Here is a 60616-nt window from a genome sequence, read left to right as displayed (position 1 = left end):
AAACACATAAGCCAGAAAGTAACAGAGAGGAATGCAAATTAAGTCACATAAATGCAAGTCATTCGTGGGTGGGTCTTGAAAGAGGGAGATTCAGGGTTAGGGTGCTAAAGATTCAATGTTTCAAGTTACAGTTACAATCCTAGGGCCTAATTGATTTCTCCCCAGTTTTTTCAGTTTTTCAAAAAGCTTTAAGAGAAGGTCTTCATTTTGTGTTCTGAGAGATGCATCTTACGTAAGCTGTCATTGTATTTTTTTTAAATCTATGATCAAAAGGCATTCTGGGCCTTTTCACTTTCATATCGTTAACATGCAGTGGTCCAGCCACTCCTTATCAAATAAGCATATATGCTTTAAATTAAATTAAAACTGGTCTTGTCATCAAACTTTCATTCTTATATTTTTATAGGGTACCAATTTTCAGAGAATCAGTTATGCAAAATGATGCCAATGAAAAGAGAAAGCACCTCACATTTGCCTCTATTGCATTCACTCAATTTACGCTTTTAGTCAAACACAGCTTCATCAGAGCGACACGGAGAACAAATGTCCTCACAGGGATAGTCATCAATTAACAATTAACACATCTGAGGTGATTAGAAAACAATTAACCTTTTTTGAATAATGGAAAACATTTATTAACATTATCAAGAATTACATGAAGATATGTTACATTTTCAGACTTTAGATCTTTCTTAGTTTTTGATTTTTGTAGATAAGCTGGCAAATTCCTTTTTTGGTGTCACACATTATTATGTTCACTCCCCACTCCCAAAGTAAGTCCATGATAAAGGTTTTATTACCTTCTACAAGGTGATAAAATGTTGTTATCTTGTGTTTTGGGTGTTTTAGGTGTTATTTACATCTAAAAGTGCTCGTGGGGTAATATGTATGTTGACAAAATCTCTAGAAACATTTTACAACAACACATTAGTGGAAACAACAATAACACCAGACAAAAAGATGAGAATTATGCGGTGACGAGTAACTTTTATGAATGTTCTGCCACATGGTTTTGTGGTATTTAAAATTAAAGATAAAATATGGATTAAAAAACTCTGCCAAATGGATTATTTCTGGATTCATACATTGAACTCTTAACAGCCTCCATTACTGTATCTCTCTGATGTAGATAATCATGTTATTTATGACAGTTTTGTACCCAAAGTTTTTTTTTAAGGTCTGGTCGCTGTGTCTCATGTCCTTAATGTATTTTTATTTGTTTTGCCTTATATTTTCCATTGTATCTGGACATTGATAATATTATACTGCAGTGTTTTGATGCGTGTCTCTGTGTGTATTCCAATATTTTGCTGGTTAGGGTTTTTTTTGGAGGGTCAAAAATTAAGGAAGACATGTAAGATGTTTTACATCATACTAAGACACGTAAGATGTTTTACATCATACTAAACAGGTGTTTTGTTTTCTAAGTGCTTTAGGTGTGTTCATTGAAAATTGACAACTCCTCCTCTTCATATGGGAGGTTATTTCTTCTGTGTGTTTGGCTTGGTTCTGTTTGACTGAAAGCTCAGACAAATTGGGTGTACGCAGTGGAGGGAAGTGTGGAAATGCTTTTCATCCAGAGTATCAGGGAGAAATGTCTTTACATGACTGGCTTTGACATCTTGTCATTTGTTTTGGGGAGTTTACCCTCAAAATAAGTAAAAATTACAAGATAAAAGATAAAAAGGTGACCAATAAATAATGAGAGATAAGACAACAAATGGTGGAAAACGCACAACACCAAGCTGGCAACCCTCATGCTGAGCAGGTCTTCAGATCTTGTAGAGGCTCACATGGAGGAGGCTCAATCACCCTTGGCCTAGACTGTGTATTTGACCAAAACAGGACAGCGTGAGGATCTCAGGCTGCACTTGGACTCAGTGGAGGTTAAACACTCCGAGACTTGGGTGTCCAAAATGTGCCTGAAATTCAATAGATAAAAATAACAGCAATCCAAACTGTTGTTGTAGCCAACAAGGTGAAGCTAAAATGGATACTTTTGCTTTCTTGTCTTATGAGTCTGCAGCATCATTTGGGCTGTCTGCAATCTGGAAATACTCAACTGCCTCAGACAGTTGTACACGGATTTACAGAATTTATAGATGAAAAAAAAAAAAGCATGGATCATAGTTTCCATGGATTAAAAGACTAATATACTGCCTGAGATTCTGCTGATTTGCTGCAAACATACCTTTTTTGCAAGGTTTTGTATGTTTCTCCCGGCTTAAAACTGAGTATAAATCCTTTGAATAGAAGTAGCTATGTTCAGTGTCAGTCCAAACTTCACTTTTTATCAAAAGTTACAGCCTTATAGCTTTCATGAATTATAATTAAATCGTTAGGAGTTTTAGTATAACTGCACACACTCAGTAACTCAGTGTCAGCAAAAAAGACTTCAGAAATGTTTTAGAAGATATGAATGTGAGTGATGTTTTGCACCTTAAAGAAAATCAGATAAGATAATGAGTAGAAAATAATTACAGGAAAGACAAACCAAAATCAAAATAGTGAATGTATTTCTGGGTAAACTGCCCTCACTTTGAAGATACATCTGGCCAGATCAGATTTGAGCTCTAACAGGATTAGACTCAATAGAATGATAATTTCAGACCTGTCTGCTTTTAGATTAAAATCAACATCTACAGTTTACAGACCTGAGCGGTCCACCACTTTGGTCGAGACCGAAATATCTCAACAGCTATTGGATGGATTGCCATGAAATTTAGTACAGACCTTCATGCCCCTTCATGATAACCTATAATGACTTTGGTGATCCTCTGACTTTTCATGTAACTAACCCCCATCATCAGGTCAAAAGTTTAACTTGTTACTTGTTGTGTAACGTCAGCATGTTAGCATTCAGCTCAAAGTACCATTCTGCCTGAGCACATCCTCATAGAGACGCTAACATGACGGTAGACTCTTAGTCTTAGTCTAGATTTAAAAGTACACTTGCCTGATGTCCGGTTTATCTTATCGATTAAACCACAGATGAAGACCTGGTTTTACAAATGTACACTTATAATGTTTTTTTTCGATGTTGTTCCAGTTTAATATGTTTAATTTGTAAGTGCTGTGGTGCCTCCTCTTTCTTCTTCATCTTCTTTTTGCTGTTGTCCATAACTGCAGTCACAGTGTGCATATCAATGAGGTAAGTTTATATGTCAAGTTATACATTCACAGTTGTTTCACGTTTGTGAATTTACTCACACATTTAGTGTGCCTAGAGCTAAAATTAGTCAAAACTTGAAACTTCATATTCTTTGTCGGAGTAATGTGACCCAGGTTCTAATAAAATAGTTTAGCAGTGCAGGAAGTGGGATTAATATGTTTCTCTTGGAGGAACACTTCATTAAATGCTTTTAAACTTTTAAATAACTCTAATGGTCATAGAAATTGACTTTAGGATAACATGATCGTTAGTGGTTTTAACTCAGCAGTTATCATAGTTATTGTAACGTGACCTGTTCATATTAATACAGATTCATTCTTAATAACAGGTGATACAACAATCTTGTTGCCTGAATGTTTGGCATGTATGGCGCTCTCCAGTGAAAGTTGAATATTTGCAATACACACACAGTCGTGTTTTCATCACTTTAGAGGACATTACATTGACTTGCATTCATTTCCTGGAGACTTACCCTAACCCTAAACATAAACACTACATTGCCTAACTCTTACCCTAAGTCTCTCTCCAAACCTAACCTTAAACCAAGTCTTCACCCTAAAATTTAAACATTTACGTTATGAACTTGCCCTCCTTTTTGTCCCCAAAAGGAGGACGAGTCCCCACAATGTGACTGTGTAAATGTAATTATGTCCCCACAACATGGGTAATATATGTCCACAAACACACACACACACAAACAAACTATACTGCTTTGATTAATCAGTAGTTCAGCAGTTAAAGAAGTTGTGTAAGATGTGTGTGCAATCGGTGACAGTCTCTTAAACAGAGCTTCATGGGCTGTGTGTTCAGACCTTATTTGGGGCTGCCCCGCTGCTCAAGAGTTCACACAATCCTTGTGTCACTGCCTGAGACTTGGGCAAAGATGAGGAGGGAGTCTAGGGTGCCAGGATAGTTCAAAGGAAAGACCAGAAAGAGAGAGAGATATAGAAAAGATTGCGATGGGAAAAAATCCAGGTAGTGAAGACAAGGCAGAAAAAATGAAAGCAGAGAAAGAATGATGGAAGGAGGAGAGGGTTTGGGGAGGGGGGTGGTGATCGTCTATAGCCAATGAAGAACAAGAAAGGAGGATTTCAGGGAGGGTGATGTGCTCAGTCCTGAAGTCACGGCTCACCGTTTCAGCATTCAGACAGACGGACAGGAGAAGACCAACCTGACAGACTCCACACTGTCTAGACTCTTCATTCAGAGGGATGACAAAGAAGAGGACACAAGAAGGCCCGAGAAAATCTTCTATCTGAGTTTCCAGGGGAAGCATATATTGACAGCACAAGGTGGATATTTTCCCTGGACTAAGCTTAGAGTTAGACCTCCAGCCAGCTCACCTGCGTCTGAATTGGGGGGAGGTGAGAGAGGGACGAGGAGGGAAGAGCTCTGAGGCTCCTGTCCCAGCGCACATTCCCAGGTCCAGACAGAACCCCCCCCCTCCTTCCAGGATCAATTATTCATATGCATGAGGTTTCCTGTGTGTCAGGCTGGAACAAGGCGGGCCGCGGTGGCTCAGCTCCAAACTGTGGCACAGTGAGACTGTGAGACAAGAGCTGAAGGAGCAGAAAACAGGCGTACAAGACGGATAGAGGACACACAGAGAGAGAGGGAAAGATTGTGTAAGAGTTGGAGATCAAAGGTCACAACCAGCGGAGGAGAATCATTTTGAGGAGAGTTTTCATTTTGGGGGAGAATGAAGGCTCTGCAGAAGAATCAGGGACGCACTGACCAGATGTTGGGAGCCATGGCTGATGTGCTTACTTCCGTGGCTATGCCCAATCAACAGTGGGTGAGTTGTAGATCTGTTTGTGTATCTACTGGCTGTTTATGTGAAAGCATAATGCCAGAAATTCCAACAGAAAGCAGTAGACACATATGGAGGTATTTCTTCAGGGCTTGTGGAGCGAGCACAACGTCCAGCTTATCTGTGGTAGTTATCATCATTTCAAACCAAGTTTATTTTGTGTCATCTCTATTACTTTGTTCTAAACCTAAAATGGTCAAGACGAACAAGCAAGAGAGAGGAGAGAGAGAGAGAGGGATGGAAGGATTGCTGGTCTCTGTTCAGTGCTTGGGAGGAATCTTGGATGTTTTAGAGGAACAGGAAGCAGAGTAGTGGTGATTAAACCATCTGACCATAAACAAACTCATGCAGGTCTAACGCCTCACTGCAACCAGGCAACTTTCTTTCTTTCTTCCCTTCATCTTCCTCTACCTCTCTTCATTATCTTTTTCACTTTACGTGCATTAAAACAGAACAGGGTCTGGATTACAGGTGATCTGGTTTCCTGAAGTCATGTGTTTTCCTGGTTGGTTGGAGGGAACTATGGCAGCCACATAAAATTTTCATTCTTAAATGTAAATGCTATTCTGTCATCCACCCTAAATGCATATCTACAAAATCAGTACAGTGTCTGCTGTGAATCCATGCACAAATTGCATTTAATGAACTTGATTCAACTACAGTGTGTAGGTTTTGACACAACATCTGGAAAATCATACAGATGTCACAGAGCGTACCAAAAAGTCCAAGTGTGAAAAATGTGTATCTTGATAAATCGTTTCCTCCCTGGAGGAGGGGGACGGGCAAAAAACATAACAGCGATTATAATCTCCCTCCATCCCTGCAGAGGACTGATAACTCCGGTTGCCTCTATTAGCCTCCACTCTGGTGCTGCTGGGCTTTAAATAAAGATTGAGACTTCTGTCTGAGAACCAGTTCTTATCCAAGCTCTGTGGCAAAAAGTTGGACCTCAACGATTTCTGTTGCATTCTTGTTCAGTGTGTAATGGAGAAAAAGGATGAAAAAGACGCAGGGAATAGAGGAAAAAAACAGCCACTGGTATAATGTGTTGTGGTTATGTGACCATAAGCACTCTGTACAATCTTACCATCACTTCCTCTTTGAGAGCAGGGCTCCACCGCTGACAAAGGCATCTCTGTGTGTAGCTCTCAGAAGGGGGTGAGGCGGACCTCCCATCAAGCGAGGAGGAAAAGGGGCCTGCGCAGGGCCAGTGGGAGCCAGAGGGGCTGGAGTGGGAGCAGCCGGCCACTACAACAGAAAACCCAGAGCGCCGAGAAAGAACAGGTAAGACCTGAAAGGGCTGCGCCGAGCGTGACAGACCATTTTGTGACCCCAAGCCCACATTGCTAGTCCAAACATTGGCCCTCACCAAACCAGTAAGAGCTTAGAGACTCACCGAAACACAAACTTCCAGACTCAGCTTTGATTCTTTGTGTGTAACGTCTCAGATTTCTGCACAGTGACATCTAAAACAGCCTGCTCAGCCACTCAATCACTTTCATGAAAAACTCCTGGATACAATACGATTTCTTGATTCAACATTCATGATAAATATACCATGTTGAATCTGTAAGTGTGTACGTGCCACGTGAGCTTTAGTTTCCAGGCCTTTAGTTTCAGCTCAGTCTGTTGCATGTTAGCCATATGCGAATTCAGGATAAAAACAGGCCTGAGTCCCATCTGCCATATCTGATGGTGGTCATTAGGCAGTAATAACTTCATGGAAAGTATCAGATTGGAGTCACCTGAGTGTTGGAAGTTTACTCCTATTAAACTCCACCCTTTGTATCCTCTATTAGCACTGATAGCAGTAAATTGCTTTGCTGTAATGTACCATACATAAGTACGTGACAGAGAGAGAGAGAGTTCTTGTGTGTATGCGTTTACAACACTTTCCAGATGGGGCAAGAAAACATGTTCAGCTGCCTCCCTTCCCCTTCTGCCCCAACACTGTTGGTTGCACTTATTCAGATTTTGCTGTGAAAGGGTTGCGTGCATTGCCATTTTCCTTGAGTGGAAAGGAACAAAAGGAGCTTTGTAGCTGGATCTGGGATTGGGTTAGAGGGAGCGTGTGTGTGTATATATATGGGGGGTTTGGTGGTGTGTACCATGTGGCTGGACCACTAACTGTTGTGCAGAACAGTACATGGTGTACATGAGGGGTGTGAGTGAGGCCAGAGGAAGCTGTCAGAGATGCTTATCTGTAATGGTCCTACTCGGATGGAGTGTGCTGTTGAGGTTAATGCCGCCAAATATTATTTTAACGTACAAAAAAAAAGAGTAAAGAAATGCGTTATTCAGGGCCATGTGGAAGGATGTGAGGACCAAAAGGGAGATTGTTTATTCCAGTTCCAGACAAGCTCCTTTGCTCAGTTGTTTTTGCATAGCCCAATTTCCTCCGGATGGGAGATTGGATGGAAAATCAATGAAACAAAAAGCAGAAAAACATCTGAGCTGCGACAACAAGATACAGACGTTGTCGTAGCCCAGAGTAGGAGAGAAGTATTTACATTTATCTGCTCTCCATATTATTGAACCATGACAAAATTCCCATAATGAAATGTCATGGTTCATGGTTTTATTGTCTAAACGAACAAATTTAATTTTAGCAGAATCTGACACACGATTATCTTAGATACTGGATATTCAGATTTTGAAAATAATACAAATGCAAATATTTTAGTAAATGTCATAATGTGTCAATATTGACCATTGATTCTCTGCTGGTATCCCAGAGATTGCAGTGCAGAGGACATAAAACGTCACAAAACCTTGAATTTTTATGGTTTGTGATGATACAATTTTACATTTTTTCGCTATTTATTTATTTATTTATTTATTTATATACCTGATACACTATTTACAAACATCTTAATGCACCAATTAACAGGCTTGGCAACCTAGAGCTCGAACACCAAACATCAAAAGGTTGATGAGGTGGACATTTGTGTGCAATCACTTACAGTTTTAAATGAGCTTTTTGCCTGCAATGAATTTCCTTTTAGCATAACACTTGCCATATAAATAGATTATTTTTTGTTATTATTACAATAATTAACACAATAATAGTTATTAAAACATACAAACATGTAGAACAGGAGAGATGTGATTACATGTTGCCATGGTTTGACTGGCAGAGGTCGTGGTGTTGTTTCCATCTCTTGCTGTCTCAGTGGAAAGGAAAAGAGGAGAGGCCCCTGCTTTCTTTAAAGGCGAGGTTCATAGGGCCATAAGGGGCCATCTGGTACATGTTAGAAACAAGATGCCTGCTCGTGGCTTCCCAGGAATCACAGGACTTTGCCAACCTCCACGAATTTAGATCCTTTTTTTCAAGTCTTCCCATTTTTCAATTCTTACTTTGCTCTTCTTCGTCTTCTTGGTAGTGAATATTACTACAGTTTGACTTTCTCTTTTCCTTTGATCATCTCTTGGTTTTCTCTCTCTTCTCCCTCATTGTCTTCTCCAATACCTATGGATCTCTTCTTTTACTTTTTCATAGCGCAATGTCTTCAGCAGTGGTATTTTAAGCCTGGCTTCTCAGTGCACAGAGCTGCTGATCATATTTCTCTCAAATCTCATAATTTTTCCCCCTGTCTCTTGGCTTCTTGGACTCCCAGCCATATAGTTCATGTCCCCAGACAATATGTGTCTACAGTGTCTGTTTCGTAACACTGATCTGTGATGGATGGCCACGTGTGTCCGCACACTCTGTGTTTTATGATGTTGTCTTTTTCAAGGTAAAATGCATGAAGCCACATCAACAGGAAACTGCACTGAACCAGTAAAAATAACAGTGTTGCATGCGCACACTGCTCATGTGTACAGACACACACACTATGGATGTCTCTATTTAACTTTGAATGTGCTCGTTTGCAACTTAAAACACATGCTTATTATTAGTGTAGAAAAAGTTATGCCAATGAACTGTGTTATTTATAGGAAATATGATATTCTGTTAGACAAGCAGAAGTAATGATGAACATTTATGGGAACATAATATGAAGAACAGTTACATAATATGCTCTCTACCATACATTTTTCACAGTCAACACACACAGAGTTAAACATGAATGTCTTTTTCTTTCATGAAATCCTGAAATAAGTCAGTTATGTTTTTGGGAGGCGTATGTACCCAGCACAAATGACGTGACATCGTTCAGCATGTTCATAAGACAATGTGAGGTAAAGATGTAGAAAAAGCATGCTCTTGTCCATATCGGGTTTTGTAGGAGGCTGGGAGAGTGTGCCATCCGAGGACAAGTGCGGGTCCCAGAGGACCCTGGGCCTGAACTATGTGTGGGTGTGTGTGTGTGTGACCTTAAATGGGCAGAGATCAACCTGATCATCATATTGTGCTGTAAGGGCCAGAAATTACACAGCATGACCTCACACGAGTGGATGGTGATTCTGGAAGTGTGTGTTTATTTACATGATTATAATATATCACGTGTTGTGTATTGTACTGCACAACAGGTGTAAAAACCTAACTATTACCTACCTGCTGCCTCCTACTACATAAATAGCAAATAAATTACCGTAAATATTTGAAAATCTCTTCCAGGTACTGTCTGTGTTCCTGTGTGATGGCAAAATCGTTTGATATTCTATATCTGTAGCCCTGATGTTGTTGTAAAGAATAGACAAAGAACAGTCCTGATTCTGATATCTGCACCTTTGACCTATAGATCTGACCTTTTCCGAAAAGTCTTCTTGTGAAATAATGGCTCTTAACCTCAATATATGTGGACTTCTTCCCACAGTTGCTGTTGAGTCTGCACTAAGTGATTGTTTGGCCACTTGGGGTCAGTGGGAAAAGTTATGAACACAACATTGACATACCATCACCTTTTAAGTTGACATGAACAACAGTTGCTTATTTACACATCCAGCAGCTACAAAGCAACATTATCATTTCATTGTAGTCGTGTTTCTGACTACCTGGTAAATGTAAGTCCAATATTCACTGTCTTTTAGCTCTGGTTTTGGTCTCTACCAACTCTTGAGGGAAATATCTGGCTCTTTAGCTTCTTTTGGTATGATGGGGAGCAGCAGATTCGGATGATAATAGGTACATCACTACAAGCGACCCCTTCATATTGACACAGTGCTCTTATAAAAATAATGATTATAGCTGCTTTAAAGAATTGAGGATCACAGGTCTATCATAAGCTTATGTGAGCTGCCCTGGTAGTATGACTGTGTGGTGAAAGAGTGCCACCTGTATCTAACCCCCCAAAACCTGAAACATGTGAATCATGCCCTCTTACATGAATAACTACATTAAAAAAAGTATTAACGTGTGTATTTTTGTAGAATTAACTTGTAGAAGTTCATGTTGTGTTTCAGCAAAGTGGGTCAGGCTAGGCTGGCTGGAAGGCGCAGGTCAGACAGGTCACTCAGACACCTCACAGGCCACTGCTCCACAGCACAGCTGGCATTTAGACCACAGACTGACCTGGAAGGAAGGAGGCAGATGGAGACACATAAACACAGTCTTACAGGCACACATGCATCCACACACATTAATGTACTTATGTGCTCCCAAATGTGCAACGTACACTCACAACAAAGCTCAGGAATACTCACTTGCAATTTTATTAGCTTATATGAGGATTCATGGCATGATTCAGACTGTATTTCAATGTAGCAGAAACACCATCTCTAAATCTCATTTAATGACAGAAAATCTCTTCCCCTTGACAGTAAAACCGCTGGTCTCAGTCATTATTAATCAAAGATAAAGCGGGAGGTGTCTCTCCATGTGTGGTCCCTTGGTTTACTTTTGTTTAATTAACATTTTCTCCTTTGGGTGGCGTTTTAGCTCAGGCTTAAGCCTTGAACACAGTCAGCAGCAGTCCCAGTGTCTCAGTGCTAGCATGCTGCTTCTAGAGCAAGGTTCACAGACCAGCTCCAGAGAGGTAAAAGAGAGAAGGGCTGTTGGTCAGGTAGAGGAGGAAGTTTTCCAGTTTAAATAGTATCAGTGGTTTGTTGGAAAAAAGAGGGGCTGGATGGGGAAAAGTTGGTAGTGTGTTTGTACAAAGAGTGTCTGTGTGTGTGCTTGTAATTGTGGGTGGTGCGTGAGTATTGTGGATGTTTTTGAGAAACAAATCTCCACCGGTGCTGCACCTCCCCTCTGTGTAGTGCAGAGCTCCTGCTGCCTGAGAGCTGCACTGCATGGTGAGGAATAACAGTGGGAGGTACTGAGTGGTACACACACACACACACACACACACACACATGCAGGCACACGCACAGCGCAACACACCTGTCTGTCTCCCTGGTGTATGCCAGCAGTGTAGTAGTCTAATTGGACAGGAACAGCAGCTCTCTGCAGACCAGCAGGACAGAAGAGAAGAGAACAAGACAGTTACTCTGTGACTTCTGCTCCATGATGGGACCTCAGCCAGGAACCAAAAAACCTCCCCCTCTCACCGGCTTGTCCAGAATGCCAGTTTGCCTTAATTGGCGCTCAGCTGAGAGATGAAGGGAGGAAGAAAGAGAGCGAGAGAGAGCGAGAGAGAGAGAGAGAGAGAGAGAGAGAGAGAGAGAGAGAGAGAGGAACTACGGGAGAAAAAGCGAGGGAGTGGGAGGAAGGAAAATGAAATCTAAGTGAGCATATTTTGGCAGGATTTCAGCTGGCTGATGGGGTGAGGAGAGGGTAATGTCAGTGGGGGGTTGGGGAACACACTGCGAATAAGCAACTGCATATCTGCTGAACTGAGACGTGCTGTAGCTATTAGTATGCATGCTTATGTCATGCGAATTCTGTGTATTTGCCTGTTCCCTCTGTAGTTTCAGTGTGTGTACATTATACTGTACATTATGAATGACATCACCCCAGCAGGGTGTGTTTGCAATATGTGTTTTCCAAGAATGTCACTACAAAAAAGAACATTAGCAAATTATGTGCATCTACATGAACTGATTTACATTCATAAATCATACTTGAGATTACTCTGTGACATACTGTATCCTACACAGAGTGGAAAGACGATACACTCTCGAAAACACACACATCCATCTACTCGCGGGCTAATCTTCAGACAAGCCTCTACGTCCATGGCGGTGTGAACGCACATGTATAGATTTTATTCATCCTTGATCGCTGTAGCCGTCCAGCTCTCTCTCTCCACATCTGCACCAGAGTACGTGTGCGGATGAATCATCTCTTAGTGTGCGTGCGTGTGTCTCGTGTGGGAGATGGAGAGAGGGGGAAGGAGTGAGGGAGCCAAGGGGAGAGATAAAAGGAGAGAGATGAATGGGTGTTAATGCACGCCTCACCTCACCCCCCACTCCACCCTACAAGCCAGTGGAGGAACATTTTTTCCACGTTTCTGTTAACATTCAGGGCTTTGTACTCGTCTCCTGGGCCAATTTCAGTGTTCATTTATTCAAAGGTGATACTGTAGGTGCTGATACACAGGAATACGATTATCAGTCACAAAGATTTGCATTAAATATACCAACTACATGTCAGGTTTGGCCATTCTGTGTGTTCCTCAGGGAAATATTCCATATTCCAAACATTTGTGATATTGTTATTGCAGAAAATATTGATCAATGAAAGTAGAATAAAGACAAAATGTTCATGTTTGCTTTTATTTGGCAGCATGCCAAGTGAGTGAACCAACCAATCAACCTTATGCAACAAGTTCAAATGCCCCCTACTGGGTGCCTTGCAGAAACACACTCTGGCATCCTCTAACTTCTGAGCACTCCTGCATTCACTTCATGAATTTTGAATGCATCTCAAGAGCAATGTATTCTTCATTATCTCCCTCCACTGTGTAGTGTGTGTTTGTGTAGAGTGATAGTGCGGCAGGCAGCGTCTGCTCAATGTGTAATGCTTTGCCCTCGGATTCCTGTCTCGGTGTCTTCGTTTTATCGTGTTTCTTTTAAACCCTCTGTTCTGTTCTGCTGTCAGCTCTATTGTTTCTCAGCCCGCTTTGAATTGTGCTCCTATGCTCAGACAGTGTTTGGCAGCCATATCAGCATCAGACAAGTGGAGACATTCAGCAGCGCTGTTCAATATTCCTCTGGTGAATTGCCCCTTCAATCACAGTCGCTTAAAGCATCCATTATAAGGAAAGCAAGGGAGAGATGGAGGGAGGGCCGGGAGGGGGGAGGATTGTGATCTGTAAGTGTTGCATGTGGCAAACCAGTGTGCTGCCTGAACCTGAGAATATATGACGTATCTGTCACTGGGGTTTCTCTCTCGTGTGAAGAACTTTCTTCTCTTACACGTTATAGCTGCTTTAGTTTGCCCTGTATGTTAGTGAGTGAGGGACAAGAAACGGACAGATGGTGAGACAGTAAAGTCTAATGCAACTGTATGTGTGTGTGTACTCTACTTGTGTGGCTAATGGGTGAGGCAGCCAGGCTTCTCTGTTTGCTCTGACTGTCTCCTGTAGACAACAGAAACATCTTGACAGCAGCCTGCCACCACCCTGTCACTGTGGAGAGGTGGATGCTGGAGAGACAGCCCCGCCAACAATTGAAGAACCTGACAATGCACCACAGCGATGTGCGAATGCGCGCGTGTTGGTTCGGTGCCAGCCGATACTCAGGCTTCTCTTGTTTCCGTAGATGCCCCCAAAGAGGAACCTGAGTGGGTGCTGTCACGCTGGCTCATTTTCGTTGCAGCAGTCGGGCGGTGATCTCCACACAGCCAGATCGTAGCATGTGTGAAAGCAGCATGTCGTGATGAGTGCTGCAAAAGTCAGATGAGATCACATACTGAGTCATAAGCTCAGCAGCTTCAGGCCCAAGAAATGCTGTTTGTTGGTCAGAAAATAATTGGTTGGGTCTCAGAACATGCAGTATTTCATAGTGGTGTTATGACCAACCTCTTTCCTTTTCCTGCCACTGTCGGTTACGTTTGAGTTGTTTTCTTTGGATAAGCCTGCTATACTTACTGACATTTCAACAGACTCTGATTTCATCTGTAAGGAAAGCTGATGAGTTGTAATTTAGCGTTGATTGAGTTCAATCTGCTCTGCTGTAAAGCACACATCTAAATATGGTACACTTAGTGTGTATATGTTGGCTGCAATTACTCAGCCTCTGCAGCTTCTAGGTTTATCAAACTGATTTAGAGGACACCAAAAACCAAAAAACATAATTATGACCATGATGATGAAAAGCTTCATGAAGACTGGTAGATTGTGTGTGTGTGTGTGTGTGTGTGTGTGTGTGTGTGAGTGGGTGTGTGCGTGTGTGTGTTTGTGTGTGTGGGAACAGATACAGTTCTGTGTTTCACCCTTGAGACACACAACCCCCCCAATAAGATATGCTCTAATACCAAAAACAAATTCCCATGTATACACTGTCTAATAATATGAACACTCATTCAGTCTCTCTCTCTCTCTCTCTCTCTCTCTCTCTCTCTCTCTCTCACACACACACACACACACACACGTGCACACACAACCACACACACACACACACACACACACACATACACACACCAAGAATGCCAACACGGCAACATTGTGAAATTCGAGACTGCCTTCTCGCTCCATGGAAACACAAAGAGGAAAAAAAAAAGAACATGCCGGCCCCATGATCATAAATGAACACAGAAGTCGATATTGGAGCTGCCCCAGCCAGGAAAGCCCACTGTGATCCATGAAGTGAACACACACACACACACACACACACACACACACACACACTTTAACTGCCAGAAAGTGTGACACACTTACATCACACGCTGCTGATGACAGTGTCGTCGCCTTACTGGAAAAAAAACGTGACACCTTCAACCCTACATGGCCTCTCCTCTTCTCTGTAAATAGCATTATGTATCATTACAGACCTGGGGGGGTGGGGGGGTTGTAATATTTCCAGGGTGAGCTCTTGAGCAGACACTAGAGAGGTCTCGGAGTTGGACAGTTGGGGACAGCAGACGAGAAGCAGAAGGGAGCAGAGGAAAAACAGCTGAGAGCAGAGAAACAGAGGACAGGAAGAGAGAAAATTGGGCGAGTGGGAACCTTATCCTGGAATAGCCAGCAACTAGAGCTGCAGACTCCACCCATCTCACCCCTCCCCTTACTCTCTCTCTTTCTCTCTCTCTCCCTCCCTCACTCACTATCTCTCCCTCTCTCTCTCTCTGAAGCAGTCTCCCAGTCTGTCATTTGACCAGGCAGTTCACAGAGGCGAGAGCTCAGCACCAAAAAGAAAACAGAGGGGGAAAAAAAAGAGAGACAGAGGGAAGGCAGCACATTCAATAATAACGACAAGCTGGCTAGAATGTTTCCTTGGCTGTTTATCACCAGCTGAAAAACACTGTGAGTGTGTGGATTTCTTCTTGGCTGCTGCTTTTGTGGACTCCTCTTTTTCCTCTTCTTCTCGGCCTGGATGTGTGGGCTTTTTAAGTCTGTCTACAGTCAACTGAGGAGGAGGAGGATCAACTGACACCTTCTTGGGGATTTACACTTTGAGGAGTAAACCTCTGCTTGTGTGAGGGTGAGAGAGGGAGACTGAGAGAGAGAGAGAGAGAGAGAGGGTGGGGGGGGGAAAGTGAGAGAGTGCCGGGCCATGCCCACCTCTGCTCATGGTTCAGCAGCATGAAAGGGGGCCACCATCACCATCGCCATCACCGAGGCTGTGGCTGCCAACACTTGTTCCGTAAAGTCCTGGCCAAGTGTGGCTGCTGCTATGCCCGAGTCAGAGGTCAGTGTCACACACTTACACACACTTACACACATAAACACAACCACAACACATAGAAAAATGTTGATTTTCATCAAGCTTGTCATTGTCAGTCTAAGTTTCTTTCTGCTGAGCTTGGTACTGTACTTTAAAAAGCCTTTTGAGAGTCTGTTTGTTCTTTTTGTGCGTGACTAGAAGCAATAACTCCAATAACTCTCCTCCTTCCATTTAATATCTCCGCATTCACTCGCTCATCTTCTCCTCCTCCTCCTCCTACACATTTTCTTAGACATCCACCCATCTCTCCCATATCTCTCCTTCCATTCCTGTGAGCGTATGCTAATGGTTTAAGTGTAAGCCTCAGTCCTCACGCCTGCTCCCTCCACCGCCAGCTAAAGCAACAGATGTGTGTCACATTCACATCAGAGCAGGAGAGAAGTCCTTCCTACAGATACACAGCGAGGAACAGGGAAGAGGACACACATCACACATTCTTCCAGTAAAAATAGAGAAGTAAAGAGAGACAGACAGTGTGTGTGTGTGTGTGGGGGGGGATTTGTAAAGTGTCCTCATCATGATGAGTGTGTGTCAGTTGGGTATGTGCAGCACGTGGATGGATGAAACACACGGGGGGACTGAGCCACTCTGAAACATTCCTCTACCCCAAACAGTGAGAGCTGAACAAAACAGCAGTAATCTCCCCTCTCTCTCTCTGTCTCCCTCCAACTCTCCTGTTTGTTGTGATGAACTACAGCAGGAATAGCAGCAGCCCATTAGAATAGTGTGGTTGAGTAAAAGCAGCAGGTGGCATGATATGTAATAACAACAAGGCTGGTGAGCGCACACAGACCGCCACGCCGCTTCTTTTAGAGTTTATATTAAAAGAAAACTCAGTGCTCACTGTAACCTCCAGCTGACAGCAGGAAAAATGAGGAATCAAATCTCTCTGTCTATGTTTTCTATCTGTCAGTTGCATTTCCCTGTCCCTGTCGCTGTCTTGAGCACACACATGAATTCAATTCAATTCAATTTTGTTTATATAGCGCCAAATCACAACATAAGTCATCTCATGACACTCTGCAAATAGAGCAGGTCTAGACCGTATTCTTTATAATGTTATTACAGAGACCCAACAGTTCCCACCATGACGACCTCTGTCACTGTGGCTCGGAGGCAAAGTTAAAACAACAACTGTGTCTAATAGCACTATATGAGTTTACGCTGCGGTGCCATGCTGTGTGTTTGTTCTCTTTTTACAAGCCTACATCAAAGGGATAAACAGTTGACCTGCCTGCTGAGGCTCTGTGCATATGGGGGGGGGGGGGGCTCATGAAGTAGGCTTTCATATTATTGGCAAGCATTGTTGGATACATACCTCAGATTCCTTCAGTTTAATCTCTTATGTAATGGATATTCTCCTTTTCAATAGCCTGCAGCTCCCCACTGCACCTCCACCGTGTTATCATAGCAAATACACGCACACTTAGATCATAATGTATAAACATGTGGGGGATTGAACGGATGAAACACTTCAGGCTATTAAAAGAAATCTCAGTAAACGTGCTTTGTGAATACATTATTCCAACACGCCAATAGTGTTGGATTCTTTTAAACAGCCTTTAACGTATCAGGAGGCTGTTTTTGTGTCCAGCATGACGAGATGAAATGTTTTATACCTAACAGTTAAAAGCAGAAAACCCTCTTGATCTCACTTTACAATCTGAGCAGGAGAAATATGAGCGCTCTGCCCCCTCTGGGGAAGCCACATTATAAAGCTACAGTAGTCTCTTAGAGTAACTTAACTATTAATGTGAAGCCATGTGCTCTACAAAGCCTCCTCATAGAGAATGTAAAGTACATTTCTGTGTTGCTACCACTGGTTTGGTCCTGCTGGTATGTTGAGGAGCTCACATACAGTCCTCTACTGTTTCTATAATTAACACGATGTCAGGGGGAAAAGCCTCAGCTGTGATGGATTTTTTTAATAGCACTTCCTCTTTCTCTCCTTTTTAAAAAATCTCATCTCTTTACAACTCTGTCCCTTTTCTGCCATTTTATCTGATACATTTGACTTTTCCAACTCATTTATTGTGTCTTTTTCTGCATCGGGAACTTGTCCAACGGGAGCTAAACTCACACTCAGGACCCTGTTGTTTCTGTTGTGGTGTTTATAAGGAAAACACTGAACAATGCAGGTCTGACTTCACCAGCCAAGGTCCTCAGCACTTCTGGCGGTCCCAAGACAATGTTCCTGCGGGTCAAGCATGTCGCAGTATCAAATCGTGTCTATGTTTGACTATAGAAGAGTTCTTTTTCATGAACATGAGCTGAAGCTGTGACTGCTTTCTCTAAGCTGAGATCAAAATACAAAAGGCTTAGTGTGAGCTGCCAGATTTCTTATGTGACACTGATATCAACCTCAAGCAAAGACTATCCTCTTCATAGCCATTTCTATCTCAGTGACATGCTGTCTCGCTCTATTGTATCGAACAAAACTGTTTACGATGCATCTACACCGCTCATTGATTCTAAAAAAGTCACTCCATTGACATAAGAGGAAATTATAGTGTACTGCATGATTCATTCCCTACTTAGGCATAATAACACTTACTTGTACGCTGGATGATGACACACAGTGCAGTATGCCATTATGTCACACCATGTGTACCCCGGCGTATGCCTTCATTCACACGCACACATTCAGATCAGCACGCTCACATGAAGCAATCAGGGAATGAATGACTAAACTTGAAGTAATTTCAGCTGCTGTCACTCAGACTAAATGACTTGCCCAACATGGTCATTAGACCCGCTTCTAACCAATTCACTTTCATGCAAAAAAGGGACTGCAGTGCGTCAGGAAAAGAAGGGGCGAATCAATGGCTTTCTGTGGCCTTATATGGACTGTCCTGCTACACATTTTTTCCCCCACTTCTTAATCAATGTGTGATGAAACAGGAGCCCAAGCAGTAGAGTCCTTAGCGAAGCAGGATAATGCATGAATGTGCGTAGGGGTGGTGTTTGTTGTTGCAATGTGCGTGTTGCAGGTTTATTAAAGGACTGACAAGCGCCAAAAGGCATTAAGAATTGAGTTGGAGGAAATATAATACAATAAATAAACACGAGGGGGCAGGGAGGGGTGGGATTATTGATCTGAGCAGCGCTCAGTATGACCCAGAAAGATGGACAGGTGGAGAGATGGGTATAATGAAAAAGAAAAAGCATGATGCTCTGATGTCAGCGCTGCTCTGCACAGCACATTAGCAGATTGGCTGCCAGAGGGCCATTAGTGAGGGTCTCCTTCCCAGCAAATACGGTTGACAAACCATTTAAAGATACATGGTGTGCCAAAGATATTGTCTTCAATTTCCTCCATAGGCAAGAGTGAGGAAATACAACCTGTGGATTCAGCAAATCAAATCTGGTAGAAGGGTTGTATTTTGGTTTGTAATATGCAAGGGAAAGGTGGGATGAAGGAAGTGTTGCTCCTAATATCAGAGCTCACAGCACTGAATAAACATGTGTTTGCTCCTTTTTGAGAATCAAATAGCAACTCTGAAACAAAGGTAGGAATTCTCATGAAAAACCTCTGCAAACTCCCAATGATCACACTTGCAATGTTTTCCTTATACATAAATGGTAATGTTAAACATGATATATGCCGCTGCATTCAAAGCAAACACAATCACTTCCACATTGCATCTTTGCTGCAGCACAGCCTCCCACACACCTAATGGTATTTGGGATGCACCCTGAGGTACATGAATGCAGGCTGTCAGAGAGACAGAGGAAACAACAGACAGATAAGGACCGAAGTAAGATCACACTTAAATGAGGCAGGTCGTCAGCCCATATGGAAATGAATATATTTTGAATATATACCTCCTTTTACCAATTTAGCTTCAGATTTTCATTAAACTGGCTCATCAGAATGCATTTGAAAATAGCCATATTAAAATATGCACAGCATTTCTGTGTCTGAAATGTGGTCCAGAAAAGCACATAACCTGAATGTGTCAGAAAAGATATATTTGAAATGTCTTTTTTAAGCAGCTTAAAGGCAAAATATACAATTGAATAAGACAATGCACCTCTGAAATGTGTTTCAAATTGGTTTGGCATACATTTGCAACAGTTTTAAAATGCAGTTTTGATAAGAAATACATGAACAGACTTCACGAAAGAGATTGGAAATTAGTTACAATAATACATTACATCGATCAAAACATATAAAGTTACACACATTTTGGAATGTAATTTTTCCACATGGGATGAGGAATAATGCAGGAAAACTGTAGAGTTTTAGCTTCATAAGAAAGCTCTGACTTTACCTATATTAACAGGTAACAGGTTTATCCGAGCCTTCTGTCACTCTCTGCCTCTCTTCTGTCATACACACAGATATCTTGAGTTACTTAGTTTACTCAGCATGTCCCTGTCGTGTTCCCACATTGAGGCAGTAAGCAGCTTTAGCTGTGTCTGGAAGTTTACGTTAAAGATGACTTGGCTGCAGCCGCAACAGTGGCACACCAACTAAAACAACTTTACCATCTGTGGACCCAAAATATCCATCTCTTCCTCCATAACTATTTCTGTCTCTCTCTACTCATATCACTTTCTTTCTCTCTTTATGTTTCTCTTCCTTTATGTCTCTCTAAAGAAGGAAAAAGTCTATGTGGTGCCTTGTGCATGCACTGTGCATCTATACGTGTTCCCTGTGCATCTGTGAGTCTGTTTATTTCTGAGTGTTGACTCATGCATGCAGTGGGTTAGGACAAGGATCCCCCCCAGCAATGACACACACACACACACACACACACACACACACACACGTACACACACACAACGGCATACACATATATTTACATGGTTGAATGGCAGAGACAGAGAGAACAGAGGCATATGAGGAAAAGCGTAAAAATTCAAAGAACATTAAATGGAACTATAACTGCCTCTCTATCCATTTAGTGTCTATGTGTGTGCCCACTGCATAGACGCACACATGTAATATACATGCATCTGCATCGTAGGCTACATACTGTACAATTATAACTGAACTATACAAACAAAATAACAAACATCTTCAATATAATCCAATACTTAAGTCCTGCAAATTTATTTCTGAAACTTATATTTGTTGAGAAATATCAGAAAGTTGTTGTGAAGTTGTTATTTGATCATTAAAATGTTTTCATTATCGATTCATCTGCTAAATATTCCTTTGATCAATTGTTTGGTCTAAAATGTCAGAAAATAGTGCTGCTGTGATGCTTGTTTTGCTCGACCAACAGTTCAAAACCTCAAAACATAAAGAGTTAACCATCACATAAGACAAAGAAAAGCAGCAAATTCTCACAATTAGAACAGATTTATCGATCATCTAAAGACTTTGCGATAAATTCTGATCATTTCAATTCAAAAAAATAAATTGCATTTCTTTGTGTTCCTGTTATTCTGTTCACCCCTTGTACTTTTCAGCTTTTTGTGTTCAGCTTCAACACATCGCTCATTTGCTGCAGTTTCCAGGCGATTTAACATAAAAATCACCCGCCCTCCTTCTCACACTAGTCAGAGTGCGTGATGTGTTCCAGCTCCTTGGGCCTGGTAGGGTTCAGTGTCTTGCTCAAGGGCACTTCAGCCCATGTGGCTGTTTTCAGACATGGGACCTTGATCCCCAGAGGTCCCTTCGCTAACCTGTGACCCCAAGACCCATGAATAATTTTGATAACAACTTGAGTATGCTTTTGACAGAAAGCAGCCCTGTTGGCAAACACGAGGGAAAATTGCCGTGACGGGACCAGAGTGTCTTTTTTTATGTCTCAGCTGGAGAACCGTCTTTGTCATCAGCTTATAAGGCAGACTTCAGACATTATGGAAAAAGCAACAAAAATAGCTGAAAATTAAGGTATGCTGCTGGACTGCTGTGGCCCAGCCTTGTGTTCGGCTGTCTGAGATATTTTTAAACTTTGCACCCCAGCCCACCCTCCACCTCGTCATCTCCTCTCTCTCGCCCCCTCCCACCCAACCCCCTGTCTCCTCTCTGCTGTGCAACTGATCTCCTCCATATTGTTTAAAAAGGACACACAGAGAGGCAGAGAGAGAGAGAGAGAGAGGACGAGGAGACTTGTCCTTTACCCAGTGCTCCCAGTCTCCCAGCTGGATGAAGAAATCACCCAGTCTTAATTTTGGGCTGAATGTTGCATGATTTGCCGGCTTGGAATGTGAACACCAAGTGGAGCATTAAGACCAATCCTGGGGCATTCTTGCTCCTCTCTCCCAGCTCTCTCTCTCTCCCTCTCTCTCTCAGACTGGTCGGCATATGGCCAGTCAGACGGTTATTAATTATGTCCTCTCCCCTTTTCACTATTTTCACCATGTCCGTTTTTCACAGTTCATTCTCCTTTCCTTTTTGCTCTACTAAACGGCCTTGCCCTGACATATTTCCAGGTCTCCCGTGCACTTCTTCTCCTCCTATATCTACCACTTTCTTTTCTCTCTCCCCCCCCCCCCCCTCTTCCTCCGGGCGCTGTTTGTAAACGTGCAGAGGAGAAGAATGAGGGAACAAATTATGAAACACAGGAGTGCATTCCATACCTTGTTTAGAAAGAATTCTCCTACAGCACAGAGGGGGAGAGGAGCCACTTCCCCCTGCGATTCTACCCCCACTTTCAGCCCATATGGGTCTTTTTATGTCTGTAGCCTTTAGGGGTGTCTATGACATTTGTTCTTGCCATACCAAAACTTACCCCTTATGGTGTTTTACTCACTCCTTCATGTGCTCTATCGTATCTCTGTCTATACACACACTTTCCGAACATCTTTTCACCCAGCAAGATTGAAACATGCTGTAAGTCTTAGCAACAGGTTGACTACAACGGTTACTACAGTGTCCCCTCAGGCTGTCAGAGTAGAGAAGTACTCTGATTGTGGCTGCTCTCCTCTGCAGTTCTCCCCAGAGGATACTTGATAGAGGCCTCGCTGAGAAACTTTCCAAAACAGCGCACAAAGCAAAGCAAACAATGGAAAGGGGACAATATTGAAAGTGATGTGTTGTGTTGAAGAAGTGGGCTTGAGCTTTGACTACCATTCAGATGAGCTGAGCATGCTGATGCTGTGTTAACTGACCCCAAGAACAACTGCCTGTTGTGTCTGAGACAGGCTACCTTGTTCTTAATCAAACTTACAGTTGAAACAGTGGATATCAGGGCCCAACCAGTTTGTTAGTGGCAAATGCTAAAGTCAGCCCTGAACCCTTTGCTTTTACTGTAAGATAAGTATATAGTAGAGTATTGCTGTTGTGTTGGCTTCTGACCTGAATCCCTCCCTCTTGTTTGTTGCAAGTTCAGGGTTCATCAGTTGCATAAAAGTCAAATTATTGAGTATCCTGATTATTACTAAATCACAAAATGAATTCTGGGTAGATAAAGACTCTTTTCAAACTAATAAACATAGCTGGTCTGGCTTCTCTGTTTACTCCAGCAGAAAACCTGTGTCTCGCGGAAGAATGTAAACAGTTAAAAACATTTGTTTTACTGGGAAATTCAGTGATAAAGAGAGCAAAGGATAAAAGAAAACGTTCACTACAGTCTTTAGTAACATTTTTCCTTTGTCTCTGGCTGCTGCGCAACATCATCAACGTCATTGATTGTCAGTTGTCAGCCAGTGCCATTGATTACCATAGACACACAGCTCTTAGTTCAGAGATAGACTGCAGCTAGTCTATTGCAGCTAATACTTAAGGTTTAAAATCAGTATTGGTGGCCTAGTGGTTAATACAAATAAACGTACAACTGCAAACTGCTCAATCCATGGACTTTGAACATGGATTTACAGGTGGACCTGAGCCCCCGGGTCTTCCTGTAACATATGAATGGATTTTTTTTTTTTTGCGTATTCATAAGACACCCTCTTAATGGCCATGTTGAGAGCTCTTGCCCCAAATGCAAGATTTGATCTGAAATAGACAAAAGCCGACAGGTGCAGATGGTTTTCTTGAATTTGGAATTAGCTTTTCAAAGGCATCCTTTGTGCGCATGGCATTGTTTTACAAATAACCACGAGGCATGAAAACATTGGTACACTGGTGTGGTACTGTATAAATATTGATGCAAATTGTTACACTTTGTGTGTGTGTTTGCCACAGACAGCCATGTGGACGTGTGTGTGTTCCTATGTGCAACACGAGTTAGTGTGTGTGCGTGTGTGCCAACATGTGTTGATTTCCTGACTTGCTGATGGCTAATCTTTTGTGCGTCTGTCCCTTACTCTCTCTCCTTCTGGGTTTAGTTGCTATGGCGATTAGAGTGGGGGAGAGGTGGAGAGCCATGGAAAGGAATGAGAATATGTGTCTGGAAAGCCCATCAAGTCTGACTGAGAAACACTGTACCAGCACAGCTTTACATCTGCAGGTCAACACAGTGAGCCAGCTCAGCATGAGAGCCACACTTTATGCTTAGCCCAAATAAACAGTATGTCAGCTTGGATGCTAAAAACATGTGATGCCAATGTTTGAGGAGTTCAGTTCAGGCAGTTCAACCCCGGATCGTTTACGTATATACAGTAGCCTTGGCTACTTGCAGTTCAGAGAAGTGACCTTGTATACAGCCAGTGTGGAAAACAGCAAGAGCCCAGAGCCCAGAGCTGAGAGTACCAGAGCTGTCAGGCAGACTGGGGCCAGGAAGAGAGGCTCCACATCGCCACAGCCCAGCAGGCACCACAGCTCTGTCTCCAGCGCTCCTCGCAGGCCTCCTGACTGGCACTGCCACAGCTGCCATATGGAATCACAATCGCTTTTAATTTGCTCTGTGCTCTTTCTCTCGTGTGTGTGTGTGTGTGCGTGCGTGTGTGCGTGTGCCCAGATAATCATAGTGATGATCAACAGTACCTAGTGTGTGTGAGTGGGCATGTTGACTGCCTGCTGTTAAAGAGGCTGAAACAGTAGTGTTGATCATCACTATGATTATCTGGGCACACACACACACACACACACACACACACACACACACACACACACACACACACACCATCCCACATTTTCTTTACCAAATGCTGTCAAGGGTTCTCATTGTGAAACCTTTTTCAGATTGATAATACAAAATATAATCAATAAACAAATTATGATGTATTGTTGTAGTTTAAGATAAGACTTTTTTGATCACTGGAGGGAAATTCACAAGCTGCCCAGCTGTATATGAAGTTATCAGAATTAGCCCCACCTTTACAAGCTGCGATATTAAAGTGATGTACACATTAATGCATTAATAATTATAATCCAATAATATAATATACAAATCTGAAATGGTGTTTCTTTACATAGTAAAAGTACTTCTTGCACCGCTGCCAATCAGTGAAATACAGGGAGTGTTGAGTTGATCTGGAACCCCCTTGTAAAACCTGGCATTGTAAATATAAAGTGAAGTATGATTCAGTATCAATCATCTGTTGTACAGCCTCCTTGACAGGACATCTGTGTTAATAAATTAATGAATCCATGTCTCTGTCAGAGCACAATGAGCTACTTGATGAAGGCCTCAAGCTGAAACATCAGGCCGTTCCTCATCTGCTGCTTCTGAGAGAAAAAAACTGTACTGAAGGAGTTATAGAAGAATGAACACCTGTGTGTGATTTTCTCATCATTGTATACTTTGGCGGCGCAACATATCCAGATTCATAGTGACCTTTTAATGACTCCTTTTTGTTCCTGTTCCTCAAAACTCTGTTCTGACTATGAAAACATTGTTCTCTACAGTTAAATGAAGAGATCAGAGTTGAAAACAAAATCCAACCCAATTTTCAAACTATTCTGTGTTTGTGTTACGGACGGAAAAGCACAGAGTCGAAATTGTTTTAGACACACTCAGCAAGGTGGCGACTCTCAGAATCAGCAACTCTCACTTATTGCCATTCTGACAAGGACTGATTCTCAACCAGTGATCAATAATATTTACCCCAAGCACAGCACGGGAAAAAAGTTACGATTGTTGACATTAATAGGTAGCACTATACACTATAAATATTATACATTGAAAACCGTGTAACCAGTATTCAAAAGTATTAAGTATTCAGTAGTAATTAACTTTCAAAATTAGGTATTCAGTTGCTTATAAGATTCAAATCCTCCACATGAAAGGAACTTTCCAGTTCAAGTTAGGGAGATGGAGTTGTGGGTGGGTCTAATGACAGACACGTTGCGTTGCATTATGGGAAATGTTTTTTTAGATTGAGCCGCACTAAAGTCAGGATGTCTCACTCTCTGCTGCTTTGATTTTGACCATCCTTGATAGTTCAATGACAGTGCAATGCTAAATCGCTGGAATGCCCCTTTAATGAAATAAGCAAATCACGATTCATATCTCCGTATTCTCCTGTTGATCCCATGGTGCTCAGTTGTTAATATCACTGGGAGTGTATAGTGGACCATGCTGGAACCTTAATCTGCTGAATTTGACTCTTTCATTAAGGGAAATAAAGGCAGATGGTGCCAGGAACTTGGCAAGTCTCTCTCTGAATGGTTCTAGAGGAACGTCTGGAGTTTTCAGGCCCACTAACCTCAAACATGGTTCCAGCCTCACACTACCAGGAGCCTGCAGCAGCTGAGGAAAAACCAGTGTCTGTGTTGAGATCGCCACTGCCTACTCATGCTGATGCATCCTTTTTTTTGACGGAGTAAGATCCAATTCAGATACAAAGTAGGCGCTTGAGGAATGACTGAAACCTCGGTTGAGATGGTGGGAGCAATATCTCAACGGGAAGCAGCAGCAACTCTGGCGTAAATGCTCAACCTTCACCACTTGAAATGCATCGCTATACTCATGTTGACCTGATTTTGACAGTCAATGGCACTAGTGGTGGTTTAGATCCATCTATCATTTAGGGCCGTTTCATAAGCCCTCATCAGGAGAAGTGTCTGAATCACTCTTCCACATTGTCCCTTAGACAATGGGATTAATGCCAGCGTCATTTATTCAGGCCTGTGTTTCTGTCACTGGCATTGCTTTGATGCTTTACGCTGATGAAAAACATGCCACAGAGTTTGGCTGATGGCAGGAGACCGACCCTGATGGCTTGTTTGTGTGTCACTTGACTGAGTCTACCACGTATTTCCTTCTGTGCTCCTGGAATCACAGCAGTGTGTGTGTGTCTGCATAAACTAGGTCAGTAGGAGGACAGGAAATCTCTGTTCACTTGTCTGTCTGACTGCAATGTGTCTCTCCAAAAGTTCTTGCATTGCAAATACACTGACATATGACACAAAAACAATGACGACAAAAGTTGTGCTGTGGCATACGTGTCCATGTTTCTATGCATAGAAGTATATTTAAGAGGCAGCTTGTGCCCTAATCACCTTCCCTCCCTTCTTCTATTCAGCATCTCCTCCTCTACTCTCCCTCAAGGTTTTAGCTTCAATCTGTCTGGCATTTGTGCTCAACCTTCATTTACTGCTTACCTAAATCATGAATAATCCCTGCTCGCTTCCCATCAGCCCATCTCTTAGCCTCTCCCTCTTTCTGCTGCGTTCATATTCACTGGAAAGACGTGTCAGCTTGATAATTTCAGAGGATTTCTAAGGATGTGGGTTCAGTTGCTTAAGTCGTACTGTCAAAATCAGCACAAGAGAAAAGAAGAGAAGAGAAGAGAAGAGAAGAGAAGAGAGATATTCTAAGTTTTCTTCTTTGCCAGTTGGTTTTGCGAGCTTGTGCTGGTCTCAGCAGCTTTGGAGCATTGCATCAGAGGAGGTAGCTGCGTGTCCTGATCCCAGGGCAGGACCCAGCCAAAGTCTCAAAAACACTGCAGTGCAGAGAGGGGAAGAGAGGGTTAGAGTGTAAAAAAAGGGTGGCAGAGTAAAAAGAAAAAGGGAGGGACATGTTGTAGAGGAAAAAGAGTTGAGATGAAGAGGCAGGGTAGAGGGAGGACAGGAGAAAGAGAGGACAGCCAAGTGCCAGGATTTAAGAATCAGCGGCAGCATAAGCAAAGCACACATAAACCAGCCTGGGGCCAACAGGATGAAATATAATGAGAAAAAAAGTGAGAGAGACGGAGAGAGGAGACAAAAAGTCAGTCTTTTCGTTGAGAATCACAGCTGAGATTTTAAATGTTACACAGTGAAAAGCCTCAGTTCATCAGAGGACAGTTAGAGGGTTTCCGGTCATATGCTTCAGGTACTAAGTGCCTCATTGTCTCACCGGTCTTTCAGTCTGCACATCTGAATGCCTGAGTGCAGCCCAGGTCCTGCTAGTTGATGGGAAGAGTGTCCATTTCCTCTGAGTGGGTGAAATGTAATACACAAGTTGAACCTGGACTGAAGAGCATAAGATGGGGAGGTCAATGAAAGAGAGAGAGACAGAAAAGAGAAGATAAGCATGGTGTTGCGCTGAGAGTTGTTAGCGATGACGTGGACGGGTGCCTGTGTGTTTACCGCCACACTCTCAGACCCCCTGGGGTTGTGATCTGTGAGGTGCTGGCATTGACTGGTAGCTCTAAGAGTCTCTTAGACTCAGCTGGATGTTTGGTACTGTGGTGACCAGCAGGTCGCCTGCCTCTGATGTGCTGCTTGTTGTTTACTCTGACAGATAGATGACTCTGGAAGCTCGGTTCACAAGTGAACAGTCTGCTGCCACCCATCTGGACAGCTACCCTGGAAACAAATGTGCGTGTACCATTTGTGTGTTCGTGCAAGTGTGTGTGTCTCTCTGTATGTGCGTATGGGTGGAGTCCAGTGATGCCTAAATTGCCTATATGGTCCCAAGAGGGTGTAAGATTGACAGAAAGCTCCAGAGTGGAGCGGCTGTGAACAAGTTTGCTCCATTACAGCTGACGCTTTTAGCCTGATTTGTTGGCTCAGCAGCACTCACTTATCAACTGATCAATAAAAGGAAGTTGGACCAAACTTCTTCAGAGGGACTCAACATCATCCATCCACAAACACAAGGCTGCTTTGCCCGTGTGATTTGCCCTCATTTTCTCTCTAGTTTTCAGTTTCAAACACAAATTGCCAGGAAGTTGACCCTTTATTCAATCATAACCGACTTCATATCCATAATCCAAACCTTTGTGAACCTCACGAGAATATCGAATCAGATATTTTTCCCTTTCCACATGACTGGGCAAGCTTGTATGCAAGATGGATAATTCATTTGATCTGCAATTAAATTTGAAACAAACAGACATGGTTGACTGTAAACCACATGAAAAAATTAATCGGCAACTATTTCAATAATTGATGAATTGTTTAAGTCAATTTTCAAGCAAAAATGCCCTCTTTGACCATGTTCTGCTTTTCCTTGTCTTACATTATAGTGAAGTGAATATTTATGGGGGTTTAGACCCATGTCTGTCAAAACAAGACATTTGATGACATCACTTTAGCCTCTGGGATATTTTGATGGGCATTTGTCACAGTTTTATACCAAACAAGCACTCATTTAATCAAGAAAACAATCAGCAGATTAATTCATAATAAATAAGAAAATAATCATTAGTTGCATCCCTAAAATGATTAGACCAGACATGGAATCAAATAAAAGAAGTACACTGGACTGAGAGAATAAGATGATAGATAACCTTGCGTGTGATCTAATAAATAAACCATAGACTGCCTAAATCAGACTCTCTTGCCCTCTTAGGCAGTGAGTACTGTCAAACTTCACTGTTGTGAGTGAACAGCATCAAGAGAAGGTCTGGAACTACTTTGCATTAGAAACCCACTCGGCTCTAAAGTTTGATAGTGCAGCAACGTTTTGGGCGAACCTCCCACCTGGCCGCCGCTCAGCCTTTTCAGACAGTGAGTGGGCGACTGGTGAAAGCCCAGCATTAACTGATCACCACAGATCGGGCCGGCTTAATGCAGTCCTGTCGCCCCTGTGCCTTCAACAATTATCGCAAGCACATAAACAATAGTCAAGTTGCATTAACAAAATCAGCCTGGCATAATCTTTTCTTAGCAGCGCCATTATGGAGATGAATGTCACTGGGCACTATTAGCATGCAGCAAGACAGAGGGAGAGTGGGAAGGATTGTTTTTTTTTTTCTCCCAATTTCCTGTGTAGGTGCAAAATGGTATCAGTTCCTCTCATCTTGCGGAGGCATGTTGCTCCGAGGGGAAGCTCATCATCTCCCTTTGTGTTTTACAGTTTCCTTGCTGTTATGGATGTCCCTGTAATGGGTTTCATAACAACACATCAGATTAAGCTTTCAAGGGTCAACAGGGAAACCGACACATATACACAGTAGGGGAACTGCAGAGTTGCCATGGTGACAGTTGCAGATGTAACGATCTTCATTATAAAACCAGTATTTTATGTACACTCAGCACGTTGTAAATCTGTACATTTGACAGAGCCACTGTGTCATTCTGATGTATGGGGTTTCAAATCATGAAGCTGCACTGCTGTCTCCACTCACTTTTAATTGCTTCCAGGCACAGAGAGTGCGTCAGCCCCCCCCCCCCATTTTTTTGATAAGCTATCTCCGCTGATGTCTGGAGCTGGTTAGAAACAGAGTTACTTGCCTGTGTTTCTGCACCGTGACCCCTAAAACCCTGGCCTGACTGAACCTGAGCAGGGAACACTGGGAAACACAAACCTCTAGGCCTGGCCCTTGTTAGAGGTCAGAGAAGCTGGGGGTTGGGGTTATCACATGCGCTCAGCATCATTTTCACATCCTCTCTCTTCTCTCAGAGATGGTGTATGCTTTGCCTCAGGCTTTTTAACAGAACCAGCCATAAATACAATAGATTTGAGATGCTTCTTGATATCCGATTGTCTTCTACAACTAAGCCATTTCAAAAAGGGCAAAGGCTTGAACTCAGACTGCTTCTTTTTTATGTCGTCTTACTGTCTACGGACCCATCCAGTGTTTGTTCAAAGTTTCCGTCTATTCTCCGCAGGGTCTCCCATCTTTGTACCGCTCTCTGCTCCTTGTCTCTTTCCCTCTGTTCAACCCCCCACCCACCCATCCTGCCAGGCTCAGATCTCCTTACACTCTCCTGTCTTTCATGTGGATGGGGGTGGGAGTTACAGAGGAGAGGATGGAGAAATTGGGCACCCTGGGATCACACACACACACACACACACACACACACACACACACACACATACATGATGCCTGTAAAATGTATGGCGAGAAATGTCGGAGAAAGATTACTGAGGAAGTGTCAACTCTGTGGTGAAAATACACAAACAGACAAGTCAGAGTTTTTTTGTTAGCAGCAAAAATCCACAAACACACATTTGTGTGCATTGGCAGCGATGTGACATCATGAACGTGAGTTGTTTTGCTCTGTAGTTAGCCATTTCTCAGAGAAGGGGACATTTTTACACAGCTCGTTTTCATTGATCGATACAGCGGCTACTATTGTATTTCTGAGGGAAAGCAATTGAACGAATAAGGTGTGAAGACAAGCTCAAGTATGAACACTGAGAGGGATTGTGAATTTATTCTGCCTTTGCCTTTTGAAGACGGTACACTCACACAAAGTGGGCCATGCTGTCAGTGTGGCTCCTGTAGTCTGGGTCTGACTGCTGAGTGCAGTGATAAGATCTTCCTCTGTGGCTCACATAAGGAACGCTGAAATTAGGTCAGAGTTGCCTTCTTATAAACAAAAGCATAACAAATTCACAAACTCAATACAAACTTTTTGAAGTGTATTTTCTTTGAAACTAAAGGTGAGTCATTTAGTTCATCCATCAACTTTGTCACATTCAGATGGCAATTGTGAGATATTATTGTATTCAAGCAATAATAAACCATGGCAGGGAGTCTTCGCAGGAGAGAGTGTTTCTCCATCTGTAGGAGAGTGCTGATCAAAGGTCAAAGGTCAGGTCGAGGGCACGAAGATGGATGGGAGGCCAGACTGAGCTGCGTTTGCACACAACAGATAAAACACTCCAGACACACAGCACAGAGAGCTATCTCAGGACTGAGGAAGGCAGGAGGAAGGGCGGTAGGGCTGGGGGGATGAGGCAGGATGGGAATGGAGGACGAGACAGAAAAAACAAACAGTCCCAAAGCAAAGATCTTCCCTTCTACAAAGGATTAAAGTGGATGTCCGGTCCCAGCTCACCCCCCAAGCCTACTTCCCATGTCCTCCTGACATCACAGTGCAGCAGCCGGCCTTCAACTGGTCTGGAGCATTTTTCACATTAAACGTCGGCCATCCTGACCTCTGCTGTCAGAGTGTGCGCTGGTCATGTGACTGGATGCACAGCTCAAATATAAAAACCACGGTCTGCTTGACATAAGCAGAACAGTGCGTCTTTTGCACAGCTGTGTTTGAAGAGGAAGGCTATTCATATATCCACTCTTTGTTTTATTTCTCTCTTTACCTCTTCTCTCTTGGTGTTGACGTGTCTCCTCCCTCCATCACCTCTCACTGACCAGCACCACTGCCCTCATTTAATAGTCGGTCAGGAGTTCTATTGCCTTAAACAAAGTGCTCTTTTTGCAGTGTTGTTTTTGTCCATAGATTCATTGATTCATTGACTGTTGAGGTCTGGACCTGGAGAGTCAGGGTTTAGTCTGCCCTTTGACCCATTAAAACCTTATTTATCAGTTGACCTCCACGTTATTGCCCTCTCAGACACTCAATGTTTTACCGATCACCTTCTGCTCTCTTTCTCTCCTCGTCTCTTCTCTCCAGACTCATACTCGGCAGCAGGCAGCGAGGGCAGCATCTCCACCTCTGTGGCGTCGCTGCCTCCGCAGGCATCAGGCAGCTCGGCCCCCAGCTCCCCGGGCTCCAGGCGCTCTGTGAGCACCCTGAAGAAGTGGCTCACAAACCCTGTCCGCAAACTCAGTGCCGGGGCCACAGCCAAAGGGGAGCGTCAGGTCCGCAAACTTGAGGGAAAGCCTCCACCTCTTTCGTCCCACAGCCACAGCCAGGATCTGGGCAGCCCCCCGAGGCTCGACGAGACTCTCACCATCCTGCCTGTCACCCACAGAGAACTGGTGAGCTGTGGTGGAAGAAGTACTCAGAACTTTTACTTAAGTAAAAGGAGCAATACCACAGTGTAAAAGTCCTACATTCAACATCTTGCTTAAGTAAAGGTACAAAATAAATTGAAAGTACCAAAGTAAAAGTGTTCATTATCCAGAATGGCCCATTTCAGAACATTATATATTATATTAATGGATTAAATTAGTGATGCATTAATGTGTAACCATCACTAATGTTGCATCTGATTTCAACGACTTAGGTAGCTGAATCCATAATAATACATCATCATTTATTAGTTGATTTCTATTTCGTATTAATAATGTGAATCTGCAAAGTAACTATAAATAAATGTAGTGGAGTAAAAAGTACAATATTGGCTTCCAAAATGTTGTGGAGCAGAAGTATAAAGTAGCATTAAAATGGAAATACTTAAATTAAGTACAAGTGCTACAAAATTGTACTCAAGTACAGTACTTGAATAAATGTACTTAGTTACATTCCACCACTGCTGGTGAGAAGTTGCAATGAGGATGTATCTTTTTCTTTCTGGGTCACAGCAACTAATCAAACAAAGCTTTGCATTCTGGCTTCAAGTTCTTCAAGTTCCTTTTTACACATTTGAGATGAAACACCTCATAAGTAAACTCATTAACTGGAATTATCTTATCGTCTTATCGCAAGGCCTTCTCATGAACTGGTTCTGAAGTAAACATGCAAAGCTTCAATCTTATATAAATACAAACTAAAGCCAACATCCTGACTGAGGCTTGTTTACAGTAGGTAGCTCAAGATTAGCAGCGGAGACACAGGTCTGATGTGGAGTCGTTCCACGGAGGACTAAGTATCATGGCAGGTGGCGATGTTGTTATATAACAGCAGCCCGCGGGAGCTCATGCCGCCATGTTCTGTGATTCATGTGCTCTCTTTTGCTGTTGTGCAGCTGCCTGTGTGTCTGTGCACGTCTCTGTGTGCCCGAATGCACCAGCATGCTGCAGACATTTTGCATCATGTTTATATTGTGTTATTCTGACATGTGGATGTGTGTGTGTCTGTCTGTGTGTGTTCCAGGAGTGGAAAGATGGCCTTGCGAGCCCTGAGGACTTGTCACCTGCTACACTACAGTCCCCTAGCTACATAACTGACTCGCTGATTGGCTGCACGTCCCTGCCAAACACCCAGGTCTGTCTACTGTAAAACTAACACTACATAACCTGTAGTATCTGTTATTTCTGTCACATAGAAATAACATCAAGCAGAAACTATGTTTCTGGCTTAAATACAAGTATTAATTTTTCACTGGATGCCAGGAAATTTGAGTGCACCCTTCTGTTTTAAAGAATCAATAGTTGCCTAGGATTGACAATCAGGGCTAAAACCACTTATGGTTAATTTTAGCTGACAGTTTACTGTAGACAGTCTCTGAGAGGAGTAGCAGTAATGTTCTCAGCGAGGACCCAGCCTGGCAGGGAGGTGACATCAGTACTGTTTGTCTCCATGGCCCTCCAGCCAGATCTGGAAATGACTAACTCCTCTGCTGCTGGCGGAGCTCAACTATCAAGCAAAAACAAACACACAGATGCACACAGGAGCGCGCACACACATGTGAGGGAGTCTAAATGAATACAAGGCTCGCTCTCTCTCTCTCAGGGCAGATCGATGCACTAGGGGACCAGAGGGCAGAGTTTGACAGCGACCTGTGTGATGCATGACTCACATTCAACATGTTACAAAGAGGACATGCCTGGAGATAAATAGAAAATAGCACGAAACGCCAGATGTGATGAAAGATGACTCCACTTCTGTGAAGTGACAAAGAACGCTATGTGCGCACATACACTTTCATTTCTCCATCAAACACTCGGAGTCTGTTGCTCGGAGGCAAAGGAACGTCTCCAGTCGTTTTTTGCTGTGGGATGGAAGCATGGCAGAAAATGGGATTTGCTAGAGCAGCACTAATATTGCATAAATCAGCAGTGCCTGAGCCCCATCGATATACACTAAAACAATAATGATATCTGAGCATATGAGCATTTGTGAAGTGTCTCCTGTTGATGAATCAACACCACTTAGATCCTAATTTTGGTCTCAACAACACATCAAGAGCCATTAATACGATTACATCAGAGGGATGAGGTCAGTGCTTTGGTGTTTTTTCTGCCAATCTTTGGAGAGAGAGAGAGAGAGAGAGAGAGAGAGAGGTAGAAAGATTAAATTATGTAGGTCAGTCATCTCCGAGCTGTGGTTTCAGCCTCCACCTTCAACGGCCACATGTCCAGAGTTATATGCTTTGTTGTTGCCCCCCCCCCCTTTTTTCTCACCGTTGTCTCTAATCTCACAACCACAGCAGAACATAGTTTTTATTGTTTCTTGGTTAGTGGAAAGTTCTGGTGCTTGTATGTTTGCTGCTAAACAAGATGTGGTGTAACCCCAAGGAAGCCAGAACTACAGATCACACCATTTATTAATTTGCTTTTCCCAAGGAACAGTGTGTTCAGTCTATCATCTCGACACACAGATAAAAAACAAACAAACTTAGGAATAGTTTCCCCATGAAGCAGGCAAAGAGAACAAGTGGTGCTGTTATTGTGAGGATCTCTTCAAAGCCACACTGGCAACAATGCTGTTAAATTGCAGTTTTCAGCACTTGAGAGTGTAACTGTGCTACTCCTTGGCACAGAACCACACCTTTTGATTTGTGCTTGCATGTCTAAGGATTGATGGGCCCTTTGAATGGTCTGCTCCATCCCATTAAAAAATAAGAAACTGCTGATGCCTACGCTGGAAATGTAAAAACTCATCAACTCAATTCATGATCACATTTAAAGCATAAAGAGTGGCGTTTCTTCACATGAAAATCTCTTTAATATCACTTTAATACTTTAATGTGTTTCAACAGTAAATGGTTTGTAAATTTTTTTACATTTTGTTTTAATATCAAGAAAATTCTTCTTCTTTGATTGTTAGGCTTAAGAGTTTTTGACTAATACACTTTTTCAGATGTTGAGAAAAAAGTAATTAGTTATAACACCGTCACAACTTGATTTGAAGATCCTACACAAAAGCATGATTTCAGCTTTTACTAAAACTGTTGTCAGTTTTTTTTCGTGGGCTTCTGAGTAGAAAAACAAAACTTGCAACAGAGGGAGATGAGGGGAATTTTTCCTGTGGGCTTTGCCACAGCACATCTGGAAGTGATCAGGGAGTCAGGGAGACCTGTCAGCCAGGCTGGAGCACTCGTAACGGGGCAAGATGAGCTGGGGGAGCGAGGGTCTTTATGGAGCCTCTCTGTCTCTCCCTACACCCCTGTCTCTGGCTTTGTGTATTTCATTCTTTTTTTTCTCTCTCACACACACATCGCTGTGACAGAAAAGAAAGCTCACAACTTGTAGACGCCAACAAGTTTATCATGGAGACGACAGGTGAACAAGTTGAACCAGGCCAGAGGAGAAAAGGAGAAAGTTCTGTCCCTTTTTTCCATTTGCTTATGTGTCTATCTATCCAATCTATCTATTTATTTCTCCATCAGGCAGCCGCCTGCCAGGGGAGTCTGAGGGATTAGGCATGTGTCTGCAGTGTGTGTGTTGGTTTGTGTATGTGTTTAAGGTGGGGAGGTTCTGCTTGACTAGGACAATGGAACATGGGGATTTAGGTGAAGACAGACGGCTGCCCCTATAAGTTTACACAGTCAGGAAAGAGTGAATGGCCTTAAAAGAAACAGCTGAACAACATGGCTAAAAATAGAGGGAAGAACTTTGTAAGTAGATACAATAGTATCTGTGAGTAAGTGTGCTTATTGTGAGGGGGAAATAGGTTACACAAACACGAGAGTCGTGTGCAGATGTGAAACGCATCTATTGAGTTAGCAGTGATTTTATTCTTTGCAGGCTTTGTTGTGGTTTGCACAATGACTCTATATTTGCACCAGGACCCCCACAGGAAGTGATATCAATTCCAGGAAAAAGCATGAAAAGGAGGTCATGTATATAACACATGAACACAATCGATTAGATCAGAGTAACCTTGGCTTTATCTGGCGTGCATTTCTATTTGCAGCCAATAAGGCAGTACTAGAAAAAAGATACTGTGTGATGTATTTACATATGGGTTTCAACTCTCAGGTGTCAAAACAAGAAAATATAAATCAGAAATGTAATGCCATTGCCGGCGGGCGTGCAGTAATTGTATTCCTCTTCCTCCATCAAGAACCTTCACAGCTTTATTTCTACAGCTCTGGAGCCTGTTGCTCCCTCTAACTCTTTGTCTTTATCTTTTCATCTCTTTCTCCCCATCTATCTGTGGCTGACGTACACAGCACGGATCATTAACGGTGACTATCTGAATCTGAATCTACTTATCATTCAATCTCTGCTCCTTATGTCTCTCTCACTCCCCCTGGTCACCTTGGCAACCTGCATCATTATCTTCTCTCTCCGGCTCTTTATCTCTTTGCTTACTTTATTCCTGGCATGATCCACATTGCTGGCGCTGGATCTTTGATAAACCGTTTCTCTGAATGTCTGTCTGTCTGTGTCCTCAGGACACTCAGTCCACCAGTGTTCTGCCGGATGACAGCGGCTCTGTCTTGATGGACGACACCTCCAGCCAATGGTCAGCTGCGGCTGACACTGAGGAGGAGAGGAGGAGTGCCTTAGAGAAAAGCATGTATGTGTTTTATCAAAGTAAAGATCTAAACACGTAATTTAGCTCCAATTATAATCTTCGTGACAGCTCTATGCTGCCACATATTCTGATATGTTATGCACACATATGTTATGGCTCAAACAACATTATATATCTCCATCTTATCATGGTAATAATGACAATTTTAACACACTGATGTTCAGAAGATAATGCCAATCGTGTTCACCATCCTAGTTTAGCATGTTAGCGTACTAATATTTGTTAATTAGCACTAAACACAAAGTATGGCTGAGGCTGCTGGGAATGTGATGTAGCAGACAGTTAGTCATAAAATGATCATTGAACTGAAATTTTGACCTCATGGTGGCGCTAGATGAAATATCAGTCCAGTAAACCATCCAATATTCGTCAAGATATTTCAGTCTAGACCAAAGTCATGGACCAACTGACTGAACCACTGACATTGCCTTTCCTAGAGCCATGCTTCTAGCATGGCAAAAAAAAACCCAAACAAATATTTTTTCTTGAAATTACTGCCTGTTCCAAGAAAGATTAGGCCTCTTTAAGTGTCTAACGATAGAGGGTGTCATATGCTGTACAGATTGAAAAGCCCCCTGAAGGAAATCTGTGATTTGTGATGTTGGGCTATGGAAAAGAAATTGACTTGACTTTAACAGAAGACATTATAACATGTCACTGTGGGAAAAGCACAACTGTGAGTAATAAAATTAGTGATGGCTGAATTCCATTTTGCTGCCTCAGTTTCAGGGTATTCCTGGTATTGTACATTGCTGGTTCACTGTCACAATGTCATGGCTTACTTGGACACTTCAATAGAATAGAGCCATTAATGGAGCCATTAATGTGATTACTGGTGCTTTTCCTACTATGAAAAGACAAATGTCTGCTGAGAAAAAGGCCTATAGGGCAGGTCGCTACACTAAAATAGAGAAAAGTAAAACTTGGGTAATGCTTTGTTTTACTTAGTTAAATTTCCTACAAACTATGTAACAGCTCAATTGTTGTATGTTACTACTGCCGCTCTCTCTGGAGTTTACAACTGCATTTCACGGTCTTCATCAGCCATTATCTCGGTCATGTGATGACAATTGAGCCATGTCTATGACAACAGAGAAAAATTTGCTGCCTGATGAAGACTGTGAGATGCAGTTGAAAATGCAGGAAAAAGCCAGTCAGTGGACATTGAGTTCCAGCTGATCTGCTGTGGGCTGACTAAAAGACTCTGTCGGTTACGCTAATAAAGTAGATTTATTTAATTGGAAGTGTAGCAGTAGAACACGGTCTCTGTTTTCCCTGTAACTAGTATCAAATCACATAGAGTCCATTCCAGGAAATGTCCTGTGAAATTACCATTTGGTGTCATGTCCTTTCTGGTAAATTATTGGGAAACTGGGACTCATTAAATAAAGTGTTACCAAGATTTTTGCAGTGTGCTAAACAAATTCGGTAGCATAACTCCAACACTAATCCTCCCTCATTTGTATCTTTACAGGTATGTACTGAAGGAGCTTATTGAGACAGAGAAGCACTACGTGGTGGACCTGGGGCTCATAGTGGAGGTAAACCTCACAGTCTGCCAGAACACACACACACACACACACACACACACATACACAAACACAAACACACACACACTCTGCACTGAAAGAGAAGAGGGAACTTAGTCATCCACCCAGTCTGTCAGAGAGAGAGCTCTAAATCCTTATCATCACAATTCCTCTACTTTCCTCCACACTTTGGTCTGCTTCCATCCCACCGTCTCCAGTCTTAAGCAGATTTTGTGAATTATTAGCTTGAAGAGTATTATGTTGAAAGGCGATCCATCTCCCGGTGCCTTAAATAGCTGCAGATATTTTGGTTCAGAGAAGAATTCTTGCCATCTGAAAGTTAATAAAAGCTCAATAATGGCTGATCTGGGATTGTTGCAGTGTGTTATAACCACCCAGCTATATTTACCAGTGTTATTCAGAGCCAGGTGTGGGGGGTTTTGTAGGTGTGAACAGGCATCAGCAGCTCTGTCATATCCTTGCAGGGCTACATGGGCACAATGAACTCCAAAGGTATACCGGAGGACATGAAGGGAAAAGACAAGATTGTTTTTGGGAACATTCATCAAATATTTGACTGGCATAAAGAGTAAGTGCCTGATTTTTTTTTTAAATACATTTGATTACCAACAGGTGGAAAATTGTCTGTTTGCTCCAGTTGCATTCAAAGCTAAAGACAAACAGAGATTTGCAGAGTATTGTGTTTGTGGCTGAGTGGAGGACAAAGGAACAATAGGTCAGGAGACAAATCTGACCCTCCGTTTTGGGGATGATTGTGCTTGTGTGTGTGTGTGTGTGTGTGTGTGTGTGTGTGTATTTTTTTTTCTCTGTAGCTACTTCCTGGGAGAGCTGGAGAAGTGTTTGGCAGAGCCAGAGAGACTGGCTCAGCTCTTCATTAAACATGTGAGTATGACTACCGTGTAGGCACACACACACACACACACACACACACACACACACACACACACACACACAGATGTACGTCAGTGGAAGTGTCTGGATCTGCTTCCTTGTGCTGTTTGGCGTGAGGGTAAATAGAGCTAAGAAAACATGCAGAGCTCCTGTTTATCCTATACCGTACCTCTCTCCTGCTCCCTCAGCTGCCAGTGTCTCTCCTTCCACTTTCCTGTTACTGATATGTCTCAGTCCAGGCTGTGTTTTTACAACACTGCACACGGCAACAACACTCAATACACACGAACGACACACTGGCCAATTTCCAGTCTGGGCTGGACTGGTCAGGAAACACCAGGGAAAAAAAACAGCCAGAAAACGCAACAAGAATAAGACGAGAAATAACAAACCCTCAGCTCAGGCTCTTTGATATGAGGGCTTTTTTCCACCCAAAATGGCGACCCTTTCCCTACATATCTCGGCTAAAAAATGAAGCAAAGCGATGCACATAAGACTGAGATTCACTGTTAAGTATATTGTTCTTAGAATAGAATAATGCCTGAGCTTGTGAAGGTCACAGGGCTTATACAGGGAGCAAAATTAGATCTATGTATATTGGTTAAGTGGTGGCACATGCAGACTGGGTAGACATGATGGGTAATTTGACCAACTTGGCTTTTCTTCTTCGTCTGAAGATGATTAGGTTAAATGTCTGTCTCTCTTTTGCTATATTCGCTCTCTCTCTGTTTGTAGCTCTTTAAACAATCCAATAAGGCCCAGCCCACTGGATAATCAACTTAAAAAGCCTGTGGGGGGAATAAAGAAACTTGTAACTAAATCTAAGCGTGGTGTCAAACTGTGAAAACAAACAGACTGGGAACGTGGCCTTAATGAAAAGCAGAGAGCCCAAATCTGCTTTTAACAAGAGCTGCGTCGCCAATATGCAACATGTGTGCTCGCTCACACACATGCAACATATAAACACATGTAAACATGGAGCCACGCTGGTATACTGAATGCTGGTAGACAGATACACTCCTCGCACGGTACACTCCCTCATATTTCACATGCAGCTGTCTTCTGCAGCATGACATAATGTCCACATTCAGGTGGAGCAGCTCGCTGGTCTCTAGGTTACAGAGCCACACAGCCTGTTGCTAGGTACAGTCTTATATCGGCAGGCTCTAAAAGGGTCTGGTTACACTGAGTGTAACCTGGGTAAATTATACATAACCTGATGCTCATCTACATGTAACTCCATTATAGCTTTCAGGACTGCCACATCTGCACTGCCAATTAGTCACAGAGGAGTAGGCGCTAACTGGACAGGGTCAGCTTCAAAGGGCCTGCACCCCGAGGCAAATCATTATTGCACTGCTACCAAAAGCAACCAGAGACGCTGCATCGATTGTTGTTGCTCACTTTCAGTAGCATTTTTATTTATTTACAGCGCAATTAAAGACACATTTATCTCACAATGAGGCTTATGTTAAAGTTTTGAAGTATTTTTCACTTTGTGGCTAATTTGTATCGAAGGTTCAACTGAATGATTTTGTAATAAGATGTTTGTTTGTTTGTAATGCAGGAGAGGCGTCTGCATATGTATGTTGTATACTGTCAGAACAAGCCCAAGTCGGAACACATTGTCTCAGAGTACATCGAGACCTACTTTGAGGTGAGTACCTCAACCAATACTTAGTCTATGTTTAATCTATAAAATGACAGAAAAAAGTGAAAAATGTCCATCAAAGGTTTGTAGAGTCAGGTGACTGATTGCAGTCCAAAACCCAAAATATTCCATTTTCAAAGATGAAATCTTTAAAATGAGATCTGCAAATAACCACATATGAGAAGCTGCATCCAGCAAATTAATAAATGACGTTAAAGATTATGTTTTTAATTTTCTGTCATTTGACTTATTGATTCAGTACAAACACTTGCATACCCATAATACACTGGTCACCTGCCGCTCGGGCCTGTAGTTAATAAGCCCTTTAGTATGCATGAATGTCTAACTAATACTATATATTATACATGGCCATGTGGGAGTCTTTTCAGCTTCCATTTATTATTCAGATTATAATCAGTGCCTTTTCATTGACAGTAAACACAAGACAAACAGATAAACAGTATAATCCCTGCGATATATTGTCTCAGAGGGATTATATTGGCCATTAGCTGCCGTGTTTTGTGCTGTGGCTGTCATGTTGACTGGTGTCGTGTTGTTGTGTCCGTCTCCGTTGTCAGGAGTTGCGGCAGCAGCTGGGCCACAGGCTGCAGCTCAACGACCTGCTCATCAAACCTGTCCAGAGGATCATGAAGTACCAGCTGCTGCTCAAGGTGAAAAGCAGAGCACTGTATACACACACACACACACACACACACACACAGACACGCACATACTGGTGTTCACTGTGCAGCTGTCTGACACACAGCAGGGCCAGTCACCGGGTTGTAAACATTCAAGCACGCACACAAACACACACACACACACCCCTCTGTGGAGAAACACTGACGTCACACCGGCCGTATTGTCAGTTCAGGCTACTTTCCAGCCAGAGAGGAAGAGGCAAATTGCATAATTAGACTCCATTCTTGCCATAGGATTTACACAATCATACGTAAAAGTCTTTGAAGAGGATCATAAAATGACATCCTTGGTATAAAACTTTGTCTAAATATAAAACTTTGCCCTTTGGCATTCAAATGAAAGGTGGGTTCAACACCCATAAATACTCCTCCAGATGTCCTCACCTTACTCTGAGCAGTAAACCTGGAAATCTCTGGTGACCATGCTGTGTTTATTTGAGCAGGACTTCCTGAAGTATTACACCAAAGCTGGGATGGACACGGAGGAGTTGGAGGTGGGTGTCCTGATGCGTAAAAAATAAGGTTTAAAGTGTGTGCAAAGCCGTGCTTTTTATTAGTGCTCTTGATAACAGCCTCACTTTTGTCTTTTAAACAGAAAGCAGTGGAAGTGATGTGCTTTGTGCCAAAACGTTGCAATGACATGATGAATGTCGGCAGACTACAAGGCTTCGAGGTACGTCTCAGGAATTTAGACCATCCTTCTCAGTCTTCAAAACATTTCTCATGCCAGCTATTCAGCCCATGAAAACCACACCGTAACCACTTCCTCGGTTTGTTGTGTTTATCTTCGCTGTGGTACCAGGGGAAGATCACAGCCCAGGGCAAACTGCTCCAGCAAGACACCTTCACCACTACCGAGCAGGACAGTGGCTTCCTGTCCCGGGCCAAGGAAAGACGGCTCTTCCTGTTTGAGCAGCTGGTCATCTTCAGCGAGCCAATCGACAGGAAGAAAGGTTTCTCACTCCCTGGATACATCTTTAAGAGCAGCATCAAGGTGAGTCCCTGCTGAGCCTTGGTGAACTCAGATCAGCTCCACAGGATGTTTTAGCAAAATGAAATACCAAAAAATGAGAAAGTACATTTTACTCCCAGGTTATGAGTTACGCAACAGATCCACACTAATTCTTGCCTAAATCATCCTGCCTTACATAACCCCACAGCAGGGAGTTTTTAGAGGCTTGCATGTGTTAGTGAAGTATTTAACAAGCAACTCAGCAGGATGAACTCTTCACAGATGCTAGTCAGATGTGATATGTTCCAGGTGAGCTGCCTGGGGGTGGAGCCCAGCGTGGATGGCGATGATGCCCGCTTTGTGCTGACATCACGCAACCCTGACGGGAGTGTGGTGCGCTTCCAGCTGCAGGCCTCCTCCCCTGAGATCGGCAGGGCCTGGGTCAATGATGTCGTTCAGATCTTGGAGTCCCAGCGCAACTTCCTCAATGGTAAGTCCCAGCTGAGCTCTGAAGAGCCGATCCATGAATCATGTTTCTGCTTAGCATATTTTCCATTTATTGACTTTGTTGTCAGCTCACATGCATCGTAAGCAGTTGAGTTGAGATTAGTCTTTTTTTTTGACGGTGTAGTCTCGTTCTATGGAAGCCCTTTCCTGCCAAAACAAAAGAAGTTAGGAGTCAAACATAAAACATAGTAATGGTTAATCAACATTCTAAGTAAAATACTAAGTCAAAGTTTTGATTTTGGATCTCATATTTTGACAAGGTATATCAACATTTTACATTGCATGAGTAGTTTTATCATTCCTAATTTTCTTTTTTTTCTGGTGAATAAGGCCTTCTATACTCTTCTTCAGACCTATTTTATTTAGCTTTCTGACAGGTATCATTTACTATATAGCATTTATAAGCAGTATATACACATTTAATGAAAGGTTTATAACACACTATAATGTAGTTGTAAGCAGATATATGTGTCATGTGGACAGGCTGGTGTATTAACAGATAATGAATAACAATATAGTAAAATAGTTGTAATAATATAAATTATATCATCTTAACATGAGAAGTTATAATTGTTGACAAATACGGTACATTAATAAACCTAAATGTCATTATCTGCTTACAGCTACATTACAGTATGTTATAAATAAATCATAAATCATAAATGCTAAATAGGGGATTACTGTGTGTTACTGACAAAACAAATGCTGAATCGACATGATACAATGCTTTGTAAAACATTCAGAATCAGCTGTAGAGCTTTATAAGAACTGTCTCTGTTCCTCTGTGTCTTTCAGCCTTACAGTCGCCTATCGAGTACCAGCGGCGAGAGAGCAAGTCTAATAGCCTGGGCCGCTGCATGAGGCCCCCTCTGTCGGCTGCCAGTGCCCTTCGGCCTCACTCCTCCGCCTCTATTGACCGGCATAAGCTGCCCTCCCTTCACTCTCACAACACCTCCCTGCCCACGCTCTACCTGCCCAGCCAAGGCCACTGCCAAGGACCCAGCGAGACATACTCACTGCGGGACGTAGGTTTCTTTAGCTGTCTCTTTCTCTGCCCTACATGCATCAACACTGTCCTGCAGTAACTCAAACACGGTATTTATCTTTATGAGACACCTAAGATGCTGCCAGGCCTGCTTATGTCTTAAGCTTTTTTGTCTGCAGGACTGGACTGTCTCACAAATGGAATAATAAAAACAGCAAATGGCTTTATGTGCATGCACTACAGTGTTAGTGAGTGACCTCCCTGTTGTTTATATCTACAGCCTACTGTGGTCCAGCCGTGCCCTGTTGACTCCCACACTGTTTCTCCGTCACATGTCCAACTGGGCTTCACTGATCAGCCAAACTGTCAAGCTGTGTCGAATGGGCTGTACACACCCACCACACAAAGTGCACAGGTACTGTATATTCATGCATTTAGAGACAAAGCCATCTATATGCAGGCCTCTGTGTCATTATTTTGCACATAGCTGAACATTGTGCTCCTGCGTTTGTCTAGCAGTCATTATTCAACACCAGCATTGGGGAAATGAATGACAAAACAAGCCACAGGAAGCTAACCACTGGGGAAATAATGGGCCATTGTACGACGTCTAACAATAATTCCAATGTGCTCATTAATGTTAATTAAAAGATGAAAGACTTTAGTAAATGGTAACCATTTATTTAGACACACACACAGTGAGGGGATTTGTTGAGTCATAAGAAGAGTTATTTCTCCCCCTATTGGATGAAAAAGGAATCAATAAAAGCTAGGATACAAAATGGATTACAATGTTAGCTGCACTTGTTTCAGTTAGTTGATCACAAAGAAGGGACGTTCCCACATCTCAGTGTTTTACACAAATTATAACATTTTACAAAATTTCCAGCCTGCCATCTGGCCAGTCAACAATGGGAGCATCCTGTTGCTGGGCTTTACATTACCATTAGTAACCCTCTGTCATCACCATGTGGACAGGCCAGCAGTTGTTGTTCTCCACCTCTCTCTTTCTGTCTGTTTACACAGACTGGATAGGCTTGGTACAAAACAAACAGGAAGCAGGCTGAGCCAGACGAGGAAATCAGAGAGAGATGCCTATCAAAGGCAGATAATAGTTTCCCATACTTGTGCTGGGCTGAATAGATGGAACTTGGGACAATACACTTTGAGACTGAGGCTGTAAATGAAACATTTGCTGATATACACATTTTCCAATGTTTGGTAGGGTGTATTATTCTTGTTTAGTATACAAGTGTCGATACAGTTTTATTAGTAGATTAGTAGATAGGAGAATACAGTACATGTATATAGCTGTTATAGCTGTTCCCTCTTTCCCCAGCAGAGAGCAGGAGAGGGCTGCCGAAGGGGTCAGGCTGCCGATGCTGGGAGCCAGGCTCTGTTGTCGGGCCCCTCAGCTGGACGACGCCCCAGCAACCTGGCTCAGCTAGCCGAGGATGACCTATGAACTCTGATACTATCTGTCTCCTGGGTCAGGAAGACAGCAGCTAACGCCACAGCTGTGGAGACAAGAAGACTTGTCTACTGTCTCTTATATGCCAGGCTGGACCCTTTCCTGGTTCAGTCGTGATTTCTGGAGGATAATGAAAGAACCTGAAGGAACATGTGAAGGAATTATGGGCTGCAACTATAAAATGACTTTGCTCCTGTTTTTAAGGGAGCCATTCAGTGGGAGGTGGCTAGCCTTGGCCACCTTGAGTGTACATGAACAGCACCCAGAGGGATGTTACTGGGCTCAGAGTGAAAACACTCAATGGACACTCAGTGTTATGACGACTTCTGGTTTTCACCTTTTTTGAGAGCTTGTATACCATAATCTTCTCTCTTTCAAAGGGCAAGGGGAATTTGTTTGAAGAAGAAATATCCATTCCTAAATGGGGCGGTCACTGGAGTTACGTGTGTGCCTGAATGTATGTTTATGCAACGATGTGTGGATGTGTTTGAGTACATGAGAGTGTGCAAGGAGTGGCAGTGGCTCCTCTTGTACTCTCTGGTTATTTTTTTTCTGATGCCCCATTGTGAAGATAAGTACAGCTATATTAATACATTACAATTTTGTCATTCCCCTGCTGACAACTGAGTTTGCTGTTTATGTCGACAAGAATGGGAAAGGCAGAACATTTGATGTGAACATGCCACAAGGACTTTTACTCATTCGAATTTCACCTGAAAGTGAAGAACTTTCTTTCTTGCCACAGTGTCGAGGGCTCCTGTGTGCTCTCTTATTCTGTTTGACAGGCCCTTGTTTGATCTGGACAAAAAAGGCATGAGGGAGCCCCCTGGAGGTTCTCTGTGGGTATGACGTCACTTCAAGAATACTTTGTGCTCTTTGGGCAACTCCAGAGGAGTTGCTAGATACAGTAGGTGCATTCAAAAGGGACTGCTGTGCTGACCCAAAGTGTTGCATGCAACATCTCCTTGGTTTCCAGGCCGAAGTGGGGTGCTTGTGGTTTTGGGGACACAAGTCCTTAAATGTGCATTGGTTTAAACTGATATAAATTGTTTTATTAGTCCACTGTTGTCATGTCAAGGCTGTGCACCATTTCTATAATCTCTGTTAGCTTTTGCCCTCATGGACTAAATACTGTACAGTGCATACCATGAAGGCAATCATACATTTCCACTCGTAAGATGAAGAATGACCCAGGTATGCCAAAAAATGTTACTGTTCCAGTTGGTTAAAATGAAGGATAATATGTTGCTGGATGAACAGAGTGGTGCTGATGAATCTGCATGCTCCCTCTTCCTCGGACAACAGTGCCAAAAACAGCAGCTCACCACTCAAACGTTTCATGCTCTTACTCCATAGTTCAGTTTGCCACTTCTCTTACTAAACAATCGTAGATATCAGGAGAGTGGAGTAGATGAAGGGGGCTATCCTGTCAATATCAGGTCAGTTCTTCTTTGTGGCCAGTAGAGGTCCCCACAAGGCTTACACTTCCAAGTTTAGTTGGATCATACAGCTGCACCAAAGATCAATAGGCCTCATATTTCAGTGCTCACAATGAAGCAAAAGCTGCTCAATAATCTGTCTGAAAAACATCTAAAACAAATTACACAAAATAAACTGAAAGGTGAGACATTAGGTGAGTGGAACCATCTCACTGAATCCATCCGCAGTTAATGTGAACTGGCATGTTTTCATGGGAGTTACTGATCTGGCCGTTTTGCATTAACACAATAGAAATACCACTACAGACAACCAAATGCAAGGACAAACAAACCAAGAGAGGGTTGGTTAATGCCATGTTTGACTGAGTAGAAACTGTTGTATCATATCAAATAAAAAAGTCTCTTTTTGAAACTGAGTGCAGTGTTTGTGTTTCTCTTCATAATCTCTCTTGACTGGCTTGATTAAAAACACTATTATTTTAATGTCTACAGAAACTTATCTCTTCTGTCCTGTGGATTTTTTTAATACAGTAACTATTGCTGTCATCCTTACGTATTCTCACAGTGTGCTCATTTCTTATTAATTTAGTAGTAGTGCAAGTATTATTTTTGCTACAGACCCCTCGGAGGTCCTTGGACCTCACTTTTGGGAACCTCTGATAAAAAACAAAGGCAAAGTATTATGCTTGCTTCAGCATCCCCCTTGGAGAAAGTTCAAACAGGATTAAAAACAAAGAGAAGAAACCCCTGGATGAGCAGACATCTGGTTGGCTGGCCTCTGAATAAAGGCCCATTCTGGGCAGTAAAGCAGGGTCGATCGTAACACGGCTGTGATATATGGAGGCTGGGGACGGAGGGGGGGTGGAGGGGTATTAACTTTCACAAGGGTGCAAAATCAAAGGGAGTTCCTGTCACCACTGAGGGGGTCTCAACAACAGGGGTCCCATTCACAGGGAATTCCTCTCCAGTGCCCTCTGTTGCATCTGTTGACTCAATCTTCTCCATTGAGAGAAAGAAAACACTCATTAAAAGCCACATGACTGTGAACTTGATTGCAGCAGGCGAGACAAACAGCCCCATCAATGGATTGAGTATTTACTTTGAGGTGTGAAAATCTTTGAACAGCCCACCATGTTAGGTCTTCTTTTAGGAGCTTCTTCCTTCACACCAACAGCACAATGAGCTGCATTTGTATTCTGAAGGCAATCGAATTATCATTTAAATAAAATGTTAGATCTTTAGGAGCTCTGGGGCATCAGAAATTCACACGTTTATTGAATGAGCTAAGAAGGCTAAAACCATTGACTCTCACTGTCAGTCCACGGATATTTACTTCACAATCAGTCGTCGAGATGTAAGAAAAGAACATTATTAGAACCAGTAAGATTGTTTCAGCAAGGACAATGTTTATTAAAATTTACATGCGGCCATAACCCCAATAAAATTGTTCATGATATTTATACATAATTTACAAAGAACTTTTTAATTTTTAAAACATTGCTAATATGGAGCAATGGTGCTTCACATTGCTGCTTAAGAGCAGATGAAGATAAATCTTTAGATCAAAGACTCACATTTCAAACAAGATCCCTACCTTGAAGCAGACAAACTGGGAAATGTTTTGGAATAAAAATCTAATTATCCACTGCAACAGAAGCATTTTTCCATTCTGAACCTGTTTTCGAGAGCAGAAATTATAATTATTTTTTTACAGCTACCTCTGGCTGTTCTAAGGCATACATTTATTTTGAACATGATAAAATGGACAACATATTCAGGTAAACCTTGTGGAATTTTGCTCATGTCTGCCACGTCCTTCACATGGATTAAATATGTACAAAATGAACTCAGGAAGATTTTGACCTTCACATCGGTTGAAATTTAAACAAATCTTAAATTGTTGAATGATTTTGTTGATGTTGGCATCTTGAAAAGTACACTGAATTCAGCAAAACTCTCACAATATCACTGAAAAAGGCTTCAAGTGTTCTTTGAAGGTGTCTTGCCTCAAACAGCACACAATTACTTCCATCGAAAATGGTCTCTAAATGTATTTTTATGGTACTACTTGAAGTCAAAAGTAGCGCTTTGACAAGAGAAGATGTTCGGGGAGCTTGATGCTTACCCTCTAGTGCAAACCTATGGCAGTAAGTGTCAGTCACGCACAGTCTGTTCACTGTTGATTATTATTTTTGAATGATGGACCACAAAGATTACTCTCTCTTGATATTGGTGAGCAGAGGGTCCGTGCTCTGTGAAGGCTGCCCAGACCGGCTCTTCCTGGTCTGGTGGGTCTTGACGTGTTTGGAGAGGTGGTCACTCCTCATGAACCTCTTGCCACACTGCTGGCACCCAAAGCGCTTCTCCCCGGTGTGTGTGCGGAGGTGCCGCTGTAGCTCGTCCGAACGGGTGAAGCTTTTACCGCAGAAGAGCCAGTTACAGATGAAGGGCCTCTCCCCGGCATGCCAGCGCAGATGTGCCTTGAGGTGAGAGGTTTTCTTGTACACTTTGCCACACTCTGGGATGTGGCAGATGTGCAGTCTCTTCTTTCCGAACTCTAACCCACCTCCATTTGCCTGGCAGTTGGGGCACTTGCAGCGGCGGCAGCGCCGTGTGGAGCTCAGCAGGCCCTTGGAGGTGCCCTGGAGAAGAGCAGCTATCTGGGGCTGGTGGCCCAAAACCAGCTGTCTTCCCAGAGAGAAGGGATGGTTGGAAGGGGTGGCGTTGGTTTGGGGGAGGCTCCACCATTGCTGCCCTTCCTCCACATGGCCTCCAGGCAGGTGATGCCTGGCCGAGGAGTTCTGGAGGAAGCTGGGGAAGTTTTGTCCCACACTGTTGTGCTGAGGATAATAGGGGCCGTTGGCCTGTGGCTGCGAGGTCAGCACTTTGACAGGGGAGAGTTCGAAGGAGTAGGAAGAGGGAGGTTCAGCCGGAGGGGTGAGAGGCAGCTCATGGTGGTGGTGATGATGGGGGTGATGATGATGGTGACCCAGGCCAGACTGCATGTGTCCGGGGAACTGCACCTTGGGCACAGTGAAGGTCATCTGGTGGGTGCTGAGGGCTGTGCTGGGAGCCATGTCGTTGCTCCAGAGCTGAAACATTCCTGATGTGGAACTGACGGTGCCCTCGTAGGGGAACTGGGAGCCTTCTGAGCCCGTGGTGCCTCCCACCTGCCAGGCCTGGCTACAGGTGGTGGCCAGGAAGGAGAGGGCGTTGGGTGCTCCCTCTGGAGACGAGCTGGGCGTCCGGTCCTGTGTGGTGATAAACAAACATCAGACTACATGGCCAACTTTGAAGACAACGCAAAGTTATAAATCCTTATTTATATCTAAGTTTTAACATAGCATTTGCTTAAATTACAATCATTAAACATTCAGAAATTGCCACATTATGTAATCTAGTTTAAATGATCAATTTTTAAACAATTAATTATTCTTTAATAATTCTTTGATAGTCCTTATTTGTATATTTTTTCTGCTTTTTTTCAGTTTGAAAAATATCTTACCACAAAAACAAGTTTCATTTTTTTCATTGGTGGCGTTCAACACCACAAAAGCAGCTAATATATCCGCGTGCATTGCGTCAAAAAAAAACCCAGATGATAATACAACAAACCTGTAAAAAGGTGTGCAAAAAGTTGTCAGTCCTTTGTATCGCCAGCGCAGCCATCTGTGCTCGCGCTCCTTCTCCACGCACCTGCAACACAAACTGCGCCGAGAGGCGACGACGCGCAAAGTCTCAACTACAGCTGGGAGCGCAGAAGAAAGAGATGCTCACATTCGGCTCTCGGATGACTCAGACACTTTGGCAGAGTAGACCGGGAAATCCAGCGTCAGTCCAGTGTCCCTCGGTCCTCTAGGTCAATGTTTTGTAGTGCGCTAGCAGTCCAGATCAGTCGGTGTTGAAGCAGCCGAGGATGCCCGGCTGAAGTTGGAGGCAGAGAGGCGCGCGGTAAATCCTTGCGATCATCTCAATAGCGGCTGAGCTGCATCTTGTCTTTATAGAGAGAAAAGATCCTCTCAACGGGGTCTCCAGTATGATGCAGGAGAGCCAGTCAATAGAGAGGAGATGTGAGGGAAGGAGGAGGGGGGATCGTTAGGTGAAGGGGTGGGCTACTCATAATTTCACTCAATTTCAACCAAATGCTGACCCCAAGAACTGACTCCTCCTCCAATTGTTCTGAAAAAAAGATTTGAGATAAGATAAGAGGTCTCCTGTAATATCTACTTTTTCTTATGAGTGTCTATTTGAACTTCTCTGGACATCTTGTATTATGTTCTTTACATTTCATGTAAACCCACACAACTACATGATTAAAAAAAAAACACATTTCAGAGTGTTTCAGCAACTTTCAATATCTACATTTAGGGCCACATTTTGCCCAAGAACAAAAATGCTTAGTCTGTAAAAAAGATCTAAGATTAATATAGCCAGCTTAGTCAAAATATTTTTTTCACTCTGGGAGGATTTGCATACTGCTTCAACTCCACTGTGGGAATTCGAGTAAAGATAGTAAATACATGGATTTTTATTTTTGGTAACAATGAGTGATGCAGGGTTTAAACGAAAAGGTGGGAAAACGATCTCCAGTCAACAAATATCAAAACAGATGACCACACACATAAATAAGAACTGATTCATGCTTACAGGGAGGCATAAAAGTACAATTTTCCTTGTCGTCAAACATCTTGCATCGCTTAATGCAACAAAGTCTGATGAACACTAACACTTGTGTCAGAGAGACTGATGTCGGGCCAAACAGGTTAGTAAATTTAGTATAGGTTTCTGGTAACAATACATGCACATATGCACTTTTGGTTTAGTTAAATTCAGCATTTTACAATGTGAAGCTGCAGTCATTGTACATAATCCTGCACTCTTGACCAAGTAGAAGATGAACATGAAAACTTTTCAAACAAAGATGTATAAATTAATGGAAGTAATTTGATTTAGTGTTTGATTATTCGTTTTCTCCAGATGACACATAACAAACTTTTTGTTTCTTAATGCTGCAGCAGGCAGACGCTTTGAAGACAGTCACAGTATTTTCCCCCCACAAAGCTAATTGATAAAATTCAATCAAAGCCTCCAAGTTCTCACCAGTGGGTGACTTGTCAAATAGGCTGCCCTGTGTGACATTCTCACATTTCAGAGTTCAAGTAGAGGCCGCTTCAGATCTGCTCCATTAAATGCAGATTGAGGCTTAATCTCATTCTGTAAGTCTGTTCACCATTACAATGTTAAGAGTTTAAATCCAGGCTGGGAACCTGTTTCTCATGTAAATTCCTAGTTCCTCACTTATCTACTGCTCCCTGTTTCACAGACTGTGATCCTTAAATAAACATACCACGAGAAGTTAGAATTAGAAATAAATGAACTTTCAAATGTATACTTTGAATTTGATTAGAAATGTAAAGTTTTCTGTATTCCACTTTTGTGGAATTGCTAGAGTTAACAGCGTTTTGAAGAAATAAATGAAAGGCAACAAAGATAATCACTAAACTGTACCATTTGGTTAAGGCTTTTTTTGAAGTTATTGGTGCGAAAGCAGAGCAGACAGAGTGCAGCTCATGTTATGTCCTTGACAGAGAGAGAGAGACACCTCAGCTTGAAACAAAAGATTTCTCCAGACTCACAATGACATGCAGACTTCAGCTGCAGCCTGCTAATAAATCACACACATTGTGTTTATTTTTGAGGTGGGGACAAAACTGAGCACATCTGAAAATATATGTGTTGGAATTTTAAAAAATGATAATGATGATAACATGTCTTTAGAAAACCAGATTAATGATTAGATTTAGCAAAAGCAACAAGGCTAAGAAAGATGCTTTGTAATGAATGATAATTATCCAAATGTTTCCTAATGCCCCTGGCTTGAAATACACATTTAACAAAATAATTTCAGAAAGGATGAACATCTGCAGGTCGATGCTGCAGTTGAAATAATAAATAAATAAAATGCATTCAGATTTTGTATGATACAAATCCCCCGTACAAATATGAATAAACATGCTGTAACTCCAACAGCACTGAGGAAAGTAATTCCAAATCAAAGTGAACATTTAGGATGAAAGAAAACAGTAGTAAAGGAAAAGAGCGCGGAGGACATGGAAATAAGAGTGTATCTTGGAGGCAGAGGTATACTATGTCTCTGGTTTATTACGGAGCAGAAGTTGTTAATTACCCTGATTCTTATTTCCTGTCCCTTCTCCCCCACGCCACCCCACCCCCACTGTACTGCCTCCCAGATGAGTGGCTTTGAAGTGCAAAGTACTCTCTCCTCACTTTGAACTGTGAAAACAATGCTCATGTGGTGGTGCTTACCTTCCCCATGTTACCTCATTTAAATAGACCTGGATACGGCTTCCACAGTTTTCAAGGGAAAACTCATTTCCAGAGAAAGAGGTCCCTGTGTTCATTAAACAGCTGGTGAGATTGCCGGTAATCAGGCCCCCTCCGTCACACATTGCAGGCTGCTCTGACTGGGTGGCTACCGGCAAATTCAACTTCAAAACTGACACAGACGAAATCCCAGCAAGGCGATGCAGACGCTCTCATGCACCTATTTCTGAACAGAAAATACATCCAAGAAAAATATAACATTTAAACTCAACAGTGATGGTTTAATGTTCTGAAATCTCCTGTTCCTGGAAGACTTTTTAGTCCTTTTGCCCACTCTAGAGAACAAATAAGATGAAATAAATAAATAACTTTATTGTCTGTCTCAAAGTAACAGAAGTTTTCCTTTGACAAGGCCCAGCAATGATAAATGCACATTTAAAACACCTTTAAAAACACACACATAGAACAGGAGTGAAATTGTTAAAACTAAAACAATGTTTAAACAGATCAGAGTACAGTGCCCATTTTAATCTGTTCAGGGTGATGATCACAGAGGAAATAAAATATATTTTGTAGATCCCAGGCCAGTGGGACAGTAGCTGGAAGGCCTGGTGGAGAGGGTGGCTTTCCTGATCACTGACTGGATATACAGTTCAGATGGGCGAGTTTAGGATGAACCAATTATGTTGCTGGCCTGTTTTGTTTTGTGTTTGGTGGTGAAATGGTATCATTTTTGTTGCAGACGTAATCTCTTAAACCTCAGAACCTAGGATATGCAAGCGGCTACTCAAGCTGTTTTTATCATGCCTGGGGGGGCAGTTTAAAAGCCTCAGATCACTAAATTGTCCCAGCTGTCTTGACCATCTGTACTCCCCCCCCCCAAAAAAGGGCAGCCACGGAGGAGAGCAGCCTTTGTACTGGTGGCCATGTCAAAAAGCCAATTTTACAGCACTGCTCGGACTCAATGGCCCTCATGTGACAAATGTGGCCTAATGGATGAGACAGACAGCATGTAATAGCCTGCTGCTAACTGCGGTGCTTCACTCTTTAACCATTCAGCAATCCAAGACAGGACAAGATGGGGCGTAATTACCATGACACTCGGTTTCATTGGGATGAGGGGCAACACCAACAGCTGGACTTTACAGTGCAACAATTTGATACCTCATTCAGGAGTCTCTTTCCTGTCTCCTACTGAGTTAGCGAACATTGTGGAGACAGAAAACTGAAAATCCCACCTTGTTTCCTTTGTGCCCATTCAGAAATTTGAACTTTGTCAAAACTCTTCTCTCACAATTACCCCTACCCTTAATATCTTTCTACATTTCATATTATTCAAAAACATTGTTTCTAAAAGATGAAATACTGATTTCTTCTGCTTCTAGTCACACAGGGATCATGCAATGAAGGATTTCTGGACGAATACCTCAATTAAATCATTCATTCATTTAACACGTCTATTTTTCTTGGAAGAGCACTTCAATCTCCAACCCCCCCCCATCAATTACATCAATTAATAATTAATTACTTCAATTTTGTTTATAAGCATAGTAGTTTTTTATTTGCTTAAAGGGATTTCATGTAAGGTTTTATCACTCACAGACATTTTAATTTAACTTCTTAGTTTAGCAAATTCAATAAAATGGTAAATCCTGTTACGCGAAATCAGAAACAAAAACGAAAGCATAAATCACAGAATTGCAGTATTTTTACACTTCTACTCAAGTACTTATCACAGCAGGATTCTGTGGTGATTCCCTGTACTCTAGTTTACATTGGTAGGTGTGTGAGAAGCAGAAAACTCTCATAATTCCCTCATCTCTTGTCCATTAGCATGTTCGAAAACCCCAAAATCTCCAGTCTTGGGCAGACACAGGCAGACAGCACGCATCTCCACTTGTCAAAGAAAACTTTTATCAATACCAAGAGCACTTGAAGTTTGTTTGCATTTTGTTTTCCAGCACTCTTAACAACTTCAGAAGTCAGATCACAGGAGTATCTGATCAAAGCGCTTCGTGGTTAGTTCTGGAAACACAGGAGTGCTACGCCACGCTTTGATACTCCACATCAATATTTCAATTCAACAATCACTTGACATGCACCCATACTCCCAGAGACGAAAGACGAAAGGGGAGAGAGAGAGAGAGAGATCCAGGGAAGATGGAGGGGGTTTCGGGAAGTACATATAAAAGAAATGGATTGAAGAAATTGCTGCCTTCTTCACCTCTGTGGCGATGTTATATAAAATGTACTGAGATGCCCTTTACATGACCAATGTCATCTACTAACATCTTGACTGTGGCAGTCCAAGTTAACTCAAAATGTTTTGTCATGCAACAGATTTTTGGTCATCAAATAAGAAAATGTTTTGTTGCCTGGCAACTTGGTGTCACAAAATGAAAATGACATGAACTTTTTATGTTTAATAGACTCGAGATTCACAACAGCCTCACTCATAAACATCAGCACTGAAGCTAAAACACTTGTCACAGGCTGGAAATCTGAGCAGAGGATGTGTTTCATGTTTTATCAAAGGAAAGTAGTACAGGAACTCTGCAGTGATAAAGATGAATACAGTCCATCTGCCAAATGTCACTTTCATGGTGCTTCATAATCATTTCATCATCTCTACAGGATATGACATGCTTTGAAGGCTTCGGCCTATAAAATATGGTGTTTGATCTGAAAAAGAGACTTGTGGCAAAGTTGCATGAGAAGACATGTAGTCAATCAAGAGGTAATAAATGACACTGCTTCTTGTAAAGCCTGAGGTATGGTTTACAGCAAACTGTACCAGAGAAATAAATGGAGCCATTTACAGTCAGTTAAAGGAATAGTTAAATATTTTGGGAAATACACTTATTTGCTTCTTGCCGAGAGTTAGATGAGAAGATTGATACCACTCTCATATTTATATGTTCAATATGAAGCTGGAGGCCGCAGCCAGTTAGCTTAGCTTAGCATGATGAATGGAAACAGAGGGAAACAGCTAGCCTGACTCTCTCTAAAGCTCACAAATTAACAACCAAAGTGTAAAAACATCAACTTCCTGAAGAGTATGCTGGTTTCCTGGGAACCTCACAGTGACAACAAGACATCATTGAAATAAACAAGCAAGATATACATCTCCAGGCTAGCTGTTTCCCCCTGTTTCCAGTCTTTATGCTAAGCTAAGCTAACCAGGCTGTTGCCTCCATCTTCATATTGAATATACAGACATGATAGCTTTTAATCTTTTTATTATTGTTATTACTTTAATGTATGTGTCTATAATAGTACCGTTTATTTATGTAATGCACACAAACCTGACCACAACCTTTCTTTAACTTTTTTCTCTTTATTTAGTTTTAAGTCTATATTCGTATCTTGAGAACTACTGACAGGCGGAGTCAAATTCTTTGTAATTGTCAACACACTTGGCCAATGAAGTTGATTGCTGTTTAATAAAAGACGCTGACAGTGTGACAATGAATTTCCTGTTGGTGCTTAAAGTATCCACTGTCGCACCCTTTCTGAGTACGATACGTTTATGTTAATTCATATCCCCAACACAACATTTAAAATTAATGATAACTAATTTACCGGGAAAAAAATGAATTGTTTATTCATAGGGTTTGCTGTGTAAATTCCCTAAAAAGATGAATTCCCCACAATTGCCTGTCTGTACAAAGCCACATAAAATGAATAATAAAAAAGCAAACGGAGAGACAAAAGGAAAAAAAAAGAAACAATGGGATTATCAATCATAAAGCGTCTCCAAACACATTTAGACAAAGATGAACAAAGGTAAATAATTAGCTGTAGCACTTGACAATATCGTTTACAGCCATCAGTGTAATGTGAGTATTGTAGCATGCGGGGACCCTCGCCAATTGATCTTATAGCTTTGTTCAGTGGCTGTGGGAGACGTGAGCACCTGTCACAGTGATATTGGCGTCTGATCTAAACTACTGTACTCAAATGGGACTGACTCCAGAAGGAAATAGGGATAAAAAAATAATCACACGAGTTATCTCAAGACTGGATTCTCACTAAATTTCTGTATCATGACCATGTTTAACCTTATTTAACCTCACAGGAGACAATTACTGTGTCGAATGTTGTTGTTGTGTGTGCAGGAGGCCTATAGTAGCATTAAGAAAGGAAACTTGAAATGTCATTGGTCCCATTTCATGAATATTACCCAGGAAGCCCCAGCATGCCATCTGGGAAGAGGGACTCAACGTCGGTATGGTAACCGGATCTTATGGCAAGGCTCCAGCTGAAATCATAAATGCAAAGCAGGAGCGGGGATACAAGGGCTACATGTGCAGAGGAGTGCCGCACAGCCAGAGCAGTAGATTTATTTGTAAACGTACGCCTGTGATGCCACTATCTGTTAAGCCCCTCAGTCAGCTCAGCCGGCGTAATGTGAGGGGAAGTGTCACCCTGTCACCACCATGCCAGGGATCAGCCTGCTGTTTGTGTGTACTGCGAACCAAGCCAAGCTTTGAGGAGGAGGAGGGGAGGAAATGACACAGAGGCTCTTTCATCTAATCCTTGTGGTGTAATTTGCACCTCAGTAAGTTTAATTGATGACTACTGATCAAATGCTTGCCTTTGAAAATAAAATCTTTGGGATTGTTATTTTCCCCTTCAACCTGCAAAAAGAATTCTTAATGCACCTGATGAGAGGTTTCTAACTGATGGATACGTTTTTGAGAGTTTGAACTTTGGTACAGTATGTTGAACAACTGCAATTCCTGCCAATATTGTGTGTATTTCCTTTTATTCAATACATTAACTTTAGATTTGAACTATACAAACTTCATTAAGCAAACTTGGATAGGGAAGACTTTTCTTTCCCCCGCACGCAGCAGCAGTAGCATATGCACCTGGCCTCTGTGTGTGTATGACTTCCTCCAGAGATCCAACCTGAGCATCAATGTCATTCAGACAAATGGATAGTGACAGGCCAAGCTTATCAGTGTCAACGTCAGGCTGCTCTCCGGGACTTTGATTCCGCACTTTTCCCACAGCTGAACAGAAGGCTGTGCTTTGCAAAACAAACCAACAAACAGGGAACCTGAAGAGTGTGATGAAAGAGTAAACAACATGGCCCGGTAACATGCCCCACAACCATGACACTTCCTAAGTAGGTTACCATGGAGGGTAACCCAATTTAACACGTGTGTCTGATTGTAGCCAGAACATGCGGAGGACTTCAGGAAGTTCACACCGGCCCCGGCTCGGTGAGGCTGATGAAGATTGATCCTTCTCAGGACCTTGGCCTTGAAAAATCAAATGGGCCCACCACTAATGCCCTTGCACGTGTACAAAGCAGTTCATTATCAAGAAAAATTATAGGGAGTCAATCTATTGATGTTGCTTAACTAATTGTAAAGCAGGGGATTCAAAAGCAGATGTTGCATTTCAAAGCAGTTGTGAGCAAGGAGACAGGTTATGATTTATGCTAAAATGTGTGGCTTCAAAGCGTCGAACGCGTCTTCTAAACAAATTGAACAAGTCAAGCGCTATTCACCCAGGACCAGGAGGGAGCCCGGCGCATGTAGATCAGAGGCGCACGGCTGCCGCTTGTAATATCACTCAGCGGAGGAGGGGGTCCCACTGGGGGGAAGCAGCACAGAGAGGCTAACACTGAGCACTGCTCGCACAGAAAGGAATTATGTACGAATGCAGCTGCAACACCTGCGCAGAAACTACACACCCCTCCCCCCTCCCTCTGCTACCCTCCTGGAGCATCATCCACACAGGGGGAGTGGAGAGGGGTGGGCAGCACCTTGAGACTTGACATCCTTTCTGTGGATGGCACAATTATTTGGGAGGAGATCGAAGAGTTGGTAGAAGATACGGGGCCTATGTCAACATACTGATGCAATTTTAGTAAACATGGATAAAGCCGGGTTACTTGTTGGGAAGATTGGTGGATGGGGGGGCGGGGGCGCTTTAAAATGTATTTATCACTGTTGTCTTCTAAATGAGGCAGGCTGTTTGAAAAGAGATGATAACTGACTGGACTAATATCTTATCTTTCAGTAACATCATAGGCCACACTTAAAGTTAGAGATACAGAAAATTTGAATAAGTGGGAACGATGGATTATAATAAAAATTTTACATTTGATGATGTGCTTTCTGTATTTGAAATAGACATAGATATTTACAGGATGATACACCCTGTGTGGAGAATTGCAAAAGGTGTAAAGGACTGGTGTATCGTCCTGAATTTGACATTACAGAAGTGATCCTCCTTGTTGACGTTGCCATACATGTAAGAAGACAGACTGCACGGACTTCTCTCACAAGTCATTTTTTCCGTCTGTTTTCTTCCATTTGATGCAGCCTAAATTGGGACGGGAGAAACGAATTGCTAAATTTTTAATTAACTTCACAACATCTGCACTTGTGCTTTGAGAGAGCAGCGAGATTTCCTTTTAACCTATTCCAGCACATTTGCACACCAAGGTAAATCTTGATGCTGGCACTCTTACAGAAAGGAAGGGGAGAAAAAAAAAATCAAAAATGGAAATGAACTCTCACTTGTGTGTGCAGATCAAAGAGGCGGAATTATTCAACTTTTTGCCATTGCTTGATCTTCAAAAAAAGAAGAGAGGAAAAAGTAGGGGAGATCTAGATGGATGAATCAGTTTGAGTTAGAGTGTGTTCTTCAGTTGTTTTATGAGCTTTCGTTTTCTCATCTGGTGTATTTACTTGTACATCATGACTTTAATGTCCCAGTTCTGGGCTGTTTCATTGTACAGGTAAAACAGACATATGCGCATGTGTTGCTTGGACTGAACTCCAAAGCATGCTTTAAAAATATATGGAGTCCCTCCACTCTCTCAATTAATTTTAGTGCTTTATTTTAAAGTTATTT

At 42.4% G+C, this 60616-nt stretch overlaps 2 protein-coding genes across 2 annotated transcripts; one reads left to right on the top strand and one right to left on the bottom strand.

Annotated features, from left to right (window-relative positions):
- Nucleotides 1-4793: 4793 nt before the first annotated feature.
- arhgef25a (Rho guanine nucleotide exchange factor (GEF) 25a) lies at nt 4794-47811 on the top strand. Its single transcript, XM_070910396.1, has 17 exons — nt 4794-4967; nt 6128-6266; nt 32272-32579; nt 33637-33747; nt 37106-37230; nt 38723-38789; nt 39263-39366; nt 39611-39680; nt 41257-41346; nt 41919-42011; nt 42485-42535; nt 42637-42714; nt 42844-43035; nt 43303-43483; nt 44296-44525; nt 44766-44900; nt 45825-47811. Exons 1-17 carry the CDS (start codon nt 4872-4874, stop codon nt 45948-45950), a joined length of 2196 nt encoding a protein of 731 aa, XP_070766497.1. The 5' UTR covers nt 4794-4871; the 3' UTR covers nt 45951-47811.
- A 1797-nt stretch (nt 47812-49608) lies between these two features.
- On the bottom strand, nt 49609-51064 carry sp5l (Sp5 transcription factor-like). Its single transcript, XM_070911068.1, has 2 exons — nt 51011-51064; nt 49609-50646 (listed from the first exon to the last, which is right to left on the bottom strand). The coding sequence occupies exons 1-2, from the start codon at nt 51062-51064 to the stop codon at nt 49609-49611; spliced, it is 1092 nt and encodes a 363-aa protein (XP_070767169.1).
- Nucleotides 51065-60616: the final 9552 nt, after the last annotated feature.

Source organism: Enoplosus armatus, chromosome 8 (genome assembly GCF_043641665.1).
Source record: "Enoplosus armatus isolate fEnoArm2 chromosome 8, fEnoArm2.hap1, whole genome shotgun sequence".
Lineage (NCBI taxonomy): Eukaryota > Metazoa > Chordata > Actinopteri > Centrarchiformes > Enoplosidae > Enoplosus > Enoplosus armatus.
This window is presented reverse-complemented; position numbering and strand designations above follow the sequence as displayed.

What these genes read in the sequence shown, in the direction of transcription:
- sp5l (XM_070911068.1), bottom strand. Translation starts at nt 51,064, where the DNA reads ATGGCTGCGCTGGCGATACAAAGGACTGACAACTTTTTGCACACCTTT. An exon ending in TTTTGCACACCTTTTTACAG is followed by an intron (nt 50,647 to 51,010) that starts GTTTGTTGTATT and finishes ATCACCACACAG; the next exon opens with GACCGGACGCCCAGCTCGTC.
- arhgef25a (XM_070910396.1), top strand. Translation starts at nt 4,872, where the DNA reads ATGAAGGCTCTGCAGAAGAATCAGGGACGCACTGACCAGATGTTGGGA. An exon ending in CTCAGCTCTTCATTAAACAT is followed by an intron (nt 39,681 to 41,256) that starts GTGAGTATGACT and finishes TTTGTAATGCAG; the next exon opens with GAGAGGCGTCTGCATATGTA. An exon ending in AGACATACTCACTGCGGGAC is followed by an intron (nt 44,526 to 44,765) that starts GTAGGTTTCTTT and finishes TTATATCTACAG; the next exon opens with CCTACTGTGGTCCAGCCGTG.